General features: G+C 36.7%; 4 pseudogenes; 2 read left to right on the forward strand and 2 right to left on the reverse strand.

Annotated features, from left to right (window-relative positions):
- Window positions 1-10337: 10337 nt before the first annotated feature.
- LOC140516711 (olfactory receptor 4P4-like) lies at window positions 10338-11269 on the forward strand (annotated as a pseudogene).
- Window positions 11270-24961: 13692 nt separating this feature from the next.
- On the forward strand, window positions 24962-25838 carry LOC140516536 (olfactory receptor 4P4-like; annotated as a pseudogene).
- Window positions 25839-35765: 9927 nt separating this feature from the next.
- On the reverse strand, window positions 35766-36707 carry LOC140516798 (olfactory receptor 4P4-like; annotated as a pseudogene).
- A 33481-nt stretch (window positions 36708-70188) lies between these two features.
- On the reverse strand, window positions 70189-71119 carry LOC140516785 (olfactory receptor 4C11-like; annotated as a pseudogene).
- Window positions 71120-72089: the final 970 nt, after the last annotated feature.

The raw sequence follows: 72089 nt of genomic DNA on the forward strand, positions 1-72089 counted from the left end.
CACACGATATACATCTCTTTCTATCTCTCTCTGTCTCTCTCTGTCCCTGCCTCTGTCTCTGTCTCTCTCTCACTGTCTCTCCCATTCTATATTGTTTCCAAAAAAAGACAAGACTCCATCAAAGTTATTTGATTGGTTAAAACTCAATCAAGTAAAACAACAAAAAATTCTACTTTCCTTGTCATTACAGCTAGAAGAAATCATGAGCCAGCAGATTTAAGGGGAAAAAAAACGCTGAAAAGACTTATATGAAGTGATACTCAATGAAATGAGCAGAACCAGAGGAACATCGTACGTAGTAAAAGCAAGATAGTGCTCTGATTACCTATGATAGACTTAACTCTTCTCAGCAATACAATTATCCAAGTCAATTTTAGAAGACTCACGATGGAAAATGCTATCCACATCCAGAGAAAGAACTATGGGGTCTGAATGCAGATTGAAGTATACTATTATCACATTTGGTTTCTTTGATTGTTTCTTTTTTCTTTCTTTCTCGTGGTTTTCCTTTTTGGTCTGATTCTTCTTTCACAACATGACTAATGAGGAAATATTTTTAAAATTATTACACAAGTGTAACTTAGATTGCTTGCTGTCTTACGGATTGGGGAGAAGAGGGAGGGAGAGAGAAAAAAAGGAACGCAAAATCTTATAAAAATGAATGTTGATAATTGATTTGCATGTAATTATAAAAAAGTAAATGCTATTTACAAAAAAGAGAAAACATCCAAATTCTTGAAGACACTAATTATGCTCGTCCCCAAGTTTTCTTTTCTACAGAAAAAAAGAATACACCATTTCTTCAAACAGTCACCATAGGGCAGGATAAAGGGGCCATACTCTGACTACTTCTTAAACAGACCTATTCAATGAATGGGAGTTACCTCACCCTAAGCTAGTACCTGTATAGGTATTCACTCCTAGTGCATCCTGGATCATCTCCGGTCATCCAGATGAATATCTGGTCACCAGATTCAGATGGCTCTGGAGGAGAAGTGAGGCTGGTAACCTCTCACAACCCTCACTCACTCAAAACAAAGTCAAGCGCAAGTCATGTCATCATTTCTCTAATGGCATGTTCTTCTTTGGCAACTAAGGATGAACAAAAAAAGTCTTAGTGCAGACTTTGAATTTTGGTACACGCAAAATATGTGCATGTATTAGTATATTCTGCAATATTATTTTTGAACACCATGTAAAAGTAATAAATATGTCCATATGTGGATAACAAGTAATAGTGGTGGTAAGGAATTTTAAAGTCAGTTCAATTCAATTCAGGTTTGATGCTAAACACATATTCTCCTAACCAGGCTGAAGCAACAGGATCAGCAGTATCTTTGCAGTGGGACTGGAGACAATTTGAATTCCTAGGGCACCCAGGTAGATGCCTATTCATTAGGTTCACGTGGTGGTACATCTGGGTTAGATGGAATCCTGGGCGTAACAGGATAATGGAAGGTTAGACATGTTTGAGATAATTATCTTTCTATAACCTTATTGAAACACACAACTAGCAAACATATAAATAGGAATTAGAACTTAGGTCTTTCTGAATTCAAGTGTAGTGCTCTAGGAAACATCAACAATTAACACTAATATTTCTAGATAAGGATAATGGGAGCACAGCTGACTAAAATAAGTAAGTCAGAAGCAAAAATAAAGTAAATAGAAATTCAGTTTGAGACATGTTTTCTTTAAGGTAAACATAAGACATACAGAGGGAGATGCATATGGAACAATTGAAAATGAGTATCTGAACTTCAGGAGATAGGTAAGTCTTGGAGATAAATTGTGCTAAGCATGTACAGAAGTGGGATTCTTAATTTTAGACAGAAGAAAATAAAGAAGAAGTCAAGGAAGAAAAGGCTATTAGTGGGTAAAAGAAAGAGGGATCTATGGTAAGGCATCAGGAACTGGAAGACTGGCTGAGATAATAAAAGTTACAAACAGTGGTAAGAGATGAATGAAAGCCAAGACAATTTAATGTATCACAGAATAAAGAAAGAAAATCAGAGATATATTGAGGGAGAAAAAAATTTAATTTTTTTCAAATGCTGCAGAAGACATGCGAGGAATGGTTTGTGACAAGTGTACCATGGACAGTATCCAAGACAGCAGCAATTTTAGAATACTGAGAATGAAACTAAATGACAATGAGTTTTGTAATGAATTTTTCTTTAAAACTGAGTGTCCCTCCCTAGGTGTTATTGTAATTGACAACTTGTGAAAAAATAGAAGAAAATCAAGATCTGTAATTTTCTGTATGTTTTGTAATATGTCATTAAAGCTTTTTCTGGTGACATGGAATGTCCAAATATTCTTTAAATAATCTATTAACTAGGAGATATACATACATACATACATATATGTATATAGTGTGTGTATACATATATCTGTATGTATATATACACATATGTATATTTACATATATGTGCAACATTATAGTATATTATATAAGTTCATATTAAGTAATATGTTAAGTATATTTTTGAGACAAGGAGTTTGAATGTCCAAAGTCTGAGTTCTGACATACACAATAATAATGAAACCTGACAGGAGCCAAGAAGCAAAAGGGGAAAAAAATTCCCCCTACACCAAAGTTTGCTACCGTGCTGTAAGTAGTCTAAAAGCTTGGCTGTTTCAAAATGCCTTGGGGGATGCATTCCCTGGTTCCACATGTACCTTTAAAATCAGAGAGTACTAGACACAAACTTTCTTAGAAGATTCTTTTTTTACCAGCTTAAAAATTTAATGTGGAGTTAGGGACTTTCAGTACCTGTTTGTGTTGCTCTGTGATCCCATCTGGGAGTGAAGGTAGATTTCAAGATGATAAGTCCTGTTTCAACTCAAATAAATTAGTATCACCCTGAATAAGACCACTGCCCCTCGAGTGATACAAGAAACAGACTTGGGATGACTTGGGATAAAAGACAGAAATGAGATCATCTTTTGATTCGCCACACAACTTCACATCCTTGTGTTGTGGCTGTCCACGGAGAAGTCAAGTTTTCAGACTCCAAGTTTGGTTTTCGTGAGTGAATACAAATCAGGGATGAATCTACCTCCTTATCTGTGACAATGTAAGGTCTTTTTAGTTTATTTTAATTTCCCTTTATCCTACCTGCTACACTCACCTTTACTCCACATTTTATAATTCTGTTCACTTCTTTCTTCCATATTTTATCCCTCTGTCACATATCTGACTATTAAAACCAGAAAATATACCAAAATACTTTTTCTATTTATTCCCACTCCCCTAACATCAACAACTATGGGGTAAACTTGGAATTGACTGACTGACTTTTGTTTGACAAGATTTCAGTTAGGGTGATTACTTTGACATAGCACTTGGCACTTTTCAAACCCCTTCCTCATATATTGTCTGACCAGATTATCTTGTCTTTTTCTTAGAGAAGATTTTTATCCCCAAATTTTTAGATATGAAAATGAGACACAGAGAGATTGAGAGTTATGTTAGATCACAAAAGAACTTTTACAATACTCAGGATTATTTTGATATCTTCCTGAATTCAAGATTTTTCCATTTGTGGCAATTCCTTCTACCTACCCTGAAGAGGCATTGTACTGGAGCAGGTGTTTGTAACCTCGAATCTATATACATTGAAAAAAGGCATTGGATCAATATCATGGAATCCATAAACTTGGATGGGAAAAGGCATCTTTATATCAACTAATCTTCAATTTTAAAAATTCCTTCAATTATTTCCAAACAGCATCCTCAAAAAGTTCCATAATTTATAGTAGATGGCCAGGGAAATACGTGGCCCATAAAAAGACGAAGAAATCCTAAACTACAGGGGAAAATGTATTTAGCCTAATGAGCTTTTAGACATCTCCATAATTTTTATACACATGGTACTTTGGAATTTTTAATTTGTATCCAATTAAACAGTCTACATAAAGAGAACATGCTATTAAGAAAACTAATCACATCTCAGACATAATCCATTAAAAAATAACAGCACCTCATAATTTAAAACAAAGACAATTTTTTATTAATTGCTTTCTATAGAGCATTTGAAAAATTCCATTTTTTGTTCAGAGTATAGATCATTGTATATGGACTCTAAAACCCTGAGTTTGAATCCAACTGTCATTTGGTAGGTGTATGACACTGAAGAAGTCACTTCTTACTGGGAAATATCATTTCCAGATTTGTAAAATTTGGAGATTATCCACCATCATTTCTGAATTCTCTGCTAAACATCAAATCTCTTGTAATTTTAATTTCAACACATTTCGATGAATCAAAATTCAGGTTTCTAGCAAGATAAAGAGAGAGACATTAGCTTCTCAATTGTGAGATTGTTCCTTTATGAAATGCCTAAAACTATCAGAAATGATACATAGGAAAGCATTCAGTATTTTTAATTCATTTTTGAAGATATAAAAATTTAATGGTCCATTCTTGTTGTAACTGCTAGAGCCCTAAACACAGCCTTCACTCACTAAAATTTATTCCTCAACTACCATCCATCTGAGGTTTTCTGAGGATTTGGAAAAGCTTTCAAGCTCTGAAAATAAGGTGGAAAACAATTATGCAAGATATTGATTCCGAGTGGTAACTCAAGCACTTATGGATATGCCCTTTCCAAGTGACCTCTAGACCCTTTTTCTCAAATGGCAACAGGCCGAGTTCAGTCTTGGCTCCAGCACAACACAGGTTATTGAATCATGAGGGAAAGCAAGGAGTTTTATCTAAACTGCATAGTCCTTGTACTTTAACTAGAACCACCAAAAAGCCACCCAAAAATAAGCTTTCCTTTCAACATTTATTGTTATTAGTATTATTATCTATTTGTATTGATCTCTCCCCTTGATATTGGAATGATTATAAAATGAATACAACCGCTGATATTGAAAAAGGATATCACTCTACTAGCCTGTGATTTCCTCATTATTCCTATAAATCTCCAAGCTAAAGTGTGTTTTCCTAGTAACACTACTTTATGAGTAGTTTCTTGGTACTAGCATACAAGATCTTTAAAACCACAGATCATCTTTTTTTATCCAAGTTGTTAGTATAGATAATCGAACATTAGATACTAACTATATTTAAGTATACACTGCATTAAGTACCTACTGTATACAAGATGAAAGGCAACGGGCTGAAGTGGGGAGGGGGGAGGACTCAGAACAAGGAAAACATGGGATCAAGCCTCAATGGTGACAAATTGTGCAGATATGGGCCATGAATTCACTAGAGCTTTCAGGTGATCAGACAATTCTAAAACTATGTCTAATGCAGTTACCTATATGCACTGGAAATGAGTGATCATCACTGAGAATTCCCCACAACAATGAATTATAGAGTCAACCAACAACCAAAGTAAGTATGACTGAAAACACTTGGACCACAGTATTTTTTAAAAATCAGTTTCTCTTCTTTTTTCTTTTTATTTGTTTTTAAATCAATGTACTTCACAAACACAAAATGGGTATGTCGATATTCACTTGGCAGGAAAAAATAAGAGACAGGCTCAGTCCACAAACTGAAAATTAAATGTAAATAAAAAATATTACGTGACAAAAAAAGGATAAGTATTCTCACACTTATTTAAAGGAAGCAGAGTTTCTATGGGGAGGAAAACCTGTGGCCTTGAGACCACGTGTGGCCCTCTAGGTCCACAAGTGCAGCCTTATCATTGAGTCCTACTTTGCCAGAATAAATCATTTTATTAAAGGGATTTGTATTGTGAAGTTTGGATTCAGTCAAAGGGTCACATTTGAGGACCTAAAGGGCCATAGCCTCAAGGATGCAGGTTCCCCACCCGTGAATCTAGGACTATAAAAGGAACTGTCCTACTATACTCTTTCTTGTTTAGATCCTATTCAGAGTATTGTCCTCTATGCTAGGTTTCATATGGGGTGCAATTGATCACAGAATGCCCCAAGAAGGATAACTAGGAGAGCTGATGTCTTCACTACTGTATTACCTAAAAAAGCCATTTAAATAACATGTGACATTTTTTCGCAGGGAAGTAAGCCAACAGCCGCCTTAAAGTAATTGTAAGTTTCTCATGGAAGATATATTGCACTTCTTTCATTTGGCTCTGAAGCATAGCATTGATGTAGAGGTTTGTGGTGGATATTGTAAACAGATTTATTGTCAATATAAGGAAAAATTACCAAATAGTTCAAAAAGTGTTGTAACTGAGTTGCCTTGGGAAGGAGAAGGACATTTGAAGAAATGATGAATGGATTCCTAGATATATTTTAGGAGGGATCCTTTTTCAGATACAAGTTAGAATAAATTACTTTTAATGTTCCCTTCAACTCAGGCATTCAAGGAATGACTAAGCTTACATTCTATTGGAAGCCTTGGGGTATGTAAGGAAATACTATATATGTCTAAATAAGTAAAGCCTAAGATATTTTGTCAAGACTTCAAGGAGAAGGGAGCAACTAAGTTGGGCATTGAAAGACTAATAATTCCTTATACTTTGAAAATAATTTTAAGTGTTTTGTTGAAATCATTTACATACGTGATATTCTTTGCTTCTTATGCCCATCCAGTGAGATAAAGGAAACAGGTTTATTATTTCAATTTTATAGATGAGAAAATAGAGTTAGAGACAAAGTGTATTTTTAATGGATACACAAATAGTAATTGTGACAGTTTGTATTCAAGTTTATGTGGGTTATAACATAAATTCTCCACAATTTTCATTGTATTATATTTCCTATCAAGAGGGTAGAAGAAATAAATTGGTTTGGATTTAACTGAATTGTTTAATAAGTTGTTTTTGCTTTTAGGTATGTGTTATTTGATACCTCATATGCCTTCGATTTCCTTAGCTGAATTTCTCTTTCTCTTGCCATGTCTGTTTTAATCTGTCTCTGTCTGGTTCTCTATGTCTATTTCTCCCTGTTTTTGTCACTGTCACTTTTCTTTGTCCCTCCATATTTGTTACTGTCACTTTCCTTCTATGTATATCCATGTTTAATTTTCTGTTCTACACAGAGTCAATCCTAGGAATTCAAACATCTTCTTTTTACCAGCTTATCCACTCCCTAAATTGTGACCTTAGGCACACTGAACTGTTTCCTCTTAAGTTTAAATCCAAACTTCTGGTGAAGGGACTCTTAATGACCAAACTAAGATTTTAATTCCTATTCAGTTTTCTGTGTTTGTTTTTGTGCTGTTTTGTTTTCTGTGTGACATTAAGTAGGCCATTTTGGTTTTGACCATCATTTTCTCTCAGTAAAATAGGGGGTGGGGGCGAAGGTTTACACTAGATGCTAACTGACATTCCTTTTGGTTCTAGGCAACATGTTCAATGATTCTCCTTAATCAAATGTGGTATTCTTTATGACATTTAACTTTTTTTTTCTTTTCCCGTTTGGATTACAAAGATGAAGCTTATGTCAAAGGGGCAATAAAGCCAGTGATAAACTGCATTTTGAAAATAATATTAATAAGATAGATCTTTGTTTGTAGAAGTTTGAAGAAATTAAAGGCATTAAATTTCCAAAAGGCAATGCAGTGCTTTCCAGTGTATGTGTGCATTTGTGTTGACAATAAAGATTAATCTAAATACAGTGAAAAATGTAAGTAGATAGGAAGATGTTTACATTGTCCAGGAAATTCTTTTCAATTCATGTCATAGTCTAAAAGAAACATTTTCCTATGTACCTTCTTTGTTGCTGTTATTGTTGTTTGTGTGCTTCCTTGCTTATTTCCAATTCTATCTATATGGTTAGATAAATTTTAAAAGTTGATTAGGTATCTTACCCAGAAAGTTTTAAAGTGCTGTGGGGGTTGATGCAAGGAATGCTTTGCCAGTCAGCAAAAAGAACATGGGTAAGACCTCGGCACCTAAAAGGTGCACCTTGGTTTCAATTCTGGTTATCCTTCAACAAAATGGTGACCAGAAATGGATGAGTGTATGTCTCCTTATTTTATGCCTTACTTGATATTAATGATCAGAGGGCATCTTGGAAGTTTTATTCATCAAGTAGCCTTGAATAATTTGGATGTATGCATGATAGACCCTGCTGGGAGACCATTAAGTTAGAAGCTAGCTGTACCACATCAAAAGCTATCCAATTGCCAAGCAGTATACTAGGTACTTAACAAATGCCTTTTGATTGCTTTGGGTTTTTTTTGCAGCAAACATGAAATAGTTGGACATTCTATACTTTTCAGTAACCTATATGACAGCAAAAGAAAATGACTGTTGTATAACACATGTGAACCTGCCTATTGTTTATGAATGAAAGTATGAAGAATGTCCTTAAAGCGTAAATTATAATTAATCACTGTGTGTGTGTGTGTGTGTGTGTGTGAAATTAGGCATATAGATCAGTAACTGTTGATATTCTTATATTTGCCAAGGTCCCGTATCTGAAAAAAATATATATGTTGTTTCTCTAAATCTTGGAAATTCACTTAACTTCTCAGTATTCTAGGAAACTCTCCAAAAATGCTATTCAAACAAAAGATGCTAACCTCAACTTGCAGAGGGAATTTTCTCACTTGGAAGTTCCATACAGCAAAAACATTATATTTCCTGTTCCTCTCCTTTGCACAAATAGTGTTTTTTTAAATGTGTCTAGTGTGTTTCTTCTAGTGAAGGAAATGACAAAACACTCTAGTATCTTTGCCAAGAAAACTCCAAATTTATTCACAAAGATACAGACACAATTGAAATGATTGAACATTCTTTCTTATTCTCAGATACCTTATAAATTAATGCCTGATTTCCCTTATAATTATGTTAATTATTCATCTGATTCAGTTGTTTTTTAAATATCTATCTTTGTTTTTACATCTATCTTTGTTTTTAATATCTGTTCACTGTTCTCTTATGCATGCATATTCTTTAAGAACATCTGGGAAATAAATATTAGAATGCGAGTATAATTGGTCCAGATTAATTGATACTGGAAAGTTTGTTGTCATCACTATTGCATATATGGTCCCTCCCATCCTTCTCCAAAACTAAACAAGCATACAGATTTATTTAAAACACACAACAATGACAGTGGCCCTGGGTTCTACAAGTTTGTGCCAGAAAAGAAGTGTTGTGGGGAAAATTCTGGTACATGCTTCCAAGCTTGAGGATTTGATTGAGGGGACAGATGACAATCTATGACTTTTATCCAAGGAGTACTGTAAGTCATTTTTGAAGATTGGAGATCAAAAGCAGAAGGAGGAAGGCATGATGGGGGACAAGAGAAGGGAAAATGAAGAAAGGGAGAAGGAGTAAGGGGAGTGAGATATTTTCATTCAAGAAAATCAGAAACATGGTGATACATTCAGAAAACAAAGGGAGAGAGAAATAAAGAGAGTTCAATGTTTCCCCCAAATCTCAGATCAATATTAAGCCTTTATTACATCCCCAGCTGCCACAAAAGTTGTAAAAATAAAAAACACCATGATCTTTTAAAACTGTCACAGTAAATATCATTACTCCACTTAATCTCTTTCTTTCCTCCTTTGTACTACTTGTTGCTTTAATCTTTGTAGTTGTGATAATCAAAGGGACCTACTCACTGAGTCATTAAGACACACTTTTCTTTCAGGAATGGAAATAAAATCCATATCAGTAGTTTCTTAGTCCATTGTCAAATATTCCTCATTATATTTTTAATTCATTCAGTTGGGGAGCTGAACCTCATTTGTTATGTTCTCCTTGTTTAGTCATTGAATCTATTTTTTGAAGGTCTATGATTTCTCAGTGACTGCTAACTGGCTAAGTAAAATGAATCAAGAGAGTGGAAAAATATTTTTTCAGTATTATTTTTTATCCTAGATTTCCAAAAGAAATTTAAGAGTTTTTTTAACTGACATTATTATCTATATTTAGCATTTTTTAAATTTCCCTAAAACTGTATCATTTACTGTATTTTTATAAAAAAGTTTGAAATTTCCTTTGTTTAAACAACTCAATTTAATTATGTTGAGAAGTACATGATACAGGATGAGTCCTCACAGAAAAGATCTTCTTCATGATTAAGAAGTCCATTAAAATGGATTTTGAGATCTTATCAGATCTTTTAAAGTTATGATATATTTTTAATTTATAGGCATAAATAGATTTTCATAGCACGATAAATTCTACTGGATAGATATTTAATTTTTAGGATACCCATCTTCTGTATGGATTTAAGACAAACATTTTTTTTTAAATTTTCATTTAAATGTGTAGAAAAGAAGACAAATAGTAGGATTAAAATTGTATTCATAATCAGCTAATGAGACATCCATTCAAAAATATCTACAAACTCAATACTGTTACTGATTTGTTCCATTTGATTTAATTCCAGGTGAATTAAAATTCTTCTAGAAAACTGCCCGCTACTTGAAATACATGGAAAATCAGAACAATGTCACAGAATTTGTTCTCTTGGGACTGTTCAAGAAGCCAAAAGTTAAGATGATATGTTTTATAATCTTCTTGCTCTGTTATTTTGCCATCTTCTTTGTGAACATTATTATCTTCATCACTATTTTATGCAGTCATTTAATCCAACAACCCATGTACTATTTTCTCTGTCATTTATCCTACATGGATCTTGCTTATACTTCCACCGTGGTTCCCAGGCTGCTCAGGGACTTAATTGCCAAGCAAAAATCCATCTCCTATAATAGCTGTATGACTCAGCTCTTTACCGCTCATTTTCTTTCAGGTGTTGAGATGTTCATTCTGGTGTCTATGGCCTTTGATCGTTACGTTGCCATTTGTAAACCATTGCATTACATGATAATTGTGAATAGACAGAGATGTAACATGATGCTCTTGATGGCCTGGTTAGTCGGCTTTTGGCATGCCATCGCCCAGATGATCATGGTCATCAGATTACCTTTCTGTGGCCCTAATCTAGTAGATCACTACATATGTGATGTAAAAGCCCTCTTAAAACTTGTCTGCATTGACACACGTATTCCAAACATCTTAGTCATGCAAATACTGGGATGGTTGTGTTGGCCACCTTTCTGGTTTTGGTGGCATCTTACATGGTCTTATTATATAATCTTAGGAACCATTCATCAGATGCTCGAAGTAAAGCCCTCTCCACCTGTGCTTCCCATGTCATGGTAGTTGTTCTCTTCTTTGTACCCTGTATTGCCCTCTATATCCCACCTCCCACTGCAAGCCAAAATGATAAGGAGTTCTCAATGTTTTACACAGTCATTGCACCCATGATGAACCCTCTCATCTATACACTGAGAAATACAGAGATGAAGAATGCTATGCAAAAGGTATGGGCAACAAAACTTTTTGATATTCAAATAAAATAGAATTTTAATTTGATTTTTTATTTAAGGCTGATTGAAGAAATGGCAATATGCTACTATTTTCATCATTTTTAGGATGAAATTTATTTTTTCTCTTTTTCCTTTTATTTGTATGTAAAAAATTCTCTTCTTCCCTCTCAACCCTCCTTTGTCCATTGAGAGGGCAAGAAATATATCAGTTATGCTTGTAGAATTATACATCACCTATTCCCATATTAGCCATTTCACAAAAATAAAGAAATATAAAGAAAATGAAAAGAAAAAATAAATCTTCACTGAGAATAGGGATGTATATTTAGATAAATTTTAATAATGTATTAACGAAAAGCAGGAATCTTACTTTATGTACCTTTATATGTGGATTTGGGCCTAGAAAATTTTTTTTTACAGCGCTAACTTGATAATTAGTAGCCCAATTATGTGAAATGGAAAGGATTAAAGAAAAGGATAATATATTATAATGTCCCTTTGTTATATAAATTATTATCCCGTGTCTGGTTCTTTGAGATTGTCAGGAATAGTAATTCCGACTAAGAAATCATTAAAAGAGCAGCTTATAGAATGTTGTGAGGTCATCAGTTTTATCTTATTTTTTAAATTCCCTCCCATTTCTTCTCTACATTTCTCAGTTACAATCTTCTCATACTTTACTATCCTCCACACACTACCTTGGCCTACTTGTTTATCCTCATCAACTACACTCCTTATTTTAAATCCATTTATTTGTAATGCCCATCCCCAGTGCCTCCACTGTTCCCTTTTCTCATTTCTACCTGCTAGCTCCCCTGGCTTCCTCTGAGACTCAGTTCAGATTTTTTTCTTCTGGAGAAGGTCTTTCTTGATTCCAAATTAACCATATCTAATATCTGCTCATTGAAATTGATTTCTTTTGACATCGTATTTCAAAAGGTTGTTCATAATTCGTAGAATAATTTTTATTTTATATCTTTGATTAGAATTTATGCTTTCTAACACTAAGAAGAACCTTTTGGGGATTTTCCATTTCTTTTTATCCTTTATATTTATCACAGTGCTTGGCTCCTATCAAGTGCTTAATACTTGCTTATTGCCTGACTGTACTTCAAGGGGAATTGGATGGTATGATGAAAAGTGTACTAGATTTGGTGAATTTAAAGAGAGAGAGGAAGAAGGAGAAGAGAGATATAAACATAGACAAAGAGACAAAGACAGAGTCAGAGAGAGAGAGAAAGACAAACATACAAAGAGACAGAGACATACACAGAGAGATGGGGAGACATACAGAGCTAGAGCAAGAGCAAGAGCGAGATTGAGAGAGAGACAGAGAGAGAAACAGACAGAGAGAGAGGGACTGAAATCTATTAATAGTTCCTACGTGTCAAACATTTTGTATGAAATGTTGGGGATACCAGTACAAGAAAACAAGATGATCTGTACTCTCAGTGGATTCACATTCTAATACAATTCCTACAGGGAGCAGAGGAGTGATTGTTTAGGAATAAAGCTGAGAAGAGTGTTACAAACTATTTTACAACATTTCATATCTGAACAACTTCTGCCAAATCAGTTAATCTCTCCATGTCTCAATGTATTTATCTATTAAATCTAAGAGTGGTTTAAGCTTGCAGTCCTCTGATAGCAACTATATTACCTTGCTATCAACTGGGACTTCTATTACTGCACTCGTAAGTGCTGTAACTTTTCCAAATCAAAGTAGACCTCGTAAAACACCACTTCCCTTTAAGAAAGTACATTCTTAGCTCCTTTCAAAATATGTGCTCTCCAAAGGCAAAGACATTATTTCTTTTATTTTTATTACCAACCTTTAGTATGATGGTTGTTACATTGTAAGAGCTTAGTACTTTAAAAAAATTAATCAGCTTATTCATTTTTAAAGTCACCTTGCATTAATCCTTCTGAATTTATATGTGTGTATATGTATGAAAGTATACATACATGTATACATGCACACATGCACACATATATTTATGCATGTATATACACATACATGTATGCTTATATACATATATGTGTATATATACACACATACATATACATAGCAAATATGACCATTTTGAAATGCACAATATTAGGTTGATAATCTTCCACTGGATAATAAAGCAAGATATAATTTTAGAAATGTCTTTTATTAAGGATCTATTATATACAGATATAGAGTGAGCTTTCAGTGAGAGACATAAAAATGTACTTAAGATTGTTCTTGTTGAACTTTCAGATTAATGAAGTTAATATGGTGAATTTATATATGGAAACCAATACTAAGTGCAGAATAGCTAAACATTTTTTTTTCTGTTTGATCTCAGAAGGCAGAACCAGGAACAATTAGTGGATGTCACAGGGAGGCAAATTTGGGTATTATCTAGAGAAGAAGAATAACTCCAAAATGGGATGTAATTTGCCAAGAGTTGGTGAATCTCTAATCTTTGTCATTTTCCTCTTTTTCTTTAGTTTGAAAAACACAGATTTTCCATAAAATATATTATGTTAGCACAACAGGCTTACTGTTATTTCAAGTAAACTAATAAATCTTTAAATGTTACCAATTTAAATTTCTAAAAGTAAATTTTGGTCGACCTGATCTACAGCAATGAAATTCCTTCATATTCCTAAATAATTTATTTTTTTTAAGTTGAGAGGGATCTGAAGACTAAAAAAGGTTGAGAACTGTGGAATTAGCTTAAAAATAACTACTTTGCAGAATGTGACAATCCAACAAAATGGAGACTTAACATGTTTTGATAAAACTAGAGAAATTGAGATTTTCATAACTGGAAATCAAGGATACCTTGAAGGAGAAGAGAGTTATTTGAAGCAGACGGATAGTTTTCCTAGAAGGAAATTATTAGCGAGGGCATTTCAGAGGTTGAGAATGATGTCAATGAATGATAGAATAAAAGAAATAAATAAGGGCTATGGGAGCTCCTTACTTTGGCTAGAACACAAACTATGTGGCAGAAAAATTCTGTGGTGAAAAGCTCAAGATCTAAGAGTGGTGGCAGATTGTGGAAGGTCTTAAATGAGAAATTACTTGCACTTTTTCAGAAAGCAGTGTGGAGCAACAGAAGGGTTTTGAGAAGGGGAATGATGTAGGGATTCGTTAATGACATCCCTCATCTCACCTTCCCTGAAGGATTAGGTGTCTCAATGAAAGATAAACCTGGGGTCAAGGTGTTCTCTGAGGCAACACAACTTAAATGATAACATAAGCACCCACTGTTGAATTTACATGCAATACAACTGGCTGAAAGGAATATTATTTGCTGGTATGAAACAGACATTTTTTACAGTGGTTAAAGTATGCCTTTAGAATACACTAGTTGAGTAGGATCCTCATGAAAAGGCAACTCAAACCTACAACATTATTGTGACTCATTGTAACAAAATCACTGAATTTGACATTTGGAAGAGACCTCAAAAGTCCTTGATATATTCGAAATATATAAGAAAATATAGGAAAGGAAGACATATTTGAGTTTAACATATTATAACATTTTTTAGTTTAAATCTGCTCTTAACTATTTACTAGCTTTGGGATACTGGGAAAGTCACTCTATCAGTCTCAGTTTTCTCATCTGGAACACTACCTATCTCTCAGGTTGTTTTGCATGAGGACAAAATTAGTTAATATATTAAGGACTAAATAAATATTAAAGAGTTATATAATTGATAGGCATAAGAGTTGAGAAATGGTCATCCAGACTCTCCTTGGAAATGCTGAAGAAATTGAAGGACACCTCTCTCTCTCTCTCTCTCTCTCTCTCTCTCTCTCTCTCTCTCTCTCTCTCTCTCTCTCTCTCTCCACAAACACATACTTTGGGATTGCTCTAATCTTTATTAAGTCTTTCGTCCCCCCCCACTCTAAAAGTTAACATTTGCTGTTTTTTAGAAACTTTAATTAAAGATTTTGAGTTTAAAATTTTCTCCCCATCTCTCCCCTCTCCCCACTCCAAGACACCATGCATTCTGATTACCCCGTTTCCCAACCTGCTCTCCCTTCTATCACACCCCTCCCTTCCTTATCTTGATCCTCTCTCTTTTATTGTAAGGCAAGATATATTTCTATACCCCATTATCTGTATTTCTTATTTCCCAGGTGCATGCAAAAATAATTCTCAACATTCGTTCCTAAAACTTTAGCTCCAGCTTCTCTCCCTTCCTCCCTCCCCACCCATACTCACTGAGAAGGCAATCAATTCAGTGTAGGTCATACATATGTAGGCATGCAAAAGACTTCCATAGTGATCATGTTGTGAAAGACTAACTGTTTCTCCATCCTGTCGTGCCCCCCATTTATTCATTTATTTCTTTTGACTTTGTCCCTCCCCAAAAGTATTTACCTCTAAATACTCCCGCCTCTCTTTTGCCCCACTTCTATATCCGACTTCACACCTCACTTATCTTGTTCTCCCCTACTTTGCTGTAGTGTAAGATAGATTTTTATACCAAATTGAGTGTGCGTGTAATTCCTTCCTTAAGTAAAATGTAGTGAGAGTAAGCTTCACTTTTTCCATCTCGCCTTCCCCCTCTTTCCTCACTATTCAAAAAGTTTTTTCTTGCCTCTTTTATGAGAGATAATTTGCCCCATTCTGTTTCTCCCTTTCTTTTCACAATATATTCCTCTCTCACTGCTTAATTTTATTTCTTTTAGATATCATCCCTTCCTATTCAACTTACCCTGTGCCCTCTGTCTTTATATATGTACATAATTCCTCCAACTACTCAAATACTAAGAAAGGTTTCAATAGTTACAAATATTAGCTTTCCATGTAGGAATATAAACAGTTCAAATTTGGTAAGTTCTTTATGATTTCTCTTTCCTGTTTGCCTTTTCATGTTTCTCTTGAATCTTGTGTTTGAAAGTCAAATTTTCTCTTCAGCTATGGTCTTTTCAACAAGAATGCTTGAAAGTTCTCTATTTTATTGAAAGACCATTTTCCCCCTGAAATATTATACTCAGTTTTGCTGGGTACGTGATTCCTGGTTTTAATCCTAGTTTTTTTGACTGTTCGAATACCATATTCCAAGCCCTTTGATCCTTTAATGTAGAAGCTGTTAGATCTTGTGTTATCCTGATTGAATTTCCGCTATACTCAAATTGTTTCTTTCTGGCTGCTTGCAATATTTTTTCCTTGACTTGGGAACTCTGAAATTTGGCTACATTATTCCTAGGAGTTTCTCTTTTTGGGTCTTTTTCAGGAGGTTATCGGTGGATTCTTTCAATATTATTTTTGCCCTCTGGTTCTAGAATATCATAGCAGTTGTCCTTGACAGTTTCATGAAAGATAATGTCTAGACTCTTTTTATTTTGATCATGGTTTTCAGGTAATCCCAAAATTTTTAAATTGTTTCTTCTGAATCTATTTTCCAGACAAGTTGTTTTTCCAATGAGATATTTCTCATTGTCTTCTATTTTTTTCCTTCTCTTGGTTTTGTTTTATAATTTTTTGGTTTCTCATAAAGTCATTAGATTTCATCTGCTCCGTTCTAATTTTTAAACAGCTATTTTCTTCAGTGAGTTTTTGAACCTCCTTTTCCATTTGATTAATTATGCTTTTTAAAGCATTCTTCTCCTTGTTGGCTTATTGGACCTCTTTTGCAATTTGAGCTAGTCTGTTTTCAAAGGTGTTATTTTCTTCAGCATTTTTGGAATCTTCTTTAGCAGACTGTTGAATTGCTTTTCATGATTTTTTTGCATTGCTCTCATTTCTCTTTCGACTTTTCCCTCTGACTCTCTTACTTGATTTTCAAAATCTTTTTTGAGTTCTTCCATGGCCTGAGACTTCTGCATATTTTTTGGAGCTTTTGGATGAAGAAACCTTGACTTTTAGGTCTTCCTCTGATGGTATGCATTATTCTTCCTCATCTGAAGGGATGGAAGAAAATATCTGTTCACCAGGAAAGTAACCTTCTATAGTCTTATTTTTTTCTCGTTTTGGGGCATTTTTCATCCAGTTACTTGACTTCTGAGTCCATTGTTAAGTAGAGGATATACTCTGGGGCCCTGTAAGTTTTCAGTTCCTCCAAGGTGGCACAATCAAGGGAGAGGAATTTACTTCTCTCTTGGCCTGTGCTCTGCTCTGGGATCAACTACATTTACTCTTCTGCCCAGGAGCTGCGAGTAGGACTCCATGTCCAGAGCCTCCACCAGCTCCACAAGACTGTGCTCCTCTTCCCTACCCCCCCCCCAATGCCACTCAGAGCTGAGTTCCAGATCAGTGCCTCAATTACTTTAGGGTTTTTAAGCAGAAGGATCTAAAAATGGATGCTGAAGCTGCCTGGGGCCAGGTCTTAGGCAGGATCCTGCTTCCTTTTCACCCAGGTGAAAGAGCTTTCTCACTGACCTTTGATGCTGTCTTTTCCACTTGTGCGTTAAGGAATCTGGGAACCACAACTGCTGCCTGTGATTCTATGCCATCGTGCCTGCTCCAGTCCTGTCCCTGCCACACCCTGTAGCCAAGGTTGAGCTTCACTCTGTGTGCTTCGCTCTGCTCTGAGAACGTTGTGATAGACTTTTTCTTTTGGCCTTCCATGCTGCCTTGGCCTGGAAATCTCTTTCACTCTGTCATTTTGTGGCTTCTGCTGCTCTAGAATTTGTTTAGAGTCAGTTTTACAGGTATTTTGTGGGATATGGGAAGAGAGCTACAGCAGCTCCATCTTTCTGCTCTGTCATCTTGGCTCTGCCCCCTAATATTTGCTTCTTATATCATTACCTGTTGTTCCTGGTTCCATATTCTTCTACACAACAGTCAAAAATATCTATCTATTTATCTATTTTCTTTCTGTCTGTCTGTCTGTCTATCTACATCTATATATCTTCCATATGACATTTCTTCATATACTTGAAGCTGTCATGCCCACCATGAGTCTTTTCTTTCCTTTGTCCTTTCTGTCTTCCTGTTTTATATGGTCTCCATGTGACTTAGAATAAGAACTTTTAACCACACTTGTTGTCCCACTCTCACGATTCTTTAGCTCATCAATATTCCCAGAACTCAGACTTGTATACCATAGATGAGTCCTGAAAAAGATAGGGTACACTGAGACTAATAATTGCCAGTTTCTGGCAGCTCTGCCTCTATTGATACAGCCTGATTTGACAGTAGCTTTATGAATTAAACATCACAATGATCCATTTTGAGTTCGTGGGTCACTAAAGTCACAAAATTATTTTACTATAAAAACTCTGATCTAACCATACATTTTTAAACTTTGTATTTAATAAATTGATATTTTCTGCCTAAGTGTTAGAACTTACATTTCAAATTGATATAATAATTATAACATGAACTAGTTAGAAGTCATTACCATTTCTCTAGTTATTTACAACTGCCTGTATTTTTGTTAGTTGAAAAATTTACATTTTTAATTACTTGTAAAACACTTTTTAAGATTTTTAAAAAATTTGAGTGTCAAATTCTTTTCTTCCCTCCCCATCCCTTCATTGAGAAGGCAAATAACTTGATATAGATTGCATGTTCTGCATATGTTTTAAAGAAAGGCTATTCACTCACCTTTTTGAAAAGACCACCAGGGCAGTGGTTATTCCATGGCTAGATAGATGACATCTAACTTCAAAAGTTTTATGTAGAGACATTCACATACCAAAGTTTTAAAGGAAAAAAAAAAACCTTGCACTTCTTATTAGAAATTTGACCTCTCGTTATGATTTTACTTGCCTCTCATTTTCTATTATTAAATCAATTTGAGTGTTAAGAAATAATTTCTGTTCTTCAATAGTCCCTGATCATGTTCCTCCCTCGCCAAAGGTGAATAAAACAAAATAGAACTGCTCACTAAATTTGCAATAGATACATTTCAGAAGACTATGAAATGACATAAAATAGTTTCAGTGTGTAATATAAGAAGTGAAAAAAGAAGCACAATTTATGATTGCATCATCAAGGAAAACATTATAAACATTTTTGAAATAGGCCTTGAGGGTAGTAAAAATTTTATAGGAAAAGATGATGGGGAAAGACAGCATAAGAATAAGGAATGATGGGTGAAGGGAAATGTATGGATTTTTAGTAGTCTACTTTGCCTGAAATATAGACTCCTTCTCTGGAATCCTGATAGAAGTTTTAAAAGGTAGGGTACATCAGGACAGTATCCATTGAAGTGCAGATGGTATTGCAAGATAAGATTTATTTTACAAACAAGATTTCTTGGTAAATTATATGTAAGCATGTTTGCAGGGGTAAAATAGTATTATGTTGGAGAAAAGATGGCTTTTCAAGATGTAGTCATCTACACATACTGTAAAGTGGGTCACTGTTGTGGTAGCCAATGTGGGAATAAGAGGGCATTAAAATGAGAAACTTTTCAGAGGTAGAATCAATAAAATCAAAGGAAAGTGAAGAAGTTTTACTTACCTCTTTTTTAGTTATGGATACCTGGAATGAAAATGGTGTCATTGATTGATTTTGTAAAATCAGATATAAATTTGGGAGGAAAGATAAACTGCATTTTGGAAAGTCTGAAGTAGATTTGCCAGCAATACAAACATTTGGGAATGTTCTGTAGACAACCAAAAATTCATGTGTGTGTGTGTGTGTGGGGGGGGGGGTGGCGGAGTCAAGAAGGCAGAGTAGAAGGACGTACTTGTTATAGGTTTCCTCTCATAGCCCATAAAGTACCTGGAAAATGACTCTAAACAAATTCTAGAGAAGCAGAACTCTCAAATTGACAGAGTGAAACATATTTCCAGTCCAAGATAGCCTGGAAGGGCGACAGGAAACGTTTATCACAACGGGTTCAGAACAGACCACAGACAGTACTAGAACAGGTTTCAGGATGTGAGATCATGGGTAGCAGCTGCAGTTCCTAGATTTCTCAACACACAAATGTCAAAGAGAACTTCAAAAGTCAGTGAGAAAGCTCTTTCATTTGGGTAAGAAGGGAGGTTGGTCCAGCCCAAGGACCAGCAACAGCACTGCAGCAGTCACTACGGCAGCAGCGTCCATTTTTGGAGCCCTTGGCCTAAAGACCCAGGAGGAATTGAGCAGCTGCTCTGGGTCTCAGCCCTGAGTGGCAATCTTGAGGCAAGGAGAAGCACTGGCATGGTAAAGCCAGTGGTGGCAGTGGAGCAGGAATCCTACTCAGATTCATGGCAGAAAAGAGTGCTTGTGTTTGCTCACAGACTGCAGCACAGGCCAGGAGAAGAGTAAGCTCCTCTCCCTTTATTGTGGCACCTTGGAGGAACTGAGAACTTACAGGTCCCTAGAGTGTACCCTACACTTGATAAAGGATTCAAAAGTCAAGTAACTGACTGGGAAAATCCCAAAAAAGGAAAAAATAAGACTACAAAAGGTTAGTTTTTAGGTGAACAGGTATTTTCGTCCATCCTTTTGGATAAGGAAGAACAAGGCATACAACCAGAGGAAGTCATAAAAGTCAAGGCTTCTACATCCATTACCTGAAGAAATTATATGTAATAGCCTCATGTCATGGAAGAGTTCAAAAAGGATTTTGAAAATCAAGTAAGAGAGGTGCAGGAAAAATTGGGAAAAGAAATGAGAAGGATGAAAGAAAGTCATGAAAAGTGAGTCAACAGCTTGCTAAAAGAGATCCAAAAAATGCTGAAGAAAATAACACTTTTAGAAACAGACTAACACAAATGCAAAAAGAGGTTCAAAAACCAATGAGAAGACTGTTTTTAAAAACTGAATTAGTCAAACGAAAAGGAGGTTCCAAAGGTCACTGAAAAAAGTAGTTCTTAAAAATCAGAATGGAGCAGATGGAAGCTGATGACTCTATGAGAAACCAAAAAATTTTAATACAAAACCAAAAGAATGAAAAAGTGGCAGACAGTGTGAGGAGTAAATAAAATTTACTCTTGAATGGAATATACTCGGAGTAAGAGAAAGGGAGAGGTAGCACGTAGCAAATCATTTCCCATAAAAGAGGCAAGAAAGAGTTTTTACCATGGAGAGGAAGAGGGGGAATATGAAAGGAAATAATTGAGCCTTACTCTTATGGGATTTGGCTTAAGGAGGGAATAACACACACTCCAATTGATATGGAAATGTATTTTACCTTGCATGAAGGCGAGGGGGAAGGAGATATGAGAGGGAAGATAATAGAAGGGATAGCAATTTGGGGCAAAGGATAATCAGAAGCAAACAATATTGTGGGGAAACAGATAAAGGGAGGGAATAGAATGAATGGAGGGTAGGATCGGACAGAGGGAAATGTGGCTAGTCTTTTACAACATAACTAATTATGGAAGTATTTTGCACTGTTATACATATATGACTTCTATGGAATTGCTTGTTTTTTCAGTGCAAGTGGGTGGGGATAGAAGGAGAGAATATGAAACTCAAAGCTTTACAAATGAATGTTAAAAAAAAATTTAGGGTGCACCTGGAAATTAAGATATACAGGTAATGGAGAATAGAAATCGATTTCACCTTACAGGAAAAGAGAGGGAAAAGGGGATGGAAAAAGTGTGGGTTATAGAAGGGAGGAACGACTGCAGAAAGGGGTGGAAGGGGTGCATGATGTCCTGGGGTGGAGTGTAGGGAGAGGTGGGGAGAAAATTTTGAATTCAAGTTCCTTTGGAAGTGAATGTTGAACAATGAAAAATTAATACATTATATATTTTTTTAAAAATTCATGCTTTATCTTTAATAGACAAATATTAGCAAGTGGTAGGATACAGTTCATCCACAAATGAATATTTGGACTTAATGGGGAAAATGATATTGACAAGGATGATAGCATAAAGCATGGTGAAATAAGATGAGAGTTTTGGGAAACGTTGACTACAAGGTATCAGAACGTGGAAGTTATGATGAATCCATAAAGGTAAAAAAAAAATGCTAGTGTGAGAAAGCAAAGAAAAAAGAGAATAATGTGTTGTCATAGAAACACAGCAGGGTTAGTGTTAGGAAAGTGTTAAATTGCCTCAAAGGCTGCATAAATTTAGGAAGATGAAGACAAAGAAAGGAAATTGAATTTTATGACAAAGCCTTCAGGGGAAATCTAATCAGTGAGCAATCTGTCTAGGCTTGCAAGAATCCAAGTCAGACTTTTTAGAGTTAAAATTACGATTACCTCTAAAATACTAGCTCTTGTCTCCATATGAGTCAAACGTATTACTGAGGACAATTCAAGTATTAGGGAAAATCAGTGTTGTACATATTCTACAGTTCCTCTACCCTTAATGCTCATCACCCAAAAGAAATCATCCTGAGGATAAGTGAATATACAGTAGAATTATTGAAATTCTCATAAGTTATTTGAAGTGGGAAGGAAAGGGAATAGGATTCAAAGAGTAATTCACTGACAAAACCAGGGCTTATGATATTTGTTAATGAAAGAAACTTGGCTATGTCTGGAAAGTTGTTTTTTTTTTTTTTTAAGTAATCTTTCTTGGCACGAAAATGTAGCTTCTAACTGTAAAAGTGTGTTCCTTTGATGTCTTAGACATGTCTCTGGGAGCCTGTCCAATAGTCACTCACAAACCTTTAAATTCAGAGAGTGTTCAGTAAGATCTCCCTGGAGGATAATTTAGTTGAAATGCTTCATGTAAATATGTATATATAGCCTACATGATGATTTGACCTTTAGATTCCAAAGTAGGGAGGAAAAGAATGTGTACAAAATGAGATTCATTATGTAAAAATACCACCTCCTAGTAAAAGAAAGCAGTTTGTGATGAAATATACATGCATCACACCTACTTTGGGGATTTTTCATTCACCCATATTTGCCAGCATTGTTTTCCCTAGTAGTAATCCATGATTCCCGGTCCAAGACTTGGATGTTTATGAGCTAACATTACTCAGGTATGTATTTGACTTTGATATAGGACAAATATAAGAGTTTTTCTACCACACTCAGACATATATGATATCTCCATATTTATGCCTCCTTAACCCTTTGTGTGGTATGTTAAACAACTGATACTAAATCTGGATTCTATTTTTGTACTTATTTTCATTCTTAATTTGGCGAGGAGACAAGCTGACTAAGTAAACATATACATACATACATACACACATACATGCAAACACACACGAACATATGCACACACACATACACAACTTAGTAATCAATTACCCTTCTACAAAATGATCTCAATTTCCATTATCAGTACTATCATTCTCCTCTTAAAATATACTTGTTTCAACAGTTGTATCAAGTTTCTCCAGAAACATCAAATTTCATTCCTAGGGTAGATGAAAAAAGTTTTTGCCTGAGGAGTAAATAAGGTTACACTGATTACTTCATCAGGAATTTAGGAGGACAGTGCTTTTTAAACCTAGAAATAATTTTAAAAATGTTACCTATTGTATTCCATTTATGTACCAGTTTATTCTTTCCTACATCATTTGGGCATGGTTGGCTATTAGGTTGACATTGTTTCTGTAGAGTGATAAAATTATAATAGTCAATTCTATTTCCTAAAGCCCTTTCTCTTATACTATATTATCTGACACTCATAAAAAGTGAGATGGGCCAGGAAGCCATTACTAACAGTTTTTGTAAAATGAGAATACTGAAATTTAGAAGTATTCTGATGTATTTCCAAAGTCACACTAGACTTTGTAATGTGGTGAAAAAGAAAAAAGGGAGCAAGGGTAAGAGTGAAGGAAAAGATAAGGAGAGAGAGAGAAAGAGAGAGAGGGGGGAGAGAGAGGCAGAGAGAGAGAGAGAGAGAGAGAGAGAGAGAGAGAGAGAGAGAGAGAGAGAGAGAGATGACTATTTGAAGACCAGAGGTGAGGAGAATAGGAAAGAGGAGAAAAAGATCCAGGAAATACAAGGGGAAAAACATAAACAGAGTCAAAAGAGACTGGAGGATGAGAAAAAGATGCTGCTTTCTTTAATTAGCTCTTTCTCACATCTCCAGTTTGATCAAACGTCTGCTCAGTACTTTCCCAGAAACTTGCTAATATTATTGACATCCTGACTCCATGATATTTATCAAATGGTCCCATTGATTCCTCAGTCCATGATTTTCTTTCAGAAATGACAGCAATATTTTTAACAATTCTTAGAGCTCCTTCATAGTGCTTCAAAAAATCTTCTTTCACCCATTTAATTTCTAGTCTATTTTTATTTTGCTATTCTTTGTGGTCTTTCTTCTTATTCTTACCTGCAAAATTTCACTCCAGTTTTTAAAGATTTTAAGAGCCACTTTAACTCTGATAATTGGTTGTTAGTGAAATTTCTTTTAGGAATTTGTCATTTTTAATCATACTATTACTTTTGCAACCTATATTTTCAGTAGCTAATAACTATATTTTATTCTAATTCATTTCGTAAGATGGAATACCTATATTTTAAATTTATTATATTTTCCTCAGTAGCTATAGTAAGTTCAGTTATGTTTTGATTCACCTTGCATAACGAGTGTCACTGGGGAAAGTATTCATTTTTACTGAATTCCCCATTTTGCAGTCTTTTGAACTAGCCATGCCATTGAATGCTGTCTTGAATGTTTGAAGAAATAGAAAAAAATGAGTTTGAATCATGAAAGAAGATAATGGAACATACATTTAATGTAGAAAACATCCCTTTAATTGCTAAATTTAAAACAAGGTGATGGCCTTGATCTAAAAATATCACGACTAGTTTTTATTTGTTCATAATAACCTAGATTCCAATGAAATAGAAAGGCAAGTGTGATGTTGTGTAAGATTTCAGATTTTTTTCCCCTGCAGACTCATCACCTACTCCATGTGCTTCGAAATGCATACCAATGTCACTGAATTTATTTTCTTGGGCCTGTTTACAAACAAGGAAATGAAGATTTTAAGTCTTATATTCTTCTTGCTATGTTATTCTGTAATCCTTTTGGGGAATTTTGTCATCTTCATTACCATTTCCTATAGCTATTTGATTCAACAACCTATGTACTATTTTCTCTGTCATTTGGCTCTTATGGATTTGGGTTATGTATCTACCATCATACCCAGGCTGATCAGGGACATAGCTGTGAAAAGAAAAACTACGTCCTACAATAGCTGTGTGACTCAGGTCTTCAGTCCTCATGTACTGGGTGGTGTTGAGATGTTCATCCTGGTGTCCCTGGCCTGTGATAGTTTTACTGTCATCTGTAAGCCATTACACTACCTCATAATTGTGAACCAGAAAAGACATAACTTATTAATTCTTCTTGCCTGGGTTGTGACATTTTGCCATTCATGCTCCGCATGATTCTTAGTTTACCTTTCTGTCATCCTAACCAGATTGATCACTGTATATGTGATGTGAAACCCTTCCTGCTACTGGTTCGCATGGACACAAATATTGTCAATTGCTTAGTCATTGCAAATACTGGGATGGTAGCCATGGTTTTCTTTTGGGTTTTGGTGTCATCTTATATTGCCATATTGTAAACCCTTCGGACATGTTCATCAGAAGGTAAGAGAAAATCTCTCTCAACATAAGTTCCCATATCAGGGTTGTGGTCCTTTTCTTTGTGTACTGTAAGTCCACATATGTCCCTCTACTCAGAGTTGAAAATAATGACGAAAAATATTCCTTATTTTATATAGTAATTGTATCTATGTTGAATCCTCTCATTTACACAATGAGGAAGTCAGAAATGAAAAATTCTATGTAGAAGGTGTAGTTCAGATAAATATTATTCAATTTAATTATATATGAATTTCAATCTGTTCCCCACCCTTATACCCTCACATTGAATCTTGGTGAAGAATTGAGAATTTTTCATGAAACTGTGAGGATGAAACATTATTTTGAAGAGTCTAACACTATTTTGTAGCTGATAATAAATGAAAAAATTAATTGGATTACAATTCTTTTGAAATACTTTATTGATTTCTTGCTATATGTAAACACATATAGTGAATACTATATCTATTCACTATATGTGCTTGATAATGGAGATGTGAATGACCCCCCCCCCATTTTGCCACTTTATTCAAGGAGTTTACAAAGTAATATTGGTGATAAATAAATAAACATATTTATCTAATAAATATTAGAATGGTAGTCAAGGAAGGACACTGTTTTTCAAAAAGTTTAAGATAACGAGTGAGGTCTTTGAAGAATACCGTTCCACTCTTCATCCAGGAATAACAGGGTTTATTTGATTGTGGTCCATTGTTAGGTCGGGCCTGAATCCACTAACTAACTGGTCTTTTGTCCACTTCCTAATATTCTTACCATTTGGGATACCAATGCAATATAGTGAATATACCATTTAAAGATTATAGAAATAGATCCTTCTTGTTTTGTTTCCTGGTAAAGATCAGTCACCTCAAAATAAAGAACAAGGCCTCACAGAGTGGTACAATTATCTGTGGCCTTCCCAGAAGACTTTATCCCACATGCTTCTCTGTCACAAGGCTACATACTTATTCCACTTTTAACCATCTACATTCTGTTACACTAAAATAACATATTATTAAGGAGGATTGAGCAAAGATGAACTTTCACAATGGTTGCATTGCCAATCTTGAGTAAGTACATTGCCTTCACACAGCCTACCATGAGTTGGGGAATTTTTTTAATTAAAAAATATTCAGCTAGTTCCCTTTCAGAATATATGGCAATAAATTTTGCCTTCCTTCGTTCATAGGTATATTGTATTTCTATTACTTCTTGAGGGCAGTTATTGTATCAGTCATCGTAAAAGGCAGCAAAGCAATAAGAAATAACCAGGGAAATTTAATCCCAAAACAGTTTCTGGGAAAATTTTGTCAAGTCCCAGGAGTCTACTTGTTGTATATGAATAAGACTGGCTTCATCTTAAACAGTGTTAATGTTCACTGCATTAGGTAGGACTGTTGTTCATCGATTTCTTATCAAAATGGTGGTAGTGTAGAAGGAGATGTTGAAATTTCACCTTATCAAAATGAGAAGAAAAATACTAAACAAAGAAAATCACTCTTGCAGGGAATTTAGCAGTTTTAAAACCACAATACCAAGAGTGTTGTTTGACTGACTGTAGACAATTAGTTTATTTGGGAATTTTTTAGACAATATTGTTTTAATCCATAATCACTAGACCATCAACAATATTTCCGTGAAGGAATACTTGAAATCTATAAATGTGCCTGCAAGATTAGGAAGTGACACCTTAAAAGCGTTTTGCCTTTCATATGCAAAAAAGTTAGGGAGTAGAAAATAAAAACTGAGTGACCCAAAAGAATATGATTATGAAGTGCTCCAAATTATCTAATGTAAGCTCTATAAATGAATTCTTTTCTTTGCAACTTTATTTCAATAGCATTTTTTGTTTTCTCTTTGATAATAAAATCCATGTAAATGGAAAGAGTACATGCAGTAATATACATAGGGAGTGAAGTCACAGGATAAAAAAAAAATTATTCTCTAGATATTGGCAAGCCTAGAAACAGCACATGACAACAGATAGAGAATTGAACTTGGAGTCAGGAAGATTTGGCTTCAACTTCTTCTGACAATTCTAAGTTGTGGGACCATGGCCAAATCACTTTCTCTCTCTAAGACTCAATTTCCTTATCCGTACAATGTAGAAAGTTATCATTTGAAAATCTACCTCACAGTTTCATCACTGCTGAAATAAGATTATATTAGATGCTTCACAGACTTTATAGTGATACATAAATGACAGCTTTTACTGTAAGGAAACAAACCATATTACCTATTTCAGTGATTGCTATCTATGTCTGCTTTGAATTCCACATCACTTATGATTTAGCATTTATATCTAAAGTTATCTGAGAAATGAAAGGGAAATAATGGTACCTATGTTAGAGAGCTGTTATGAAGATCACATGACTGAATATTAAGTGAATACTCGTTGCAATTTAACATAGTATATAAATGTAAGCAGTCATTAGATAAAGATTAGCACAATGGATTCCATGAATACAGGAAGACTTAGGTTCGTGTTCCACCAATGAATCATACTTTCTCTATGATCCCAGATAAATCATTTAATGTCTTAGGAGTGCAAGAATTCTCTCAAATTATGTGTTATAAAGGAGTTTCCAAACTGAATTGCTACAGGGACAATCCTTACTTTGGAGTTTTATTTGTCAATAAAGTCATAGATCCAATCATCATCATTTTCATCGTCATCATCACCATCATCACCATCACTATTATTTCACAGATGAAGGAACTTGTTGAAGAGAAAAAAAAAACAACATTTGTCCTAAGTGTTCCCACACTCACGCATGCACACACATACCAGGAAATTCTCTCAAAAGTTCACCAATATTTCTAATTAGTAGTTTTCCCAATTTTCATAGTAGTAACCTTAAAAGTAATTGAAAACAGGAAGGACTTTAAACAAGGATGTAGAAGTGTTTTCTAAATTTTAATTTATGTTCTAATAAAGTAAATTCAGAAAACCACTCACAGAAACATAAGGAAAAGTTTGGATGAGAAATTAGGACTAACGACATAGATTTAGGAGACATCAGTGGAGATTTACTGGAAATAAGATAGAGTGATTTCCACGAGGATTTGAATGTGAAAGAAAAAAATATGGACACAAGTAGTGAATCTGAGAAATATGAGCAGTAAAGGAGTGAGAAGGTATGCCAAGAAAGGAAATGAAAATGTGTAACACTAGCAAACATCCAAAACACTGTAAGAGAAGTCAGGAAATGATTATGAAATGTGGAGTTCAATGGGGTTCCAACGGAATCAACTCCGTGCTAAAAATGATTCCAGATAAAAATAATTCAAACTTTATATATCAGGTAATTATTATTTTAATTAAATAATAGACTGTTTTAATGTGTTATTTTTAAGTTCTACGGATCTTATATACTAGTTTATATTATAGATGTAATAGGGTTAAGAATTCAGATACTCTCATAAGTAGATTATGTGGGATGATAAGTCTACTTTCCACCTGCTAATGTTTAGTTTGCGTTATTTATCCTCATTTCAAGTTCTAAGGAAATTAATTCTATTGGATTTAGGTATATTCTGCTATTTCATTACTAGGTGCCAAATTTTCAAGATCTCTTTAATTGGTCATACAATTACCTTTGAATTACCATACAAATTTATTAAATAACATTTAATAAACTGAAGAAACTTATTTAATCATAGTATATGACTCATCTCTTTTTAAATCAATCCCTCTAATTGAAATTATATTAAAATTTCATTAATAAATAAAATTTGTAGCTAGTTTTATGAAAAAAGATAGATATCCCATTGAATAATTTGATTCCAAAAAAACTAAAAGTATCAAAAATGAGAAATATCAACAATAAAAAAGGTTTCACGTATAAAATTGCATTTAAAAATGCCTTCTTCATGTTAATAGGTAGTGCAGTGGAATTGGCACCACAAGTTCCAGAAATTCTTTGATTACAGAGATTCCTTTTATGTTTTATTTTAGATTTCAGTTTTTGTACACTGTTACAAAGCAAAAGCATGCATGAACAAAATGATTTCCTTAGTATCAATCAATCAACATTTATTAGGAAATTTGTATGTGCAAGCATTGTACTAAGCTCTGGGCATAGAAAAGAGACAAAAGATAGTCCCTGCTCTTGATGACCTTAAAAGCGAATGATCCAAAGTTACAGGGAGTATCTTTCTGTCATAATTCTTTGAAAAATAATATGTATTTTAACATAACTATAAGAAAATTGCAAACAATGTAGAAAATGCGAATATTTCCAGAAAGGCACAGAAAGTTGTATTAATCCACAAGGAATAATTGCCATAGTCTTATACAACAAAAGACTCCTGATATACTGTGATAAACTATGAGTTTGCAGAACCCCCAAAAATCATTTAGACTAATTAAGCTTCGGAGAACTTGTACAACATGACCAATTTTATTTGTCATTTAAAATCCCTCAATAACATACTTTATTTACAAAAAAACTTGTTGTTAACGTTGATGATGCTTATGAATGGACCATGAAATTTTAATCAGATTTTGAAAGAAAGGCGTGTGAGCGTGTGTGTGTGAGTGTATTCAACTACATATAGCCTCACTGTCTTTTAATATAACTTGAAGTTGTTCAAACTAATGAGATAATTTCTGAAATAAATTCCTGGACCATTTTTATTTTATTTTATAAATTTATTTTAAATTTTCAACATTCATTTCCACAAAATTTTGAGTTCCAAATTTTCTCTCCATCTTTCCCTCTTCCTCAAAAAGGCCATCCATGCATTCTGATTGCCCCTTTCACCAATGTGCCCTCCCTTCTAACACCCCTCCCTTTCCTTGTCCCTATCTTCTCTGTTCTCCTGTGGGGCAAGATAAATTTCTATACCCGATTACCTGTATTTCTTATTTACCTTATACGCAAAAATAATTCTCAACATTTGTTCCCAAGCCTTTGAGTTGTAGCTTCTCTACCTTCCTCCCTTCTTCCTCCCTCCTCACCCATCCCCACTGAGGAGGCAAACAATTCAATATAGGCTATATGTGTGTAGTTTTGCAAATGACTTTCAAAATAGTCATGCTGTGTAAGACTAACTATATTTCCTTCCATCCTATCCTGCCCCCCATTTCTTCTGTTCTCTCTTTTGACCTTGTCCTTTCCCAAGAGTGTTGACTTTTAATTGCTCCCTCCTCACGTTTCTCCTCCCTTCCATCTCCCCCCCCCACCCCCCGCTTATCCCGTTCTCCCTCTATTTTCCTGTAGTGGAAGACAGATTTTCATACCAAATTGAGTGTGCATATTATTTGTTCTTGAGTCAAATGGGGTGAGAGCAAGTTTCACTTCTTCCCTGTTGCGTTCCCCCTTTCCCCCTCCATTGGAAAAGCTTTGTCTTGCCTCCCCTATGACAGGCAATTTGCCCCATTCCATTTCTCCCTTTCTCCTTTCAATGTATTCCTCTCTTAACCCTTAATTTTATTTTTTTTTAGATACGATCCCTTCCTGTTCAAGTCTCCATGTGTTCTCTGTCTCTGTCTCTCTCTGTCTCTCTCTGTCTCTCTCTGTCTCTCTCTCTCTCTCTCTCTCTCTCTCTCTCTTTCTCTCTCTCTCTCTCTCTCTCTCTCTCTCTCCATATGTGTGTGTGTGTATAATCCTTCCAAGTACCCAGATACTGAGAAAAGTTTCAAGAGTTAGAAATATTATCTTTCCATATAGGAATGTAAACATTCAACTTTAGTAAGTCCCTTATGATTTCTCTTTCCTGACTACCTTTTCATGCTTCTCTTGATTCTTGTGTTTGAAAGTCAAATTTTCTTTTCAGTTCTGGTCTTTTCATCAAGAATACTAGAAAGTTCTCTATTTCATTGAATGACCAGTTTTGCCCTGAAATATTTTACTCAGTTTTGCTGGATAGGTGATTCTTTGTGTTAATTCTAGTTTCTTTGACTTCTGGAATATCCTATTCCAAGCCCTTTGATCCCTTAATGGAGAAGTTGCTAGATCTTGTGTTATCCTGATTGCATTTCCACTATACTTCAATTGTTTCTTTCTAGCTGCTTGCAATATTTTCTTCTTGACCTGGGAACTCTGAAATTTGAGTACAATCTTACTAGGAGTTTCTATTTTTTGGTCTCTTTCAGGAGGTGATCTGTGGATTCTTTCAATATTTATTTTGCCCTCTGGTTCTAGAACATCAGGGCAGTTGTCCTTGATAATTTCATGAAAGGTAATATCTAGTCTCTTTTTTCTGATCACGGTTTTCAGGTAATCCCATAATTTTTAAATTGTCTCTTCTGGATCTATTTTCAAGATTAGTTGTTTTTCCAATCAGATATTTTTCATTGTCTTCTATTTTTTTTCTTTCCTTTACTTTTGTTTTATAATTTCTTTGTTTCTCATAAAGTCATTAGCTTCCATCTGTTCCATTTTACATTTTAAAGAACTGAACCTCCTTTTCCATTTGGCTAACTGCTTTTTAAAGCATTCTTCTCCTCATTGGGTTTTTGGCCCTCTTTTAGCAATTTTCTTCAGCATTTTTCTGGATCTCCTTCAGCAAGCTGTTGACTCTCTTTTCATACTTTTCTTGCATCGCTCTCATTTCTCTTCCCACATTTTCCTCCACCTCTCTTACTTGATTTTCAAAATCCTTTTTGAGGTCTCCCATGACCTGGGATCATTACGTATTTATTTTTGAGGTTTTGGATGCAGAAGCCTTGACTGTTATGTCTTCCCCAGATGGTAAACATTGTTCTTCCTCATGTGAAAGGATGGGAGAGAATACCTGTTCACCAAGAAAATAACCTTCTGTAGTCTTATTTTTTCCTTTTTTCGGGCACTTTCCCAACCAGTTATAGGACTTTTTGGTCCTTTGTCAAGAGTAGGGTATACTCTAGGGACCTGTAAGATCTCAGTTCCTCCAAGATGGTACAATCAAGAGAGAAAAGTTTACTCTCTGGCCAGGCTGGCAGCTGAGATTTAGATCAGCGGCTCAGTTCCCCCAGGGACTTTAAGCTGAATACTCCAACAATGGAGACTGGCTGCTGCTTTCAGTGGCCAGCAACTGCCACCACAGCTGCCGCTGTCTTCTGTTGCTGTAGCCACTGCCACCAGAGGCCAGGGTAGGGGAGGAATCTGCTCCCTTGTCACGGAGATGACAAAGCCCTCTCACTGACCCTTTGAAATGTCTTTGTTACCTGTAGGTTGAGGGATCTGCTAACATTTACTGCTGCTGGGGATTCCTCCCTTGAGGCCTCTTCCAACCCTCCTCATCCATATGCTGTGTGGCCAAGGGTAGCCTGTGGTCAACTCTGCTGCCTGAGCTACAAACCTTTCCCTTCAGGCTTCCAGCCCACCATGGGCTGGAAATCTCCTTCACTCAGCCATTCTGTGGCTTCTGCTGCTCTAGAATTTGTTGAGAGTCTTTCTTTACAAGTGGGGGAAAAGCTAGAGTATGTGTGTCTTCCTTCATCATCTTGGCTCCCTTCCACCTGGACTATTTTTAAAAGAAGTATTTTATCCATTATTTGGTGTGACTGGTAAATATTTTTAACCACATGAATTAGATATATTTCAAAGCAAGGACCAGAATTCAGTCTTAAGAATGATGAAGAAAAAGTATATAACTGTACTAACCTGCTGTTATGGAAGCTAAAAACGTGCCAAAATGCTTACAAGATTTCAAATGCCAGGAAGAAATTTACCACGCTGGAGAGGGAATAGAATCTCTTCTGTCAAATACTTTAAAAAAAGGGAAATCTAGGAACAACAAGAAACTTCAAATTCCTTGAAAAAAAATGTCTAATTTTTGATGGCAATAAAGTTGATTCATAAATTTACAACTGCTTTCTTTTTTACGTAAACTATTTTTAATAAAAAAAATAAAAGAATTCCTTTATCTTTGGACCAAAATGAACAAAGAAAGAATACACTTTAACTGTTTAATTTAAAAAGCTTTGAGGAAATACGTTGTTCCTAGAAAGAAACGATTCTGCACCTTGTAAATCAAGGTTATGAAAGCTTCAAATCGCTCTCTCTCTCTCTCTCTCTCTCTCTCTCTCTCTTTCTCTCTGTCTCTCTCTGTCTCTCTGTCTTTCCTTGTCTCATGTTGTGTGTGTATATATAAATAAAAAGATATATGTATATATATAAGTGTGTGTGTATACACATATAAACATACATATATACATATACATACATATATGTCATATTCATTTATATATTCCTGAATTGTGAATTTCAATATTTGAATCAAGAAAATTAAAGCAAATATACTTGGAGGTCTGAAAAGATATTCTAGTTTCCTGATCAAACATGGTGCCATAGGTTTGAATTCTATTCCTGAATAGTCAACAGAAACCTTCACACTGACATTCCTTGAAAAAATAAAATTTAGCTTTCATTTGTGTGTATTTAAATATGATAAAACACATATTATTTCACCATATAAAATATTTTGTTAAATATTTCAATATGATTTTTAAATATATTGTATTTTATTTAATGCCTGGTAAATCCTTACTCTGAATAGTTCACAGGGTTTAATGAGCTGTTGGTAAAAGACAATGATGGAATCAAAAGAGGTAAAAACCCCTGCAATATCATCTTAGACCTAAAACAGTAGTGCACTCATACGATTATCTAGTCCAAGCCTGTTATTTACCATATGCAGTACATGAGGTCCAGAGAAGTTGAAATCATAGTGGTATTAACAATCAGAGACTAGATTCAAACACGTTACATGGTTTCAAGCTCAGTACTACATGTACAGCAAAAACTGACTTACAGAGCCCTTGGGGGATCTCAGAATCCATGACTGAGGATTCTGAAAAATAATGTTGGATCCGTTTTGATTTCAGTAAAAATTAGCTTTCAACAAACGTTCTGTGATTGCTTCACTTATTCTCACAGAAACTTGAGTTGTTTTTGCTCTTCAGTCATTTTTCAATAATGTCAGATTTTTGTGTGTCATCCCACTTTCGTTTTTCTTGTCAAAGATACTGGACTGCTGTCCATTTCCTCCTCCAGCTTATTTTATGGATAAGTAAAATGAGACAAACAGGATGAAGTGTCTTACTGAGAGTCACACAGCTAATAAGTGTCTGAGTCAGTTCTTCCGCACTTCAGGCCCATCACTCTATTCCTCCACCTGACTGTCCTCATCTTCTCTAATGATGTAGACAGATCTTTTTAGAAAGTCAGCTTTCGGATAACTCTCTCCTTCACTGACAATTTCACATTAATCTCCTGAGAACCTCAAGACGTTTCGGAATGGCTAGTATTTGAAAATCAAGTGCCAGATTCAGCTTACAACATACAGCATCCACAGGAAAGATTAATAAAAGCAAAAAATATTTCATCACATTATTGGATCAATTATTTTTCTTTCTTTCTTTCTTCCTTTCTTTCTATCTATCTGTCTGTCTGTCTGCTGTCTGTCTGTCTGTCTGCCTGTCGATCTGTTCATCTATCCATCTGTCCGTCCATCCTTCTATCTAGCTATTTCTATCTATCTATCTATCTATCTATCTATCTATCTATCTATCTATCTATCTATCTATCTATCTATGGGTGTAAAGAGTTCATGGTAAAGTTTTGAACTTATTAAACCACAAAATAATTGGGAAAAAATGACTTTCTTGCTTTGAGTCTAGGGGTATGTAAAGCACCTTTAGTCAGGAGGTGACTTGGAAGAAATATGAATCATTTCAGGAGATTACATATAAACACATACCCATAAATATATGTGTATATAGAGATTATGTAAATGTATTACGTGCACTCGTATTCTTAATTTTCCTTTTAATGGAAGATATATATATATGTATATATATACATATATGTAAATATATGTATATAGCTGTTTATGCAAACACACATATGTCTTATTGAAGGTGATATACAAAGTCTCATATTATGAGCAAGAAAATTGGGATGTAATAAATACTTCAAAAATGTATGACTTGAGAGATTAAAAAAATACAGAATAAAACTTTGACATTCATAATTAACTTCCCTCACTAGCTAAAGTACTTGTCTTTTCAAGATTACACTCATGAATATCACCCTGCCTATACTCCAGTACTGAAGTATGGCCTTTCCTAGACTCGTTTCATCCTAAAATTGCATTTGAATGTCAAACCTCTTCCTTCCTTCCATGAAGTATCACAATAGACAAATTAATGCAATTCATCTAGATCATTTTCCCAAATAACTTTTGACACCACACCTTTCTCATGGCATTTTTCATCTCAGTATTTCTAAAAGTATAGATTATGGGGTTAAATATTGGAACAATGATGATATAAAATAGAGCAAACACTTTATCCTCTGGATAGGTGGTGGGAGGTCGAAGGTGGGAAAAAATTGCAGGTACACAAAACAAGACAACCACTGTGAAATGAGACCCACAGGTGGAAAGAGCTTTCTGCCATCCTTTGGCTGAATGTGTGTGTATGGTCCATAATATAATGGTATAAGAAAGGAATAAGATCACAAAAATTACCAAGAGAATTATTCCTGAATTGATAACAACAAGAAGATCAGCGGTGTAAGTATTTGTGCAGGCAGTTTTCTGTAAGGGGAAGATGTCACAGAAATAGTGATCAATTTCATTGGGGTCACATAAGGGTAACTTGAGGATCATGGACAACTGAGAGAAGGAATGAGCAGCTCCACCAGCCCAAGCCACTAAAACGAGAAGGTTGCATTTCTTTCTGCTCATAATGATCATGTAGTGGAGAGGTTTACAAATGGCAACATAGCGGTCAAAGGCCATTGGTCAGGATGAAAATCTCTATACTGCCAAAAAAGTGGACACTGAAGATTTGAAACATACAAAAATTATAGGAGATGATTTTTCTCTCAGTTAAAAAATCCCCAATTAGCTTTGGTGTAACACTGGAAGTATAGTAGATGTCCATAGAAGACAAATGACTGAGGAAATAGTACATTGGTTGGTGGAAAAGATGACTGCAAGAGATAGAGAGGAAGATTATGAGATTCCCTATGAGTAGACTGATGTAATAGAATAAGAAGAAGATAAAACAAAATATCTGTATGTTCTGGTCATAGGAAAGTCCATAGAGAATGAAATCTGTGATGTTGCCTTGAGTCTTCATTTTTGTTTTGGTACCTTATATTCAGGATTCTGTTCTGTATCTGAAATTGGAAGAAATATATTTTAATGAATGCATATTCATGTAAAATATCTTTGATTTGTTACTGTTAGGATCATTTTCATTATTTTTGTTAAAATCAATATATCAGGAATGTCTAGAGGTGCTGAACTCAATTAAGAATGCAACCTAAGATCATGCTAACAGGATGAATAGACTTAATAGTTGGTACCTACCCTGGAGAAGAGAACTTTGTCATGCTATGAAAACTGCTTATAGACATATATATGAAAAATGCTTGTAGACATAATGCACATATGTATATTGAGAGAGTTTAACTCAAGCAAAATGAATAATTTTTTTCTAAAATTACATCTGTCCAAAAGTAAAGCTGTGTGTCTATTAACATAAGTGATTCGCCCTAATAGTAAGCTTTCTGATAAATGTTAAATATAAATGGAGAGTACACATTTTTGAAGAGAATCTTGTTTAGGAATAGCTTGAATTGGCTTAGAATAAATGTCTGATTTAACTCATTTTGGGGAACTGAGTCTTAAGATATAAAGAGTTATGTAATATTTAAACAGGATTTAAAATAATTTTTCAGTGGTTTTAATTCATTATTTATTGACATTAATTGAAATTGTCAGTCCCTTCAACCGAAATGATGTTTGTTACATCACAAATGTTCGCATTCCCCAGCTCTTCTATTTCCCAGGAAGAATAAATCTGAGCTAATTATTTCATGCCATCATTTCATAATAAAGACATTGTCTAATAAAATGTAAAAGTACATTCTTACTATTGCAGGCATGCCCCAAACATTAATTTATCCATTCATAGATTGTTGTACTTTAGTGTGAAAATTTTTTCCAAGTCGGAAGTGTCAAAAATAAAAAATAAAGGAAGAAGATAATGCTCAGAGAATATTGCACTCACTCTAGGCATATTTTAAAACTGGATCCAGATTCTTTAATTGACCCTAACAATGCAGTGAGTGTGAATGACATAAAGACAAGGTGTAGGAATCTACTGAACTGCCATAAATGACCTTTAGATGGCCTTCTAGCTGTTTGTGGTACTCTCAGCTGAGCCACCTTAGTTGAGAGGAGAAAAAAATAGAATGTTGGTGTTGGAAGAGACCTCAGAGAGTATATTTTTGTTATTGTAAAATTGCTTCAGTTGTGTCTGAGTTTTCATGACCACATTTGGGATTTTGTTGGTGTACTTTACTATTTTCTTCTTCAGTTAATTCTGTAGATGAAGAAACTGAGGCAAATAAGGTTAAGTGACTTGCCCAGTATCACACAGCTAATAACTATAAGAAGCTGTGTTAGAACTCAGTTATTCCTGACTCCCGGTTGCATACTTTATCCACTGTAACACCTACCTAGGTAAACCCATATCCAAAGCAGAATATACACGACAACTGTGGTGTTAAAATCAAATTGAAATGAGTACTTCTAATCCACAACAAGAATCCGTATGGGTTGCTTACTGACTTAGTTTAAAATGCATTATTAGTCATTATTATTATTAGTCATGTTTAATTTTATTTTATTTTGTTAAATATTTTCCAATTACCCTTTAATCTGATTTGGGCCAAAGTCAAGTATTTCGTTGGACGCATGGGATGCAAGGTCTATGTGTTTGATATCTCTGCCCTACAACAACCATAATAATCTTCCAGGATTAGTCTCAAGACCACTAATGAATGGGAAGCTACTTCTTTCAAAAACTGTCCATTCCACTTTTAGATCTTTCACCTGTTTAGAGTGCATATCGTCTTCAGGATTGTTGGCATTGTACAAATTCATATCAGTTCTTCGCCCTGATTAGACACATATTAAAAAATCAAAATAAGCATTAGTTAACATTATTATGTGAATTTGAGTTCAATATTTAACTTTTTTGATCTCAGTCTCCTCTTCTCAAAAAATGAGAAATTTAGACTGGATGGTCTCTTTAGTCTCCTCCAAGATTTAGCTTCATTGCGTATTATTCTTCTGTTTTACTACTTCATTTCTCTGCTGTTTCGTTACTTCATCTTCAAAGGAAGAATATGAAAACTATTACATGTCGTTTGAGAATCAAAGGAGATATCATGTATAAAGTAATTTGTAAGCCTGCCAAAGACAAAGAACACAATCCTTGTGACAATACAAATATTGTTGCAAATTATGCTGATGGTAACATTGAATTCTTCATAGGTTGTGCGTACATTGAGAGAAGGCATGCAAATCCTTCCTGTGCCTTCAGAAAATTTGATACCATTCAAAGTGTTTTTGAGGATTAAGTTAGAATTTATATGTAAATGTTTTATAAACTATGAAATGATCCATAAATATGAAATCATTACTATTGTTAATGGAAGATATAGATAGATAGACAGACAGACGGACAGATAGATAGATAAATTGATATAAATGTAGATATATGGTTTGTCCAATTTTAAGAGGGAGAGGAACAGTTTTGCATGAGTAGTTACAAATGGCTACAAAATCAAAAGGTCCTACCTTACAACTGACAGAATCTTTTACCAAGAATTTTAACAAAAGACAAACAATAACATTGCATTTTTTTCTATTTCTCTCTCCTCTCCATAGAAGGATTAGAGACATAGTTCTTGGAAATGATTAATGCTTATAAATTGCACTGCACACACTGTAGAAAAATCACAACTACCCCTCACCACATGTGAAAACACACACACACACACACACCAATACAAAGTCATAGGTTTCAAAGAGTGCATTTAGGGTGAGAATTAGGCTTAAAATCGGTCTGATTCTCGATAAATATCAAAGTAAATAAGCAGTCTGTGAAAAATAAAAAAGAAAGTAGAAAATAAAGTAATATGTGTTTTTGAGATTTCCTATAATAACTTTCAGATATTAGATAAGTGAATAAGATAGCTGCTAGATAAAAGAGCAAAAGTATTAGACTTTAATTGAAAGTTGGAAATAGACTTGAATCCAAATTATACTTTGGGGGTATTTATAGCTATGGGGATGCTAGGCAAGTAATTTAAATTCTTCAGTCATGATGTTCTCAGTCAGCAGAGGATAATGGAAACAAGTCTAGATTTGGATTTAAAAAAGATCTGAGGTCAAAGCCATACTCTTTACCTTCCTAGCTTTGGGACTATAAGCAAGTAACACTTGCCTCTGTGTTTGTGATTTTCACATATAAGGCCTTTCACGTTAGAAGGCCTTAATTGAAGAATTTCTAAGATTCTTTTTGCATTACCTCCCATGTTTTCATAGAATGAAAAAGGAAAACCAACAAACACATCAGATAAATAAAAGAATTTCTATCAGTAGAAGCAACTGTGAGTGTAGAAGGAATGTTGTGGTTGGAAATAAGAACTAGCTGTGTGACTGTGGACAAATGACTAATTTTTCTCAGTCTCTATATGAACATCTTTAAAATGGGGATGATGATGATGATGTTGTCAATAATAACAACAACAATCATCAAGATCATGATCATCCTCATAAATCTTTTGCTTCTGTCCATTTAACTTTTTGTGGTGGTGGCCTTAATAATAAAACTAGAATCTGATTTATTTAAGAATACAACTTCCATTGTTCAAAAGCAGAGTTGCTGCTCAGTGATCAACTGCAGGATAATGTCTAGTCTGGAAAAATTAGCCATTATGAACTGCAAAATATCCCCTTTTAAAAAAGCGTCTCCCTCAAAGATGAGAGAAATGAGATGATTAAAAACGTGTGACGGAGTTTCTGGAAATCAATTTGAAAGTTGTGAATGAAAACAAAGGAAACAAAATTAGAATTAACATAGCAAGCAACAAAGGATGAAGTATCTTTAAAAGATATTTTCTGACTGCCTCCATTTTCCACCTACATTGTGTGATTAAATATAATATTTACAACATCCATGAGTTCCAGTAGAAGTGTCAGTTTTGTTATTTATATTCATTCACTTTACCAGATTAGCAACAATATTTGCAAACACACACACACACACACACACACAGAAGCACTTTTTTTTCCTCTTCTAGAAAATGAAGTAAGGTAATGTGTTAGAAAACTTACTGCTATTGAACGATGAATCCAAGGGACTGCAGGGTTGTGTTTAAATGGGTTCCTCATGTCCTTCATGAACCAAACTGAGCTAAAACCATCATTATAACTTTTTTAAGAGCAGAGATTTTAAATGACCATTTATCAAATCATATTTTCTGACCATTAACTATTAAATACAATAAATTTGGTAATGTCCAATTAGCCTGGAATCTTGTTGTTATATCTATACAATAACATCAGGTATATCTATACAATAACATCTGTACATTAACAACCTTAACATTAAGACTCCACTACGCTTCATACTGACCAGTAATTAGTCTTACAAGTAACCATGTCTGATTTCACCCACTGGTCAAACACACCTATTCGTTGCTTACTTTAGTAAGAAGTCTGATTAAATGCAGGTGCTTGTAAACCAGAAATGGACAGATCAAAACTAGTGCACACCATGAAGAAAAATATTTTACTGTCCACAGGAAGTGGAGAATTTAAGTCCATGTACACAGAGCTTCTGAGAAACTGAGAAGGGATAACTGTTTCATAGCCCTTGAAAGGTGACTGAAGAGAGACACACATCCTTTTATCATAAATTTTTAACTCAGAAATACAGGCAGAAGATTTCTGCATTGCAAAGTAAATGAAATATAACATATATACCATTCAACTCTCTAAAGTATCAGTGTGAAAACAAAGAATAACTAAACAGATTCTAACTTGTGAGCAGAAGTAAGACTTGATAGTCTGAAGAAATGATGCTCCCAGGGGGAGTTTAGGAGATATTTTTTTTCCATTAAATAGCACTAATTTTACATTATGCCCTCCAAGGCATATGGACAGATAACCCCTGATGCCATGTGGTAGAGGAAAAAGTGCACTGTATTCAGAAACACAGGTAATAAATTGGCAATTATTAGGTCTTGTCTGCCTGCTGCAGTTTTCTGCAGACGTTCCTGGTTTGGGACCAGGACAATAACAGAAAGTATATTTGCAAATGCATAATATTGCCCTTAGCCGTGATTTGTAAGAATGAGAGGAGAGACACAGAGAAACAGAGAAAGACACAGATGGGGAGGCGAGACTTGAGACACAGAGACAGACACACAGAGAAAGAGAGACAAAGAGACAAAGAGATAAGCAGAGAGACAGGCAAAGACAGAAACACAAGAGAGAGATAAAGGCAGAGACACAGAGAGAGGAGGATGAGAGTCTGAAAGAAGGAAAGAAAGGAATACCAAAGTTGTGTAGGTCCAAATGTCTTGGAATGTTTCTTTTTTAGTAACTTGAATGTTTTATGTGTCACAAATACTCGTGGAAATGATTGTATGACTGAGGATGATGGAGACCCATAACATCCTAGGTATTATAGGGAGTCGTTACAGTTTGCTGAGTTTTTATGTGAGCCTGTAAGACTTGTGCTTTGGGGAAATAGTTTTGACAGCTGTATGAAAGATAGTCTCACAGACGTCAAACAAATTGTGAATAGTTTTAAATTCTTGAAGAGCTTTACATATTGCACAAGTGACCAAATACATTATTTAATAGCTAATAGGGAGCTGTTGTAGGTAAAAGGTCTCAATAGTTCAAGGGAAAAGCACACTGAACACATATGGCATGTAAAGTGAATAAGTGGAAACATAATTACACTGCAAATCATTTAAATCTCAGCAATTGGTGGAGAAGTAAGGTTAAGGGAAAATATATTCATATCCTTTGTGACTCATCTGATTTCTCTCCTAATTGCTCTTCCCTCATCTAACAAAAATATAGTTCACTCAAATCCTTTACCAATCATTCTTGGTCTACTATTAAATTCACCAACCAGAGTCAAATCAAAGCACACAGAGTAAAATGGATAGAAAGATTCCATCTGCAAAGCTTGAAGACTTCACAAAGTTTCAGTACTTCCTTGACCACTTCATCCTGTAACGGATTTATTCTAGAGACTGCTACCAATCCAGATTTTCTGATCTTGTGTAGTTGTTGGAAATGTCCATGAAGTGGACGTTATTCCCCACCCCCCTGGAGCCCCTGGGTTGAGAAATGTCTGTTGAGTTTCTAGGCAGGGTTGGGCTTAGTAGCCACTTTCTGTTGTGCCCCTTCACCTACCAGCCATTCTCTGTTGTACCCCTTTGCCTGGCAGTTGCTTGGGCCCCCCTCTCTGTTGTACCCCTTTGCCTGGCAGCTGCATGGGCACCCCTCTCTGTTGTGCCCCCTTCCCTAGCAGCACCTAGGAACTCCTGTCAAAACTGTTCTGTGAAAAATGTGTGCTACTGGAACAACAAGGCTGTACCGGGAAGTGCTAAGATGCTTAAAAGGCACACACACTCCTTGTTCAGGGCAGACTCCTCTGAGGACAGCTGCCGGCTAATAAAGACGCTCCCAAATTCTCAATTGACTCTTGCTTGTGCTTGTCTCGGTCTGTCCATTTCACTTGGAGGTTCCACTGAGATGGCTTTTGACTCTGTGTGCACAGGCAACCCGTCTGCCCTGGACGGCCAGACTGCGCTTTGACTTCAGGGGGTGACCACCGGGATTGATGTTCCCCAGCCCCGATTTCAAAGCACAGCCATGTGAACCAGGCTCCTGGTAGCCAAATTACTCTCATCTGGCCATTTTGAGCGCCCTGTCTGTGTAGGTGAGTACTCTTGGGGAGTAAGTGGAGAGGCTGGATGCAGTGGGAAACGCCCTTACTGACCTCCATGGGACGCCGAGTGGGATCCTGATCTGACTCTCCTGTATTTTTGGGTTTCTGAGAGTCTGGACCACTTGACCGACTCTGCACTCTGTATCTGTCTGGCTCTCCTGTATTTCTGGGTTTCCGAGAGTCTGGATCGCTTGACTGAGTCTGCATTCTGCATTATGTCTGTCTCCTGTTTTGTGTTTTTTGTTGTTGTTGTTGTTGTTGTTGTTGTTGTTGTTGTTAGAGCCCCAGTTTAATCGGACTCTGTATCTCACTCTCCTTTCCTGGGATCATGAGACAAAGACATTCAGGTCCCGAGACCCCATTGCAGTTCATGATAAAGTGTTTTAAACAATTCCAACAAGCTGCAGCTGGTTATGGGTACACAGTCTCCAAGAAGAAATTAACTTTACTCCGTCAACAGGAGTGGCCCACCTTCGGGGTGGATTGGCCAACCAAGGGGACCTTTGATAAATCCATTGCAGGACGGGTGCGGAGAATAGTGAATGGGGATCTGGGCCATCCAGATCAGATCCCATATATCAGCATCTGGATAGATTTGATTCCCCCTCCTAAACCTAAGGTCTCTCTAAAGTCTCCCCACACAGGGGGAAGAAGACAAATTGAGAAAATGCAAAAAAAAAAAAAAAAAAAAAGAGACACCTCATAGATAAAGCTTTGAAACTCCCAAGTGGAAAGAAGAAGACTAGGCCCCACTGGGCTTTGTTCCAGAGACTCGCCTCCCCATACACGGGGAAGAAGACAAATTGAGAAAATGCAAAAAAAAAAAAAAAAAAAAAAAAAAAAAAAAAAAAGGAAAAGAAAAGAAAAAAAAAAAGAAAAGACACCTCATAGATAAAGCTTTGAAACTCCCAAGTGGAAAGGAGGAGACTAGGCCCCACTGGGCTTTGTTCCAGAGACTCCCTCACTTCCACTTGCATTTTCACAAATTTTTCTTTCAAAAACATTTTTAAGGTGTGGACACAGATGCAAAACTTTCTTTTTTTTCTAAATTTTTTTATTTAACTTTTAACATTCATTTACACAAAATTTTGGGTTCCACATTTTCTCCCCCCTTGTCCCCTCCCCAACCCCAAAACACAGAGCATTCTAATTGCCCCCATCACCAATCTGCTCTCTCCTCTATCATCCCTCTCTGCCCTTGTCTCCATCCTCTCCTCTGTCCTGTTGGGCCAAATAACTTTCTATACCCCTTTACCTGTATTTATTATTTCCTAGTGGCAAGAGTAGTACTCGACAGTTGTTTCTAAAACTTTGAGTTCCAACTTCTTTTCCTCCCTCCCTCCCCATCCCCTCCTTTTGGAAGGCAAGAAATTCAATATAGGCCAAATCTGTGTACTTTTGCAAATGACTTCCATAATAGTCATGTTGTATAAGACTAACTATATTTCCCTCCATCCTATCCTGCCCCCAATTACTTCTATTCTCTCTTTTGATCCTGTCCCTTGCCATGAGTGTCGACCTCGAATTGCTCTCTCCTCCCCATGGCCTCCCTTCCATCATCACCCCCCACCCTGCTTATCCCCTTACCCCCCACTTTCCTGTATTGTGAGATAGGTTTCCCTACCAAAATGAGTGTGCATTTTATTCCTTCCTTTAGTGGAATGTGATGAGAGTAAACTTCATGATTTTCTCTCACCTCCCCTCTTTATCCCTCCTCTAATAAGTCTTTTGCTTGCCTCTTTTGTGAGAGATAATTTGCCCCATTCCATTTCTCCCTTTCTCCTCCCACATATTTCTCTCTCACTGCTTGATTTCATTTTTTAAAGATATGATCCCATCCTCTTCAGTTCATTCTGTGCACTCTGTCTCTGTGTGTGTGTGTGTCCGTGTGCGTATGTGTCTGTGTGTAATCCCACCCAGTACCCAGATACTGAATAGTTTCAAGAGTTACAAATATTGTCTTTCCATGTAGGAATGTAAACAGTTCAACTTTAGTAAGTCCCTTAGGACTTCTCTTTGCTGTTTGCCTTTTCATGCTTCTCTTCATTCTTGTGTTTGAAAGTCAAATTTTCTTTTCAGCTCTGGTCTTTTCATCAAGAATGCTTGAAAGTCCTCTATTTCATTGAAAGACCAATTTTTCCCCTGAAGTATTATACTCAGTTTTGCTGGGTAGGTGATTCTTGGTTTTAGTCCTAGTTCCTTTGACTTCTGGAATATTCTATTCCACGCCCTTCGATCCCTTAATGTAGAAACTGCTAGATCTTGTGTTATCCTGATTGTATTTCCATAATACTTGAATTGTTTCTTTCTAGCTACTTGCAATATTTTCTCCTTGACCTGGGAACTCTGGAATTTGGCCACAAAGTTCCTAGGAGTTTCTCTTTTTGGATCTCTTTCAGGCGGTATTCTGTGGATTCCTTGAATACTTATTTTTCCCTCTGGTTCTAGAATCTCAGGGCAGTTTTCCTTGATAATTTCATGAAACATGATGTCTAGGCTCTTTTTCCCATCATGGCTTTCAGGTAGTCCCATCATTTTTAAATTGTCTCTCCTGGATCTATTTTCCAGGTCAGTTGTTTTTCCAATGAGATATTTCACATTATCTTCCATTTTTTCATTCTTATGGTTTTGTTTTGTGATTTCTTGGTTTCTCATAAAGTCATTAGCCTCCATCTGTTCCATTCTAATTTTGAAAGAACTATTTTCTTCAGTGAGCTTTTGAACCTCCTTTTCCATTTGGCTAATTCTGCTTTTGAAAGCATTCTTCTCCTCACTGGCTTTTTTAACCTCTTTTGCCACTTGAGTTAGCCTATTTTTCAGGGTGTTATTTTCTTCAGCATTTTTTTGGGTCTCCTTTAGCAGGGTGTTTACTTGTTTTTCATGCTTTGCTTGCATGTCTTTCATTGCTCTTCCCAGTTTTTCCTCCACCTCTCTAACCTGATTATCAAAATCCTTTTTGAGCTCTTATATGGCCTGAGCCCATTGGGTGGGCTGGAATACAGAAGCCTTGACTTCTGTGTCTTTCCTTGATGGTTAGCGTTGTTCTTCCTCATCAGAAAGGAAGGGAGGAAATACCTGTTCACCAAGAAAGTAACCTTCTATAGTCTTATTTTTTCCCCCTTTTCTGGGCATTTTCCCAGCCAGAGACTTGACTTCTGAGTATTCTCTTCACACCCACTTTGCCTCCAGATCCTCCCAGCCAGTGCTTGGGGTCTGAGATTCAAATGCTGCTTCCCAGCCTCAGGGCTTTGGGCAGGGGCAGGGCTGCTATTCAGTGTGAGATTAAGTTAATTGTTGAGGTGAGGGCAGGGCCGTCTCTCAGGCTCAGTTCCCTCAGGGGGTTTATGTGGAGACCTTTAACAATGGATCCAGGCTCCTGCCTGCTTCGGGAGCCCCGGTCTGCTCCTACCTCTGTTGCTTCCTCCTGAGGGGGCCTGAGTTATGGGGGCATCCCTCTCCCCTCTCAACCCGCCAAAGAGGCCCTCTCACCAACCCTTGTCACCTGTGGGTAGAGGGACCTGAGTGGCTGCTGGAGATTCCATCTCTCAAGCCTGATCGGAATCACTCCTCTTGGCACTGTGCAGCCAACACAGGGCTGGTCTCGGCTCCGGGTCCGCATCGTGAAGGACCTTTTGCAAGAGGTTTTCAGGCTCTCTGGAAAAGAAATCTCCTCAGCTCTGTTGTTCTGTGGCCTCTCCTGCTCCAGAATTTGTTGGCAGTTCTTTTTTACAGATATTTTATGGGCTGTGGGGTGGGAGCTAGCATATGTGCGTCTGTCTACTACTCCATCTTGGCTCCGCACCCTTACCAAGAGTTTTAACAAAAAGCAAACAATCCCCCTATATTTTTTTCTGTCTCTCTCTTCTCCATGGAGGGATTAGAGACACATATTTTGGAATTAATTAATAATCATTTAACAGTCACTGCACACACAGTGTAGGAAAATCACACCTAACTCCCACCACATGTGTGCAGTGAACACACACACACTTACACACAAATACATAATTATGGGTTTCAAAGAGGTGGAGGGGGATAGATAAATATCAAAGTAAATAAGCATCTTGGGAAAAATAAAAAAAGAAAGTAGAAAATAAAGTAATATGTGTTTTGGAGATTTCCTATAATAACCTTTAGATACCAGGTAAGTGAATAAGACAGGTACTAGATAAAAGAGCAAAACTATTACACTTCAAATGAGAGTTGGAGATAGGCTTGAATCTAAATTGTACTTGTGGGAATTTATAGTTATGGGAACTCCAGGCAATAAATTAAATTCTTCAGTCGTGATTTTCTCAGAGTCAACAGAGGATAATGGAAACAAAACTAAATATGGTTTAAAAAAGACCTGTAGTCAAAGCCAAACTCTTTCATTAACTAGTTTTGGGACTATTGGCAAGTAACACTTGCTTTTGTGTCTCTGATTTTCTCACCTATCAATTTAGAATGCTTTAATTAAGGAATTTCTAAGATTTGTTTTTGCATTAACTTCCATGTTTTTATAAAGTGGAAAAGGAAAACCAACAAATACATGAGATAAATAAAAAGATTCCTATCAGTAGAAGCAATTGTGAGTGTGGAAGGAATGTTGTGTTTGGAAATAAGAACTAGCCGTGTGATTTTGCACAAATGACTAATTTTCCTCAGCCTCTATATGCTCATCTCTAAAACAGGGATGATGATGATGATGATGATGATGATGATGATGATGATGATGATGATGATGATGATGATGTCAATAATAACAATAACAGTCATCATGATCATGGTCATGATCATAAATATTTTGCTTCTGTCCATCCTTTCATTTAACTTTTCTTGGAGATGGCCTAAATAATAAAACTAGAATTTGATTTAAGAGTACAACTTCCATTTTTCAAAAGCAGAATTGCTGCTCAGTGAACAACTGCAGGATTATGTCCAGTCTGGAAAACTTAGTCATTATGAATCGCAAAATACCACCTTTTAAAACAGCATTTCCCTCAGAGATGAGAGAAATGAGATGACTGAAAATGTTTGAGGTACTTTCAGGTAGTAAATTAAAAAGCTATAAATGAAAACAAAAGAAACAAAATTAGAATTCACATAGCAAGCAGTAAAGGATGAAGCATCCTAAAAGATATTTTCTGACTGCCTCCATTCTTAAGCTATATTATGTCGTTAAATATAATCCTTAAAACATCCATGAGATCCAGTAGAAAAGTCAGTTTTGTTATTTATATTCATTCAGTTCACCAGATTAACAAGATTATTTACAAACGCACACGCATACATTTTATCTCTTCTAGAAAATGAAGTAAGGCAGTGTGTTAGAAAACTTACTGCTCTTCAGTGATAAATCCAAGGGATGGCAGGGTGGTATCTAAATGACCTTCTTATGCGCTTGATTGATCAAGCTGAGATAAAGCCATCATTATAACTTTTCTTTGCTCAGAGATTATAAGTAACCATTTATCAAATCATAATTTCTGACCACTAACTATTAAATACAATAAATTTTGTAATACAGTTAGCCTGAAATCTAGTTGTTATATCCATACAGTAACATCAGTAGCTTAAGGTTCTACTACCCTACATGGTGATTAGTAATTAATCGTAAAAGTAACCATGTCTGATTTCACCCACTGGTCAAACACACCTATCAGAAGTATACTTTAGTAAGGAGTCTGATTAAATGCAGGTGTTTATAAACCAGAAATGGACAGATCAAGTCTCGTTCCAATCTTGAAGAAGAAATCTGTACTTTCCAAAGGAACTGGAGAATTCAAGTCCTTGCACATACAACTTCTGAGGAACTGAGAGGAGATAATTCCTTCCCAGAACTGGAAAGGTGACTGAAGACTGACACACATCTTTTTATCTTAAAGTTTTAAATGAGAAATAATGGAATAACGTTTATGCATTACAAAGTAAAATAACTATAAGATTCAACTCTCTAAAGAATCAGTTTGAAAACAAAGAATATTCAAGCGGATTTTAACGTGTGAGCAGAAGTATTTAAAAGGCTCTGAGAGTCTGAAGAAATGATGCTCCAAGAGGGAGTTTAGGAGACTTTTTTTTTTCAATAAAACGGCACTACGTTTACATTATGCCCTCCAGGGCAAATGGCCAGTTACCTTCTGATGCCATGTGGTGGAGGGAAAAGTGCACTGTATTAAGAAACATGGTTAATAAATTGACAATTACTAGGTCTTGTCTGCCTGCTGTATTTTTCTGCAGTTTTTCCTGGTTTGGCACCAGAAGAGTAATAACAGCAAGTGTATTTGCAAGTGTATGAAACTGCCTTTGGCCACAATTTGTAAGAGTGAGGGGAGAGACGGAGACATAGAGAAAGGCAGAGATAAGAGAAAAAGACAAAGACAAATGAGACACAGAGACAGACACACAGACAGATACAGAAAGAGACGGGTAAACAGAGCGACAAAGACAGAAACACAAGAGACGGATAGAGCAGAGACAGAAGGAGAGGAGAATGAGAGTCTGAAAGAAAGATAGAAAAGAAAGCAAAGGTTTGGACGTCCAAATGTCTGGGAATGCTTCTTCTTCTTCTTCTTTTTCTTCTTCTTCTTCTTCTTCTTCTTCTTCTTCTTCTTCTTCTTCTTCTTCTTCTTCTTCTTCTTCTTCTCCTTCTTCTTCTTTTTTACTAACTTAAATATTCTATGTGCCACAACTACTAGTGGAAAAAATTGAGTAATTGAGGGTAATGGAGAACCATACCACGCTAGATATGATAGGGACTCATCAAAGTTCGTGTGTGTGTGTTCGTACTTTGTTGCCAAAGAAGACCATGCCATCAAAGAAAGGATGACACGACTTGCTCTTTACTTCGTTTTGAGTAAGGGAGGGCTGTGCAGATCACCAGTCTCACTTCTCCCCCAGACTCATCTGAATTCAATGAGCAGGTATTCATCAGGATGACTGAAGATGAGTCAGAAAGAGGCAATTGGAGTTAAGTGACTTGCCCAAGGTCACACAGCTAGTGATTGTCAAGTGTCTGAGGTGATATTTGAACTCAGGTCCTCCGACTCCTGCACTGGTGCTCTATCCACTGCACCACCTAGCTGTCCCTCATTAAAGTTTACTGAGTTGTACAATATCTTACAAGAACTCGTCAAGGAAAACAGCCTGGAGGTCCTAGATCCACAGGGCAAAATAATCATCAAAAGAATCCCTTGATCTTCTCCTTAAAGGAATCCCAAATTAAAATCACCAAGCAATATCACTACTAAATTGCAGAACTACCAAATGAAAGAGAAAATACTGCAGGTAGCCAGAAAGAAACAATTCAAAAATGGAGGAAATACAGTCAGCAACACAAAGGAACCCTTTCTCAATATTAGCGTAGTTGGAAGTATTGTATGTGTACAGACATAGAGCACAGGGTGAGGTGGATAGGTAGAGATGATATTTAAAAAATAAAATTAAGAGATGAGAGAGGAATTTATTGAGAGGAGAAAAGGAGAAACAGATGGGGAAAATTGTCTCAGGTAAAAGGCAAGAAGAAGAATTTTCAATGGAGGGGAAGGGAAGGGAGGTCAGAGGGACAGAGTGAACCTTACTCTCATCCCATTTGCCTTAAGGAGGGAATAACATGCATACTCAATTTGGTATGGAAATCTCTCTTACATTACAAGAAAGTAGGGGGGAGAGGGGATAAATGAGGGTTAGGGGGATGGTAGAAGTTAAAGCAAATTGGAGGACCTGGTAATTATAAGTAAATGCTTTTCAGGATGGATAGTTCAAAAGAAAGAATAGAATAAATAGGGGGTCAGGATAGGATGGAGGGAAATAAAGTTTTTGACAAAATGACTAAAATGGAAGTGTTTAGCATAATTACACATGTACAACCTATATTAAATTGCATGCCTTCTCAGTGGGGTTGTGTGGGGAGGGAGAAAGGGAGAGTAGTTGAAACTAAAAGTTTTAAAAGTGAATGTTATAAATTGTTTTTTGTGCAACTGGGAAATAAGATATACAGGCAATGCGGTATACAAATCTAACTTGTCCTGCAATAAAATAGAGGGATGAGATAATAGAAGGGTGGGGTGTGATAGAAGGGAGCACAGACTGAGGGCAGGGATGATTAGAATGCATGTAGTCTTGGGGTGCGTGGATGGAAAAGAAGGGGAGAAAACTTGTAATTCAAAATCTTGTGGAAGTGTCTGTTGAAAACTAAAAATAAGTTAAAAAAATTAAAAAATAGCTAAAATACTGAAAAGAGCTTAGATATCATTACAAGAAATCATCAAAAAACATTATACAGATACTTTTGAATCAAAAGGAAAAGTATAAATTAAAATATTCCATCAATCACTTTCTGAAATTTCTAGGGAATTGACTTATTCTAACTATTCTTGAGAAAGATTTTAAAACTAAAGTCAAAGGCCTACAGGATTGTGCATATGCATTGACCTAGAAATGCCACTGATAGATTTATATTGGAAAGAGAGAAAAGAAAAAAGAAATGGACCTATTTGTATAATAAAAGGTATTTACATGTATTGATGCGTCTTCCTAGGCTTTTCTGCAACCATCCCATTTATTTCTCATAATATAGTAATATTCCATCACAATCACATAATATAATCTGTGTAGTCATACATCAATTTATTGTCATCCCCTGTATTTTATTTTCCAGTATTTTTATACCTTTTAACATTAAATAATTTACCACATTTTACAGCTCCCTTCTCATTTCACTTTTTACAACGTGATCCTGCTTTTCAACACGTATTTTTTTAAAATTTCATAACATCCAAGTAAAGTTATATTTGCACCCTATATTTTTCCGTCTCTCTCTCTCTCTCTCTCTCTCTCTCTCTCTCTCTCTCTCTCTCTCTCTCTCTCTCTCTCTCTCTCTCTTTCTCTCTCTCTCTCTTTCTCTCTCTCTCTCTCTCTCCTCTCTCTCTCTCTCTAATATATGTATGTATGTAGTATGTATATATGTGTGTGTATGTATGTATACACACACACATATGGTCCTAACTGTTGTGATATTGATAAAGTTCTTAAATGTTAGAAATTATCATTTTCTTCAGGAAGAATATAAACAGTTTAATCTTTTTGAATCTCTTATATTTATTCTTTCTTGTTAGTCTTTTTATGCTGTCTCTTGGGTCTTATATTTGGAAATCAAATTTTCAGTTCAGCTCTGGTGTATTCATCAGGAATGCTTGAAAGTCCTTATCTTATTTCATGCCCATTTTTCCCCTGAAAGTCTTTATATTTCTTTCTACTGAGTAGGTTATTCTTGGTTGTTATTGTATCTTTGTCCTCTGGAACATGTTTAAAGCCCTTCAACCTTTAATGTAGAAGCCGCTAAGTCCTGTGTAATCCCGACTATGACTTCATGATATTTGAATTGTTTCTTTCTCACTGTTTGCAGCGTTTTGTCATTGACCTGAAAGTTCTGGAGGTGATTAGTGAATTTGTTCAACTTTTATTTTACCTTCGGTTTCTGGAATATCAGGTCAGTTTCCTTGAAAATTTCTTGGAAGGTAACGTCAAGGCTCTTTTCTTGACAAAGTTTTCAGGTAGACCAACAATGTTTAAATTCTTTCTACTAGATCTCTTTTCCAGGTCAGTCTTTTTTCCAGTGAGATATTTCACAGTGTCCTCTATTTTGCTTCATTCTTTTGGTTTTGTTTTATAATAGTTTGATTTCTCATAAAGTTGTTGGCTTCCATTTACTCTATTATACTTTTTATTTATTCATTCATTTTTAAATATATATATATATTTTTTTTTTCTCAACATTGACTTCCACAGGAATTTGAATGCAAAATTTTCTCCCCATCTCTCCTCACCTCCAACCCAGGACAGCATGCATCCCATCTACTCCTTTCTCCAGTCTGTCTTCCTTTTATTACATCCCTTTATCTATCCCCTTCACCTCCATTTTCCTGTAAGTCAAAACAGATTTCCATGCTCCACTGTCTATATATATTATTTTCCAACTGCAATCTAAAACAAGTATTAACATTCATTATTAAAGTTTGAGTTCCATATTCTCTCCTTTCCTCCATCCCCTCCCACCCTGATTAAGAAAACAAGCAAATCAGTATAGGTCATACATGTGAAGCCATGCACAACTCTTCCCCCACTTCCCCTCCATTATAAAAGTTCTTTCTTGCATCTTTTAGGTGACATAATTTTCTACATTCTAGCTCTCCCTTTCAACTAACCCTAGTATATTCCACTTAATAGTAAATTTTGGTTTTTTAGATATTGTCTCTTCGTATTCAGCTCACCCTGTGCCCTCTTTCTATGTATATATACATACATGTACACCACAGACATATATATATATGTATAATATACACACAAACAAACCCATACACACCTACACATAAGTACATATTCCTTCTAACTCCCCTAATACTGAAAAAAGGTCTCATGAGTTACAAGTAACATTTTTCCATGTAATGGAAATGTAAACAGTTCAACTTTAATGACTTCCTTAAGGCTTTTCATTCCTATTTATCTTATCATGATTCTCTTGATTCTTGTATGTGAGAGTCAAGTTTTCTATTCAGTTCCTGTCTTTTCAGCAATAATGCTTGGAAATTTTCTATTTCTTTGAAATTCCTTTTTTCCCTGAAGTATTATACTCAGTTTTGCCAGCTAGGTAATTCTTGGTTTTCATCCTATTTCCTTTGACCTCTGGAATGTCATATTCCAAGTCCTTTGAACCCTTAGTATAGACACTGCTAAATTCTGTGACATCATGTCTGTATTTCCCCAGTACTTGAATTGTTTCTTTCTGACTGCCTGTAATATTTTCTCCTTGACTTAAGAACTCTGGAATTTGGCTACAATATTCCTAGGAGTTTTCCTTTTGGGATCTCTTTCAGGAAATGATAGGTGAATTCTTTCCATTTCTATTTTACCCTCTTGTCCTAGAATATCAGGACAGTTTTCCTTGATAATTTCTTGAAAGACAATATCAAGGCTCCTTTTTTTGATTATACTTTTCAGGCAGATCATAAATTTTTAAATGACCTCTCCTGCATCTATTTTACAGGTCGGTTTTTTTTCCAATGAGGTATTTCACATTGTCTTCTACTTCTTTTCATTCTTTTGGTTTTGTTTTATAATTTCTTCGTTTCTCATAAAGTCATTAGCTTCCATCTCCTCCATTCTAATTTTTAAAGAACTATTTTCTTCTGTGAATATTTGAACCTCATTTTCCCTTTAGCCAGTTCTGCTTTTTATAGTATTCTTATCCTCATTGACTTTTTGGACCTCTTCTGCCATTTGGGTTAGGCTATTTTTGTTGTTGTCGTTGTTATTCTTAATGCATTTTTTTGGTATTTTGTATTTATTTATTTGTTTTTAGTTTTTGAACATTCAGTTCCACAAAACTTTGAGTTCCAATTTTTCTCCCCATCTCTCCCCTCCCATCACCCCATAATACCTTGCATTCTGATTACCCTTTCCCTCAATATTCACTCCCTTTTGTCACACCACACCCTTTCCTTATTCCCATATTCTCTCTTTCTTGTAAGGCAAAATAAATTTCTATACCCCCTTACCTGTGTTTCTTACTTCTCATTTAAATGAAATGATAATTCTCAGCATTCATTTCTAATACTTTGAATTCCAACTTCTCTCCCTCCTGCACTCCCTACCCATCCCCACTGAGAAGGCAGGCAATTCAATACAAGCTATATATGTGTCGTTTTGCAAAAGACCTACACAATAGTTATGTTGTGTAATACAAATTGTATTGCCCTCTATCCTACCTTGTCTCCCCCCATTCTTTTTATTCTCTCATTTAACCCTGTCCCTTTGAGAAAGTGTTTACATCTACTTACTCCCTTCTCCCATTTGCCCTCCCTTCTATCATCCCTTTCATCCCACTTGTCCTCCCATCTCCTACTTTCCTGTAGTGTAAGATAGATTTTCATACCAAATTTAGTGAATATGTTATTCCCTCCATAAGCCCTATGTGATGAGAGTAAGCTTCACTTTTCCCCTTCCACCTTCTCCCTTTTCTTCTCCTTTGAGCAAGATTTTTCTTATCTCTTCTATGAGTTACAGCCTGCCCCATTCCATTTCTCTCTTTCTCCTCCTAGTATTTTCTGCCCTCCCCCCTTAATTTTTTTAATGGGTATCATCTCTTCTGATTCAACACAACTTGTACTCTCTGTCTATGTGTGTGTGTGTGTATGTGTGTGTGTGTGTGTGCATAATCACTCCACCTACCTAAATACTGAGAAAAACCTCAAGAGTTACAAATATTATCTTTCCATGTAGGAATGTAAACACTTCAGCTTTAGAAAGTCCTTAATGATTTCTCTTTCCTGTTTACCTTTTCATCCTTCTCTTGATTCTTGTGTTTGAAAGATATATTTTCTGTTCAATTCTGTTTTTATTCATCAAGAATGCTTGAAAGTCCTCTATTTCATTGAATGACCATTTATTCCCTTGAAGTGTTATACTGAGTTTTTCTGGGAAGGTGATTCTTGATTCTAATCTCAGTTCCTTTGACTTCTGGAATATCCTATTCCAAGCCCTTCAGTCCCTAATGTAAAAGCTGCCAGATGCTGTGTTATCCTTGTATTTCCACAATTCTCGAATTGTTTCTTTCTAGCTGCTTGAAGTATTTTCTCCTTGACCTGGAAACTTTAAAATTTGGTCGCAATGTTGCTAGGAGTTTGTCTTTTCGGGTCACTTTCAGGTGGTAATCAGTAGATATTTTGAATATTTGTTTTGCTTTCTGGTTCTAGAATATCAGAGCAGTTTTCCTTGATAATTCCATGAATGATAATATCCAGGTTCTTTTTTATCATGGTTTTCAGGTAGTCCCAAAATTTTTAAATTTTCTCTCATGGATCTATTTTCTATGTCAGTTGTTTTTCCAATGAGATGTTTCACATTATCTTCTATTTTTTCCAACTTTTGGTTTTGTTTTCTAAAATCTTGGTTTATCTCATAGTCGTTAGCTTCCTTCAACTCGATTCTTTCTTTTAAAGACCTATTTTGTTTCGTGAGGTTTTGAACTTTCTTTTCCATTTGGCTAATTCTGCTTTTTAAAGCTTCCTCCTCATTGGCTTTTTGAACCTCGTTTTCCAATTGAGTTAGCCTATTTTAAAAGGTGTTATTTTCCTCAGCATTTTTTGGTCCTCCTTTAGCAGGCTTCTGACCTGCTTTTCAATTCCTTCTATGGTCTGAGCCCATTTCATATTCATTTTGTAGGTAGTGGAGGTAAAGGCCTTGACTTCCTCTGACTGTATGCCTTGTTCATTCTCATCTAAAAGGACGAAAGGAAATACCGGTTCACCAAGAAAGTAACCTTCTATGGTCTTATTTTTTTTTTTTACCTTTCTTGGGCATTTTCCCAGTCAGTTACTAGATTTATGAATCCTTTGTCAAGAGGAGGGTCTTAGTGCTCCTCCTCTCGCCATTACAGTTCTCAAGGCAGAAATTCAGATCAGCTGCTCAGATCCCCCTGGAGCTTTGGCTGAGGGCAGGGCTACCACTGAGGACTGAGGTTCAGGTCAACTACTCAATTACCCCAGAAGCTTTAAGCTAAACTACCTGGAGAAAGGACGCAGGTTGCTTCTGTGTAGTCTGTTGCCACCTGTTGCTGCTGTTGCTGCTACCCCTGCCTGGAGCCAATACTGTGGGAACCCCATTCCCCCTTCACACAACTTGGAAAGCCATCCCATGCTGACCTTTGGAGTTTTCTTTGTCACTTGTGGGTTGAGGGATCTGGAACCCTCCCTGCTGAGAATTCTGCCCTGGAGGTCTGTTCAGGTCCTGTTCCTTCCAGTGCTGGGTGGGCAGGGCTGGGATCTGCTCTGCTCAGCTTCTGGTGAGATAGACCTTTCCTGTCAGCCTTCCAGGTTATTTTTGGCTGGAAACCTCTTCTACTGTGTTGTTCTGTGTCTTCTACTGCTCTGGAATTTGTTGAGAGTCATTTTACAAGTATTTTGTGGGCTGTGGGGGAAGTGGTAGAGTATATGCATCTTTCTACTCCATTATCTTGGCTGTACCCCATCTCGACTCTGCCTCCCAGTCTATATTTAAAGGTTTTAGTTTCTTTAGAATTTTTTGGGTCTCTTTTAGCAAGCTGTGGACTCACTTTTCACGATTTTCTTGCACCGCTCTCATTTCTCTTCCCCTTTTTTCTACACCTATCTTACTTCATTTACAAAATGTTTTTTGAGCTCTTCTGTGGCCTGAGACCATTGCATATTTTTTTGAGACTTTAAATGCGGAAACCTTTACTTTACTGTCTTCCTCTGACAGTATGCTTTACCCTTCCTCATCTGAAGTGGTGGGAGAAAATACCTTTTCATCAATAAAATAACCTATGTAGTCTTATTTTTTTTTTGCCATTTGGGAGCATTTTCCCAGTCAGTTCCTCGCCTCTTGAGTCCTTTGTCAAAGGAAGGGTATACTACCCCAGACTTCAGAGGTTTTATGTAGCTTTTCTCTGAGATATCCCTCGGGAACTATAAGTTCTTAGTTCCTCCAGGGTAGTGCAATCAAGGGAGAGGATTTCAATCCTCTTCTGTCCTGCTCTCTGGTCTGTGAGCAATCAAAAGCACTCTCTTCTGGCCTGGAACTGCCAGTAGGATTCCTTCTCCACAACTGCCTCCAGCTCTACCATGCCAGCACTCTTTCTCAACCCAGGACAGCCACTCCAAACTGAGACACAGATCAACTGCTTAATTCCCCCAGGTTCTATAGGCAGAGGGCTCCAAAAGTGGAAACTGCTGCTGCAGTGGCTGAGGTTGCCCTGGGGCTGAACCTGGGGCCCCACCACCTTCCCCTCTTACCCAGGTGAAAGAGCTTTCTTACTAACTTTTGAAGTTGTATTTTGTGTTTGTGGGTTCAGAAATCTGAGAATCGCAGCTGCCACCCGTGATTAGGCATCCTGAAGCCTGCTCCAGTACTGTCCTTGCCATGCAGTGCAGCCAAGGTTGACTGAGCTCCTCTCCTAGCTAGGTGCAATAGACCTTTCCTGTCAGTCTTTCAGACTGTCTTGAGTTCAAAATCATTTTCACTCGATCATTTTGTGGTTTTTGATGCTCTAGAAATTGTTTGAAGCCATTTTTATAGATATTTTAAGGGCTGTGTAGGGAGCGCTATAGGTAGTCTATCCTTCCACTCTGCTATCTTGGCTCCACCCCTCCATTCTAATCTTTAAAGAACTGTTTTCTTTGGTGAGCTTTTGGAACCCTTTGTCCATTTGGCCAGTTCTGCTTTTTCAGGCATTCTCCTCACTGGCTTTTTGGACCTGTTTTACCATTTGAGCTAGTCTATTTTTAAAGGTGTTTTTTTTCCTCAGTTTTTTTTCGGTCTCCTTTAGCAAGCTGTTGACATGTTTTTCACGATTTTCTTAGATCACTCTCATTTCTCTTCCAAATTTTTCCTGCACTCGTTTCTCTTGATTTTCAAAATCCTTTTTAAACTCTTCCATCATCTGAGAACGTGGCATTTTTTTTTCGAGGCTTTGGACAATGCTGTCTTCTTCTGATTTTATGCTTTACTCTTCCTCATCTGAAAGAATGGAAGAAAATTTCTTTTCACCAAAAGAGTAACCTTCTGTCATTTTATTTTTCCCCCCTTTGCGTGTGTCCCAAGCCAGTTATTTGACATATGTATTCTTTTTCAAGTGGATGGTATCCTACCCTAGGTTTCAGAGATTTTGTACAGGTGTTCTTTGGGATATCTCTAGGGAACTATAAATTTTCACTTTCTCCAAAGTGACATTGTCAAAGAAGAGATATTTACTCCTCTCTTGGCCTGTATTGCGGTCTGTGAGCAACCCAAAGCACTCTTTTCTTCCATGCAACTGCTCCCTCTCCAGAGCTGCAATCATCTCAACCACACCAGCACTCCTCCTCAACATAGAACTGCCACTCAGAACTGAAACCCATATCAGCTACTCAGTTCTCCCAGGATCTATAGTCTAAGAGCTTCAGAAGTGGGCACTGTTGCTGAAGTGTCTCCACCACCCTGGGATGAGGACTGGATCTAGACCAACCTCCTTTATCAGCCAGATGAAAGAGCTTTCTCACTGACCTTTGAAACTCTCTTTGGCATTTGTGGGTTGAGGAATCTGGAAACGTCAGCAGCTTCCCTTGTTTCCATTCCCCAAAGTCTGCTCCAATCCTGTTCATACTGTCAGGCCCACACTGACCTGTGCTCTGCTCTGAACCAGAATCAATAAACACTTCTTGTTGGCCTTCCAGTATGTCTTCAGCTGGAAATCTGTTTCACTCTGTCATTTTGTGACTTTTCCTGCTTTAGAATTCTTTTAGAGTCATTTTTACAAATATTTTATGGGCTTTGAGGGAGAGTTAGATCACATCTGTGGGTCTACTCTGCCATCTTTGCTGTGTCTAAAGATCATTTTCTAGAGTTTGCTTGCATACTTTTCCATTTGGCCAATTCTACTTCTTAAGGAGGTTTTTTTTCTTCCCCCACCCCCTACAAGTATTTATGCTTCCCTTACTAAAACTCTACTCTTTTCATGATTCACCTTCATCACTCTCATTTCTTCCCCCTAAAAACATTACTAATTTATTGGCTTTCAATTTTCAACAGACGTTTCCATAAGTTTTAAACTTCTCTCCCTCCCTCCCCAAGACAGCATATAGTCAAATATGGGCTTTCCAAAAACATTTGCATTAAATACATTTTGACGTTACTCATGTTGCATAAAAGATTTAAAATGATTGGGAGAAACTGTGAGTAAAACAAAAAAAAAACATAACAAAAAAGAAAATAATTTGCTCATTCTGACATCATAGTTTTTTATCTGGATGTGGATTGCATTTTGCATCATAAATCGTTTGGAAATGTTGTATGTTCTTTCATCATGTCATGGGCTAAGTATTTCTAAAACAGTCCTCAGACACTGTGGCTGTTACCATAAATAATGTTCTCCTGGTTCAGCTCACTGTGCTAAGCATCATTTCATGTACTTTTTTCCAGGTTTTTCTCAAGTCCAGCTGTTCATCATTTCTTATAGCACAATAGTATTCCATTACATTCATATGCCACAGCTTGTTCAGCCATTCCCCAGTTGATGGGCATCAACCCTTGAATTTCAGTTCTTGGCCACCACAAAAAGATCTGCTATACCTTTGTATATATGGGCCCTTTCCCAATTTTTATGATCTCTTTGGGATACACCCCTAAAAGCGTTATTTCTGGGACTCTCATTTCTTTTTGCCAGTTTTTCTTCTGTCTCTCTTGCCAGGCCTAGAGGCCTGTATTGGGCTACCCGAGTCTTTCTTACCTCACCTCCGAGGTCTTCGGTTGGCCAAAACCGGATGCACATATGAGAGAAAGGACGTTCCAAAGTCGAACAAGGGTTGAGCTTTATTTCAGGGTCTAGTTACAAGTGCAGGGGGCTCTTCCTTAGGAGGAAGAGGGGGAGATTTCCTAAGGAGGCTAAGCTTAAGGGATTGGAAGTAGAAGTACAAGCGGGGAGAGAGGGGGAGGGGAGAGAGGAGAGGAGAGAAGCGGAGCCTACTGTTTTCTTGGCTCCACACGTGCTAAGAGAGCTTTCAGGCTTCCTCAATCCTACTTAACCTTCAGCCGCACAGTTTGCATCTCAATACCGTGCTGTTAGGTAACTAGGTGTGCTCCAATCCGGGACAATCTCGAGGGCAGGGAGACTCCACCCATCACGTATCTCCCGGGGAGAGGCGGAAATACCCGAGCTAGCCGAGCTAGCTCAGTCTGACCTTCTCGAATCCCCATTGTCCATGGAGGGCCTCATAAGACTCTAAGATTTAGAAGTCCCACTTTTACCCGCCCGAGACTGTCCACACGGAATTGAGCTTCCAATCCCAACACTCTCTTACTTGATTTTCAAAATCCTTTTTCAGAGTTTCTAGGCATTTTTTTGAATCTTAAGTTAATTCACCTTTTTAAGAGTTTCCTTGTAGTAATTTTGATTTTTTTATCGTCTGAGAATGTGTTTTAATCATCCTTGTCACATAATAACTTTTATGATCTGGTTGTTGTTCTTGTACTTCTCCTCCTCACCCTCTTCCTACTCCTCCACCTTCCTCGTCATTATTATTGTTTTAATTATTCTTTCAGGCCATTACTTTACCTTGGAGATTGTGTTCTGCTCTGGGATGGAGGGATATTGTCCCAAGCTTCTTCTATTGGAGCCCGATGCCTGCTTGCTCACCTGCTACAACTGTGCCATGGGGTCTTGTGGCTGGCCTGTTGCATTAGGCTCCTGGGTCTCTCAAGTGGCCTCTGTGCAAGGACCACAAGACCTAACCTATGGGAATGAAACAGATCAAAAAGTCAAGGGTGATACCTAGGTTGCAAACTTGAATGCCTGAGAGTATGGTGGTACTGTCAAAGTAATAAAAAAAGATTAGAAATAGGGAAGGATTTGAGTCTCAGGTAATAAGCTTAATTTTGGATATACTAAATTTTAAGTGTCTAGGTGACATCAAGTTTGAAATATTTAATAGGCAGAGAAAGATGTGATACTGGATGTCAAGGAAAAAAGTTAGGTCTAGGTACAGAAATCTAGAGACATGATAACTGAATACATGAGAGCAGATAAGATCATCAAAAAGATACAGGGTAGAACACTGGGAGGATATTCATGGTTAGCGGGCATGACCTGAAAGAATATCCAGCAAAGGAGGCAGAGAAACTTCAGCCAGAGAGGCGAAGAATGAAGAGAAAGAAGTGTCACAAACACATAAATAGAAGAGAGTATCAGAAAAGTGCAGTTAACAAATTCAAAGACTCCAGTGATGTCAATATGAGGATTTAGAAAAAGCCAGTCTATTCCATGGTTAAAGGAACAGCTTTGGAGAGCATAATTTCAGATAAATGATAAGGTCAAAAGCAAGACCACAGAGAATTAAGAAGAAACTGAGCAGAAATGAAGTGGAGGTAGAAGGTGTGGATGAGCCTCACTTTTTCTAGTGAAATATAGAGCAGCATTCTTGGATGAGAGAGTAGAGGAAGTAACTGTAATGGGAGGTTTGAGGAGGAGGATAAAGAAGTTTGGAAAAGCTAGTCATGAGGAGGAAACTCAGCTAATTAGGGAGTCATAAAAGGACTTCTGTGCTGTAGTGAGAGCCCAATTGATGTTACATATTTCTGATTGTTATCCAGCTTTGTTCAGGAGAACAGGAATGGGAGTGAAAGCTGCAGATAAGAGGAGTAATCCAAGGCTGAGACTGGGTGAGGAAAGAGAAGTAATAGGAAAATAAACCAAGAGACTTGAGAGAACAGGTTAGTGAATACTCAAACTGGTTCACCAAAGGGTCGTCACCAAAAGGGATATTAACTAATGCTGGAATTATCTTTTGAGGAAAAAAATGAAAAGGGGTATTTGGACTCAATATCAAAGTGTAGACTAAATATAACCTTGGATTGGAAAGTAGAGGGAAAATGGGACGTCATGAGATTTTAATCAGATAAGGGAATTTCAGAGTTCTTCAAAATTTAAATATTAAGTATGTTGGTGATGGAAAAATCAAGGATATGATCATCTCTTTGTCTATCTGAGTTATGGTGAAGAAGTAATTCATATGAAATTAGAGAGTTGAGGAATTGAGTTTCCAGGGTGATTGAAGAAAAACTCAATATGTATGTTAAAAATCCCCTAGTAGAAGGCTGTGAATTGAATAAAAGAGGGGAAAAAAAAACCTGTTAGCCGAGCACTGACGTCATTGAGGAAAGAAGGGGAGGATTTTGGAAGATATTAGAGAATAGCTAGAATAATTTTGGTTTAATGGTAGAGAAGCATCGAGTGAACTTCACAGGAGGAGAGATTATTGAGTGATAGTGGTAGGAAAAGATTTAAAACCCAAGAGTTTTTGTTACTGATGGAACAAGCCTTTCACAGAACACAGGTTAAGGCACTGATCAATTAAAGTGGGGCACTGAAAAAGGAATATTGAGTTGAAAGGAAGGGCAATAAAGTAGCAGCCAGTGGGAGAAGGAGATAATGGATTTTGAATAATATTAAGGCGATTTTAGATAGCTTAGGGTAAAGGTTTAGTTGGGGGAGTCAATGGAATGACTTGCTCCCCTTTCCTTGCAGGCAAGTCACGTCAGGGTAAGACATATCTCGATGGAGCAGGTTGGAATGATATCTTTCTCCAACTCCTGAAGCCAGAAAGTGGCATGGGAGGCATCCTGCATGCAATGAAATGAGGATTTTCTGTCCCTGACAAGTAAGAAGAGTTCCTTGCAAGCAGAAAGTGACTAGTCTAGGACACTGGCTCTAAATGTATAAAGTAGTTCTGTGAGTGTGTGTGTGTGTGTGTGTGTGTGTGTGTTTCTGTGGCTTACTCAGTTCCCTGAAAACAGGAAGACTCTTTTGTAAGCAGTAAGAGGCCAAGCTAAGAGACTGCCTTGTGCTGGAATAGTATCTCTCTCTGTCTACTTGTACGAATTTTTAATGTGTTTCAATGCATGTGCATATCCATATATAATATATGCATATGTATACATATACATATATACACACATAGGCATACATATGTATTAAATCTGAACGTGCATATGCATGTGCAAATATATATATATATATATATACATCATGCCTCAGAACAAATGACTGTATTGTTCAGCAGCGCACAGAATTTCATTAAACTTCATCTCGAAAACAAGGGACAAAAGCAGTACAATAAAACCCAAATCATTAATATGATCTACTATTATATATAGAAAGTGACACCTAAAGCGGCCCTCAGTCCCAAACACCCTTATACACATGTAAGACAAATACACACAGCACACTTGAAGGCTGGTAGCACAGATTAACCCTTGATTTGGTCAGACAGGAAAGACACTAAGAAGGCATTAATAATTTTACTTCATTCCAGTCTCAGAAGAGGATTGCTGATAATGGGAGCACAAACTCCTACAGCATTCCCTAATCATTCTTCTCACAGGCACTGGTGAGAAGGCAGGGCAACTACCCTTATATATCTATGGGGTCAATGAAGACAGCCATGATTTGTGGTTCCCCTTAATCCCCTCAAGCCTCAATGGGGGCCAGTTGAGGCAAACATGGATTCTCCCCAGACCTTGATGGAGGCTAATCAAGGCACACACAGCATTCCAGTTTGTGCTCAAACCTAAGGTTTCCCCCAAGCCTCAGTGGGGGCCAGTTGAGGCACACATAGCATTTGCGCACTTAAACCTAAGGGTTTGCCATTCACTATTTTGTGACCACCCATTCTATAGACCAATAGGCAAAGAAGGCATGTTGTCAGCAATGGTCTCAGAAGTTTACATCATCCTATACAGCTGCAGTAGATGTTTATGTTATTTACCGTTACATAACTGCACAAACATGTTAGAGATGTTTTAAACCATAAGGGTTGGAACTCATATCTAGTTCCTGGGAACTAGAGATAGTTATGGCTATGGATCCTAGGAAACTAAACTCTGAGAAATAATGAAAAAAATTCACTTTACACACACTAAAATACACCTTAGTTACACCAAATTTCACCTTACAGGCAACGCATAACTTTGAAAGAAGTGAAAGATGTGAATTTTGCCATCTTTCCTTTGGGACCAAACTTGGTTATTATAAATATATGTTTGGTTTTTATTATTTTAATTGATATTATTCTTTCCACTCCAATTTGACAGCCATTTATATATATAGTTATTCTTCCTCTTCTTGGCTGCCTTTTCCTTACTTCACAGAATTATTTCCACTAAATATCACCTTGTAAACAATCACAAGCAAAAAGCACAATTAAGTAAATCTTAAAGGAGCAACACATCAAGTTGGCCAGGAAAATGTATAAGACTACAAATTACAGAACTCATGTTAATTTTCATTGGTAGAGAGATTTTGCTCAAAGTAGAGCTCCATACTCTACTCAAATAAAAGTTCTCAGAGACAGGCTAGAACAAATAAAAGCAACAATCACAACCAACCACCTGAAACACTGACCGCATAGTCACAGAATCTACCTCTCCCCCTCTCTCTATTACTACTACTCCTCTATTCTAGGAGAGAAGCATAATTCATGATCAAGCTGCAGGAGTCAAGATCGGCCAGCTCATCAATTTGTATTCTTTAAAATTACTTTGCTTTCCATTGTTATAGTCTCTGTGAATATTGTTCTCTTGCCACAACCTACTTTCCCAAGCATTGGTCTAGTTAAGTTTCTTTACACTTTTTCAAATTAGTCATATTCACCATTTTCTGTTGTAATAGCATTGTAATAGCATGTAATAGCATTTTGTGGCTTCCATATATCCAAATAAATATAGTCATTTACCTTCAAAAAGACAGTCCCTTCATTTCCAGTTTCTTGAAACAACAAAAAATGTTGCTGTAAATATGTTGATAAATGTGTGTTCAGGCAGCTATTTATTCCTACATTTTTAACAACAATAAATAACTGCAAATGTAGGAATAAAATGTGTGTGATGAGAGAATGAGAACAATTTAAACTGATCTGAAAGTAGACAGAACATGTCATATCATTTCCTAGTATATCAAATGGGTGCTACTCATGCTTTTATATAATGCATCTGCAGAACTCCATATGCACCCAGATTCATGGGACTGCTTTGTTCTGTTTGGATTCAAGGGACCCACTGTCATACTAATTTCATTCATTACAGAGAAAGTTTTGTTGTGTTAAATTTCAATGACGCAGAATGGAAAATGCAACAGGTCTTTTAGAAGTAATGACGTCCCAAAATATCACAAGATGGCGATGTCACTCCACTCGAAATATCATTTCCATGCCTACTTCTCAGGTCAGACAAAATAAGAATCATCAAGTTAAAATTAAATTAGAACTCCTGGGTGGGCCAGGACACAAAAAAAGTGAAGTAAATACATTACAGATTTGTTCTATATTAGAAAAGGCTAATTGTGACTAAATGTGGGCATAAGTAAGGGATACACACACACACACACGTAAAATGTCAGTGTGACATTTCAGTTGTCCAAATGCTACGTAGGAATGCTTCATGAAGTCCTAGAATAATGTCTGTGAAGTGTAAAAACTGACAGGTGCCTGGGAGTGTTTTGCATCCTATAATAGTTCAATGGAGTCATACCAAAATATAGAAATGGAGTGTATCAGTGAGTCTAAAGAAGACTGGATCCATGTTAACATGGCTGAAGGTTTATAATTTAGTGCTCCAGTGATTTGTTTCTATCCCCGTGTTCTTTGAAACTTTTACCAATGATTTGAATGAAGAAATAGAATATATACTTGTCAAATTTTGAAACGACACTAAGTTGACAAAGGGAATCAATATGAAGGATGGTGTGGTGAAGATATATATGTATATGCGTTATAATGTGTCTATGTATGTATATACACGTATATACGTGTATGTGGTCTAGGCAGAGTAATAGAATGAATACAATAAGAAGTAATTTACAAGGTATAAAAGTGAAATTCTTCACATTCTTAAACAAAGTTCTTTTCACAGTCCATGACTGGGTGAGACAGAGCTAGATCAGATTTGATGTGAAAGAAATCTGACGGTGTTCATGAACTACAATCTAAATACAATTCAATATTTTATAATTACAGCTTTAAAGGTTCTTATATTCTTGGGCTGACTTAAAAATCTTAATTTGAGAAAAAAATAGGTTACTCTGATCTCTGCCCTTATAGAGTACATTAGGTTCAGCTCTAGGAAAAATGTTGTAAGAAAGACACTGAGGCAATGGAAAGTGTCCTATTATGAATGTTCACAATGGACAATTGACTGAGTATCATTTTATACTTTCTTGGTTTAAGAAGCTGTGGATTCTTAGCCAGAAGAAGAGAGAACATTTGGTGCAGGAAAGGGAATAAAACACCATAGCTGTTCTTTACAATTTGAGGGGCTGTCATATGGAGGAGGGATTTGATTTTATTTACTTTAAATTTGAGGACAATTCTAGGACCAAGTGGTTAAAGTTACAGAGGCATATTTTTCCTTAATTTAAACTTTACTTGATTAAAATTTGCCTCACAATTTGATTTGCCTTGAAGTAGAGTGGGTTTCATTTGAGAAAATTAGATTCCCAATTATTGGAGGTTTTTAAATGAAGGTTAAATGGTCATGATGGGAGGATTTTGTGATAGATAACGTTGTCCAACTATGGATTTAATAGATAAACTTTGGCACCTCTTCTCAATGATTCCATAGGTTTTACAAGTCAAATAATATAGTAAAGGAATAGGATTTATTTTAGGAGATCAGAAGAACATCAAATAAAGAAGAACAATGAAGCTCAAGAGAGTAAAACTCAATAACAGAACACCATAGTACAGTCCATAGAGCATTAAAAGGTGACTTGCAAGATGTAGGTTCAATTCATTCTTCCAATGGTCATTACCTGCCTGACCTTGGGCAAGTAATGCATGGGAGTTAAGGTGGATGTTTTCCATTGTGTTCTACTTAATTTTGCTATATTTTTAAAAATATAGCATGTGATTTGATTTCATTCTTCTATAAGAGAATGGGAAGGTCAGAATAAAGGTAGGTATTGGTGGATACTTATGCCCTGGGAAGTTTTGTGATTAGGAAAGGATTTTAGAGGTCTTTAATGCAAACCCATAGCTAGTTAACAGTTTTTTTTTTTGGATAGTTGTTCCTAAAACTTTGAGTTCCAACTTCTCTTCATCCCTCCCTCTCCACCCATTCCCTTTGGGAAGGCAAACAATTCAATATAGGCCATATCTGTGTAGTTTTGCAAATGACTTCCATAATAGTTGTGTTCTATAAGACTAACTATATTTCCCTCCATCCTCTCCTGCCCCCCATTACTTCTATTCTATTTTGATCCTGTCCCTCCCCATGAGTGTTGACCTTAAATTGCTCCCTCTTCCCCATGCCCTCCCTTCCATCATCACCCCCACCCTGCTTATCCCCTTATCCCCCACTTTCCTGTATGGTAAGATAGGTTTTCATACCAAAATGAGTGTGCATTTTGTTCCTTCCTTTAGTGGAATGTGATGAGAGTAAACTTCATGTTTTTCTCTCACCTCCCTTCTTTTTCCCTCCACTAAAAAGTCTTTTGTTTACCTCTTTTACTAGAGATAATTTGCCCCATTCCATTTCTCCCTTTCTCCTCCCAATATATTTCTCTCTCACTGCTTGATTTCATTATTTTAAGATATGATCCCATCCTCTTCAATTCACTCTGTGCACTCTCTCTCTATGTGTGTGTGCATGTGCGTGTGCATGTGTGTGTGTGTAATCCCACCCAGTACCCAGATACTGAATGGTTTCAAGAGTTACAAATATTGTCTTTCTATGTAGGAATGTAAACAGTTCAACTTTTATAAGTCCCTTATGCCTTCTCTTTGGGCAGGTCTGCTATTCAGTGTGAGATGAAGTTCAGGTGCTCAGGTGAGGGCAGGGCCACCTCATGGGCTCATTTCCCTCAGGGGGTTTATGCAGAGAGCTTGCACAATGGATCCAGGATCCTGCCTGTTTGGGGAGCCCCAGTCTGTTCCTGCCTCTGCTGCTGCCTCCCGAGGGGGCCTGAATTATGGGGGCACCCCACTCCCCTCTCGACCTGCCAAAGAGACCCTCTCACCAACCCTTGTCAGCTGTGGGTGGAGGGACCCTCTCGGCTGCTGGAGATTCCATCCCTGAAGCCTGCTGCGATCCGTTCCTCTCGGCATCATGAGGCCAAGGCAAGGTTGGGCTCTGGATCCACAGCGCGGGGCCCTTTTTCGAGAGGTTTGCAGGCTCTCTGGAACAGAAATCTCATCTGCTCGGTTGTTCTGTGGCTTCTGCTGCTCCAGAATTTGTTGGAAGTTCTTTTTTACAGATATTTTATGGGCTGTGGGATGGGAGCTAGTGTATGTGTCTATCTACTCCGCCATCTTGGCTCCACCCCCCCTTAGTCTTTTGTGAAGAGAGTCCTAGAGCTCTTCCTTAGCTGCTCAATTCTCCAAGGGGCTTTATGCAGCGTGCCTCACAAATGGATGCTGCAGCTGCTGCCACCACTACTGCTGCCGCCACCTGGGGCTGGTGCTGGGCTGTGGGAGGGCCTGCTCCCCTCTCGCCCAGTTAGTAAAGCCCTCTCACTGACATTTGAAGTTTTCTTTGGTGCTTGTGGGTTGAGGGATCTGAGACACTCTACTGATACTGGTGATTCTCCCCCCAGAGGCCTGTTCTGGTCCTGTTCCTCTCAGTTCAGTGCCACGTGGCCAGGGCTGGGCTCACCTCTGCTCTGGGTCTCGTGCCACAGACCTTACCTGTCGGCTTTCCAGGTTACCTTTGGCTGAAAATATCTTTTACTCTGTCATTCTATGGCTTCTCCTATACTCTAGAATTTGAGTCATTTTTACAGGTGTTTTATGGGCTGTGGGGGAAGAGCTAGAATATGTTCGTCTTTCTACCCAACCATCTTGGCTCTGCTCCCTTCACAAAAGAAATTAAAAGGAATGATGGGATTGGATATCCAGACTTTCATTAATTATACCACAAAAGTTCCTCTCTTTCTTGACTTTTGTTGCCTTAGATTCACTTTAAGAGATGAAATAAAGTTTTCACATTAATGCTTTTTTTTTACTATTTTAAATAATAATGAAACCAAAGCAAACGACATTTTTAATATATTTCATGTCAATATGAATATTTTAAAGGCATGAAATACATTTATTTGATAGGTAAATGAACATTCTAATGAAATATAATTATCAAAATAGTTAAAGTTTGTGGACCCCGGTTAAGAACTCCTAGATATTGTGATAATTATTATCATATAACATTGCCAATTATTCCAGTTTGAGCGAAGTATCATTGAAAAAATTGGAAAAGAATAATATGCTTGAGCATATTAATTTTCCCCTGAAGTCACTCGGGTGCTCCATAGTTTCTTCATGGCATTTTTTACTTCTACATTCCTTAGAGTACAGATAAAGGATTGAGGAAGGGAGTTACAATGGTATAAAATATAGACACCAACTTATCAAGAGGGAAGGTGGTTGGGGGACGAGTGGACATGAATATGGAGGGACCAAAGAATATGATGACAACAATGATATGGGAGCTGTAAGTGGAGAGGGCTTTAAGCTTCCCCTCTGTGCTACGATTTCTCAGGGAGTGCAGTATAATTGTATAGGATATCATTAGCAAAAAAAAAAAAAAAAAAAAAAGCTGACTGAGCATATGGCTCCACTATTGGAGACTATTAAAAGTTTTAATACCTGTATGTCCATTCATCCCCGTCTCAACAATGGTTGCAAGTCACAGATATAGTGGTCAATCACATTGGGACCACAAAATGGCACATTCAAGATAAGGATTATCTGGGCAATAGAATGCAGAAATGACCCTATCCATGCCACTAGAATGAGTATCCTACACACCCTGAGGTTCATGATGACTGAGTAATGTAGAGGCTTACAGATGGCCACAAATTGGTCCGTCAAAATGAGGACCAATATCTCCATGCAGCCAAAGAAATGCAAGGCAAATATCTGGGTAAGGTACTCATCAAAGGAAATAGTATTCTTGTGAGAGAGATTGTCTACAATCACTTTGGGAGCCGTGGTAGTAGAGAAACATGAATCTGCGATAGACAAGTAGGTTAAGAAAAAGTATATAAGTGAACCAAGTGTTGAACTGGTCTTGATTGTCACAACAATTTATAGGTTCCCCAACACAGTGTCAGTGTAGAACACCAAAAAAATGGCAAAAACTATTTTCTGCTTCTCTGGGTCCTGAGTCAGTCCAAGTAGAATGAATTCTCCCACATTGTTTCTCATCTCTATGACTCAAATAGTAAGGACACAGGTGAGAACTAGTTAGTGTAAGACAATAATAAGGAAGAATTAATAGAGAAGAATTTGAGAGGTCTCCATAAAAGAAACACTGCTTTACTCTCTATAATTAAGCTTCTTTTAATCTTATTTTCAAAGTATTAAATAAGAGAGTTTTAAGTAAAAATTGCTCTCATAACGTGCTCCAATTTATCTAACATATTTCTTGCTCATGGTATGTGTTTGCGCGTGCATGTCTACGTGTGTGTGTTTGCGTGTATGTGTGTTTGTGTGATTTAAAAACTCAAATTGTCACCCAAACTTTCCATCATTAACATCTGGGGGGATAATTACTTTAATCTCTCTACATACATACTAATCTACTAGAAACAATACAGACCTAGATGGTTCTGATTTAGTAGTTCTTTCATAGAAACTAAAACTTTGAAGGGAACTCATAAGATGTTTTTGCCCAGTTTTACCTATGAGGGAAAGCATTTAACATTTTCTCTGACAAATAATCATAGAGTCTCCAAGAGACTTTAACCAATAAAAAAGAAAATATATTTGTATTTATATTATACTTCAGAGCAGTTCAAGTTATTTAGGTGATTATTTTTTCTTGACATGATGTTTATATTTCCATGTCTGTAACCTATAAAAAATTGTTATTAGATCAAGGAGGGGGCGGAGCCAAGATGGCGGAGTGAAAGCAACGACTCACCTAAGCTCCTGGAAAAACTCCTCTGGATATCTCTGGAGGGAGAGTCTGACCAGACTTTGGAGGTGTAGAATCCAGTGGGTGACGGACTTTGACGGATTCGGAGCCCAGGCTGGACCAGAGGGTCCACGGGAGGGATCTGTTCCGTGGGGGTAAGACCCCGGCGCACAGCGCAGCGCGGTCAGTGCGGCAGGGCGGAGGGGACCAGAGGAGCCCGAGAGTGGCGGGCAAAACCAGAGGAGCAGGAGATAAGCC

The sequence above is a fragment of the Notamacropus eugenii genome, chromosome Y, assembly GCF_028372415.1.
Source record: "Notamacropus eugenii isolate mMacEug1 chromosome Y, mMacEug1.pri_v2, whole genome shotgun sequence".
Lineage (NCBI taxonomy): Eukaryota > Metazoa > Chordata > Mammalia > Diprotodontia > Macropodidae > Notamacropus > Notamacropus eugenii.